General features: G+C 41.6%; 2 protein-coding genes across 2 annotated transcripts; one reads left to right on the top strand and one right to left on the bottom strand.

Annotated features, from left to right (window-relative positions):
- Positions 1 to 4,576: 4,576 nt before the first annotated feature.
- On the bottom strand, positions 4,577 to 7,083 carry LOC147626294 (F-box protein At1g10780-like). Its single transcript, XM_086816445.1, has 2 exons — positions 5,633 to 7,083; positions 4,577 to 5,031 (listed from the first exon to the last, which is right to left on the bottom strand). Exons 1-2 carry the CDS (start codon positions 6,668 to 6,670, stop codon positions 4,753 to 4,755), a joined length of 1,317 nt encoding a protein of 438 aa, XP_086672571.1. The 5' UTR covers positions 6,671 to 7,083; the 3' UTR covers positions 4,577 to 4,752.
- A 30,301-nt stretch (positions 7,084 to 37,384) lies between these two features.
- LOC147626293 (uncharacterized protein At2g34160-like) lies at positions 37,385 to 61,219 on the top strand. The gene is made up of 5 exons (XM_086816444.1): positions 37,385 to 37,643; positions 56,691 to 56,739; positions 56,833 to 56,895; positions 58,792 to 58,856; positions 60,683 to 61,219. The coding sequence occupies exons 1-5, from the start codon at positions 37,506 to 37,508 to the stop codon at positions 60,773 to 60,775; spliced, it is 408 nt and encodes a 135-aa protein (XP_086672570.1). The 5' UTR covers positions 37,385 to 37,505; the 3' UTR covers positions 60,776 to 61,219.
- The last annotated feature ends 10,870 nt before the right edge of the window (positions 61,220 to 72,089 follow it).

The raw sequence follows: 72,089 nt of genomic DNA, 5'->3' as shown, positions 1-72,089 counted from the left end.
TAGCTTCCTTTGATCGCTTAGTCAAGGTGTGAGGAATCTGAATTTACCCTAAAAAATCACTTCTCTATTCGTCCCTTTAGTTTCAAACCACTTATTTTCAAGTTTTTTCCTAATATGTTTGTGATTTTCCTTTTATGTGTGTGCATGTATGCCTAGTGAGAGATGTGATCTAGCAATGCAAATTGTGAGGTTAGTCGAATCATGAGGAGATTGGAGAGGTGGATCGTGAGAGATTGGAGCGATTGGAGAGATGAAACATTACGAGGTGGTGAGTCGGTGATTTGTGAGGTGAGTCAGCGATCTGTGAGGTCTGATCATGAAGTGGAATCATGAGAGGTGATGTGATGTGATCTGTGAGGTGGTGAGTTGGCAATCCATGAGGTGAGTGGGTGATCCGTGAGGTGATCAACCATGAGGCATGGAAATTTATTTTATTTCACCAATCATATTTTCTAAATAATTTTAATGACATAAGTGATTCTCAACAAAAAATGTTATTCATAGTTGGAAAATGGAAAAAACCTCATGATTGTGCACAAGTGTATGTGAAAACCATAGTGCACACATAAGAGCTACCATGCATGTGCTATTGGTGTCCCCCCTCAGCCTAGGGCCCAAACAAGTCGTTTCTATGAAAGGTTATGATGCATGATCGAGCATCGTATTATCTTTTCAAGAATGTAAGAATTTTTCCCCCAAAAAATAATCGTCAAGCTAGCTAAGATAAGAAAGTACAATGCATGCATCTTAATGCCATCATAATTTTAAAAATTGAAAGGTTTATGGCTAATCTTACTTCCCTTCTTAGAATTGTAAGCATATAATATGGCCTCAACAGTCTGGATTCTAGAGTCTTTAGAATATGATGAATGTATGCCTCTACTCCTCTTTCTTTGGGATAATATATCTTCTAGCTCTCTCCTCAACTCCCTCTTAGTAGCTATTTGATTTTGCAAAGTGCTAATTTGTTATTGAATAGATGAAAGTTGTGGATTTTTTCCCAGGATAGACAAATTTTAAAAGGAAAAATAGTAGATAAATGATAGAGCAGAGTCCTTCTTATAAGTTGATCATCACAGGCCTCCTCCCAGGTGTGGTGAGCCCTGGGAAGCTAAATATGTTTATAACAGTTAAAAGATTAGAAAAGAAATCTAGGGGGTATCTCAGTCCTCATCATAAGACAACAAGAAATTAAAAAAGAGAGAGACCATCAAGAGGCCCTCTTTTCCTTCATCATCGCAACCTCCCTTTTCATGTCGTCGATCAGTGCCCTCTTCCAACACTGTTGAAACTTCATCACATCAACTCCCTTTAGGCCGTCCTCTTCTCCTATGCAACGGTAGCTTCATCATAGCCTCATCATCTCCCTCTCTTCCTTCATCATCGCCTTCTCCTCCACCTCTACAACAAGAAAGGGCTATGCCATCGCTCTCTCTTCCACCTCTATCTACACATGAATGTATGTAAGTATGTTACATAAGAATGAATGTATGTAAGTATCTATCTACACATGCATAAACTTTATTTTATTTACACATGCAAGAATGAAGTGCATGACACACTAAGCATCAAAAGTATCCTTGTCGTAGGGCAACATGAACACCACACGCATGTGTCGACGTCCACAAGCAAGGCAATTGCACCTCCGATTGCACAAGTCACTTCCACACAAGCATGTTTTGACAATTATTTTGCTACTTTATGTTTAAGATTCATGTATTGGAAAACTATGTATTTTTTTATTAAGATTGTGTACTTGCAAATCAAATGATGATTTGATGACTTTATGTTCGACATTCCAAGTGTGTTTGTCATTGAGTGTACTTGGTGTAGGGTGCCACAGTTAGATTGTCCTTCTACATGGGGCTTTGAAGACAAGGGCTATGTTCGAAGCATGGATATACAAATTTCTATGGCTATAAATTACAAGGGCTTTTGTAATTGCGTAAATGCTTTGTGCAATCATTTGGTAAGAAAACTAGCAAGACTTGGTGTAGGATTCCATCTTTTATACTAACTTCACCAAAATGTTTCCTACCTTATCTATCCATCCATTTATATAGGCCATATACCTATACTTCTAGTTCTACCTTAAAACTACAACCACACCAAAAAAAAATCCTACATACCCTTTTTAAAGGGTTTTACTCCACTCCAAAACTCAATATACCTAGCATATCCTAAGGTTGCATTGTACAATTTAAAACCAACCTTTCGACTATCCCCCTAAAAATTTTCAAAGCTGCCTTGTGACCTTGGCTTATTCCTAAAACGCAACATAATATTGCATTAGTTACCATTTCACATTCCACATCACTCAATGATGCCTACTATCGTATCCACCACATACACACCTTGTATAGACTAAATGAATAGGAAGGAGACATGGAGAGGCCACACATTGCCATGTTTCTTTTCTCCATTTCCTTAGTAATATTAGATAAGGATAACATTAACAAATGTAATAGCACAAATAAGATAATGAGAGTTTCCATGTTGTATCTTTATTTTTCTTGCTTAAGGTAAGTAAGTTTGAGAAATAAAAGAGCTTGGAAAAATCTGAAATTCTATGGGAGATGAATGACCCAATTGAAAACACCAACTTTTACCTAACAATTCATTAGAGGTTGGTGAAGATGATATTGGGTGTAGGTTTTTGATTGTTTTGTTCAATTGATATCTCTAGGCTATTATCTGTAAGCTTTAGATGCACTGTATGTGTGAAGTTTGGGTGGTTTGGCTGTAGGGATAGAGGTTGTAAGTAGTTTAAATGGAAATGTTTAATATAGTTTTCTACAACTCTCTAAGTTATGTGGTGTAATGGTGCAGAATGTCTACTCGTGGGTGCAACTCTTGAAACTTTCACCAACACTTAACTTACTTGAATTATCTAAGTCCCTTCTTATCATTAAAAGTGTATCTTCCATGTATGATTATCTTGAGAAGAAGTTACGGTATATTGCTCTAATCTCAATAGAGACATGTTGTGTTGCCTGATCTGGTTTCAAACTAGCATTGGGTTGCTTCAGCCCAAAATTTTAGGCTCAGCTTTCGTAGCTAGCAAGAGTAAACTTCACCCTCTCCGTGTGGGTGTCTATAATGGATACATGCACATGTTGAACAATTTGTTGGATATGTCATTATGTCCAAGAAGGAGAAGGTAGCGTAAATAGTCTTCGGTGACAAGAATGGGTTTAGATGGTTGAGAGGAATGTTGGAAGATGGGAAAGGAAGCATGAATATGACAGCCATCACTATGATCTACATGACTACACAAACCAAGGTAATGTATAATTTTATAGGTAATAAATCACATTGTTACATAGGTAAAGTGTCATTGTTAGAAAATAGTAATTGCGTTGTGGATAAATGTCAAAGTGATGACATGACAGTGGGTTTGAATAGACAATCAATCCAGAAGTTGCTCATTCTCTCACGTTGAAGACATTGCTGGTGTCATAGCTCAAATATTTCACAGAAGATAAGCTTCCATACCTACAAGCACCTAACACCTCATCTCTAGCTCTTCCATAGCTATTGCAACCCTTCTCCTCTTAAGTTGCACTTTCCTCAGGATTCCCCAAGCAGGAACCCAAGTCCAATCCTACCAGCCTACACCTGCTTGCCTATAATAAAATGTATAATCCCCTCTTTTTTTTTTTAAGATTCACCTTCGTCTATTCTCCACACTGATGGATTGCACTTCTCCTGAGTTCAAAACCTTTCAAAACCCTTTTTGATGGCATGCACACTCTCATGAAATGCCCACGGCTCACATCTCTGAAAGGCCACGAAATGGCGAAGAATAACCCTATCCCAATCTTGGACTTTTTTGGACATTACAAACAAACAAAAAAATGGTTAGGTAAATACATTGCTGTCGATCAAAAAGGCTTAGCATAAACCAGCTAGCTTGACTTTGGGCGAAGATTTCAGAGACCACTAATCTGGTAGAAATTTTCTTTATTAGACCAGATGACCCATAATAACCCTCTTAGCAATAAACTATATCACCTCGTCTTATATCACCTAGAAACTAGACTTCAAGGCTAATTGCCACCTACACCTAGCCATATAAGTGCCCTCTTACAAACCGTTACAGTGCCTGGTCTCCTTGCCTCACCTGCCCATCATGTGGGTATAAGCTCTTGTGGGGTGTGTGCCCAGGCTGAGGGACCCCTTTATACAGCAGCTCCACCCAGAATAACTGACAACCGGCCCTGCAGTAGCCTTTTCAGAAGAGTCCAGAAATGAGGAGTAAAGAGGCACTGCGTTGTGATAGGCTCTGGCTAGGGGCGCACATCTATGTCTGGCACATTATTCTATCATTTTTGGGCACAAAGTGGCTGCCTAGCCAGCATTTAGCTGGGAAGTGCCCATCCCATCAACATGCCAGATGTATTGGCTGTGCGAGGCAGGGGTGGTGGCACCCATCCTGCCTATATAAGGATTCTAGTTAGTGCCCAGAAAGACATCATAGTCAAAACTGATGGGAGTACACCTGGAAGATAGCCTACCCAAAAAATGTCGGGAGTGTTAAGGGTAAATTTGAAAAACACAAATACCACCATGGTAGTCATAGTAGCCCACACAAACAGGATCGAAAAAATGAGAAAGTTCCACTTAACAATGTATATGTACTTGCCTTGTCAGAAACAAGCAGTATCAAGCAGTGCATTCTGTAGCTCAAATGCTGAGACTTGAGCCATTGAATTATGTACAGTTTCAAAGAACCCCCCTGTAGCTATAGACCTACAGCAAGCTATCGGGGCAGGCCAACATAATCTCAACATGAGGATAACTTCTCTGCAATGCAAGCACACGGGTAAAGAATGTCATGTTTTCAGTGCTGTTTTCCAGTGGCCCTGCATTTATGCGGAGTGTTTTCAAAGAGCTCGAGCACCTAAGAAATATTCCAAGAACTGTGATGCAATGTTCAGTGCCGCATGTGACCTCCACTGTGATGTCCTCCAACAAGGGTAAGCTCATCCACTGAAAAGTAGAGATGAACTTGGCACCGGCTTGCAAGCACTGCAACCATGCATGACCAGTTGAAATCATACTACCAAAAAAGAGCTCAAGTTCCTAGCATGCACCTGCTCAAAACATTGGGTCCACAATCACAAGCCACAATCACAAGCCATCACCCCCCCCCACCCACACCCTTCTCTCTCTCTCTCTCCTTACACATATGCCTCTGCGTGTGTGTACCCATCGAAGCATGGGTGTGCATGGGTGCAGGTGCCTCTGCATGTGCGTACTGGGGTGTGGTGTGCAGGTACATGGCATGCACTTACTCAAAAGATCAGATCCACAATCACAAGCCATCTCTCCCTCTCTCCCTCTCTCTCCCTCTCTGCCCGTGCGCATGTGCGTGGAGGTGCATGTATGTGTGCGGGTACATGTGGGTCTCGGTGTGTGGGCATGTGCCTGGGTGTGTGAGGGTGCATGGGCATTTGTGCGTGTGTGCACATGCCTGTGCACGAGAATGTGGCAATTCACATCATCTCTTCCCACCATACTAAAACAGAAGGATGCCACAGCAACATAATCCCCAATCCAAATCAAACACACGAGATTTCACATGCCTTCTCATAATTTTCAAATAAAAGATCTTTGTTCAGAGACAAACCTGGAAAAAATCAGAGCCTATGTACAGCGAATTCAATTTCTGCAGCTGCCCAAAGAAGTAGTCGAGTCGCAAGGGATTTTTTTCCTCCAGCTTGGCATCTATGTACAACAGCCTGACACTTGTTCCGAGTCGAACGTATTCTGAAATGCTATCCAGCTCCCATGTATGCCCATGCATGTGGAGGCTTTTGAGAGACGGCAACGATTGTATCTGAGGCTTCACATGACACATCAACTCCAACTCTAAAAGGCCTTCTCCTTCCGTCATCAGCTCTTTGACATAACTGAGGGAGACATTCACAAGCCTGGGAGCGTATGCACATACCCTTTGGATTGGTGTGACGCATCCAAAGTCATTAAGAAACTTTAAGTATCTGAGGTTTTCTGCTCTAATGTGAGGGCATAGCAACCCTGTACAAGAATTGAGCCTCAGATCCTCCAGTTGAGGGCATAGCTCCACGAAATTGGCAAGGGCAGTATCGGTAATGGCGATCAGGTCAAGCAAACATGACTTGAGATGCACGAATGGATGGCATTGCGTGGGTATATTGGGGACAGAGCCATAGCAGAGGTTAAGCCACTGCAGCTTTCTGCAATCAGAGAGGTGGATGAGCCTGCTGGGCTGGGGCTTATCGAGGTTCGGGTCAACGAGGGTGAGCTTTTCCAATGATGTATGCACATGCTGAAGCCATGCACAGACTTTGTCCTCTTGGAAGTGGTCATGATGTATCCATGGCCATACCACTGGATGGTATGCTATCTTCAAGTTTCTAACTCCACTGGTTTTGAGTAGCATGCTGGAGACAACATCTTCAATGCAAGAGGCTTTCCTCTTGCTTTCAGCCCTGTTCTCGAAAAGCTGAAATGATTCAAAGGTGAGGGTATCCACAGTCTGGCAAAGGGCTTTCCAACGTTGGCATACTGTAGAGCATTGGGCCACGGTCTGGGCCAAGCTTAGCTTAGAAAAAATCAAACATATGACCCCATCTGGGAGGAGGTCAAAATTGGCCATGGTGTGGCAAAGCTTGCTTGATACCATAACCAGGGCTAGAATAACCAGGAGTAAATTTGGCTGTGGCCATGCTCAGGGCAGAGAGCCAACACTGTTTTAGGCTTTGTAAAGCACCTTATACTGAACGACCCAAGTAGCAAAATTGATAGGGTGACCTATTTTGGGAGTAAGGCAAGTAGCAAAACTGTATTGGGGGCGACGTGCGGCCAATTAGGCGATTGCGGCTTCGTCTCCAGACGAGGTTTTTTCGCAGGTTTTGCCTCTGCCCAATTCGTGAAACTCTGTGAAAACCCTAATTGGAGGTCTTCCTCAGGAACCCATTGGGGCGTATGGCGCACAGAGAAGGGGGAGAGAGAGAGAGAGAGAGAGAGAGAGAGAGAGAGGAGTGTTACGTGTCAATTGATAATTCGGATAGCCATTAGGTTCATGCCGTTCCCGACAAGGAAAGGAGAAATTAAGCAAGGAGTGGTTAAAGGTATTGAGTCACGCTAAAAATGGCATCAGTAATAACTAAATAGGTTTTTAAATGCTTGGGCAGAGTGCCTATGGGCATGATAGAGGTGTGAAAAGGGAAACAAGGATGCTACTAGAAGGGAACCTCTTAGAATTTCAAGAGCATTTGTCAATACAAAACAAGGATCCTACTAGTAGAAGGGAACCTATGAGAATTTCACGAGCATTTGTCGAGAACAAGGCAGTTGCTTTTGATTTGTTGAATATAAAAGAGGCCTCTCACATAATACTTGCACAACCAACATCATCCTCATAGATGAAGTTAATCATTCTGATAGCGGAAATGCTTACGGCAATGCTTCTTCTATTTGTCTGTGTGTGAGTGGGAAAAAGACGAAGAAAAAGACCATACACAAGGTATGGTGGAAAGGTGGCGCAAGTCTCCCCTTAAAAGTAATTATACAAGAATGTGACATTCTCCCATTTAAATATTAAATTATTATAGAGTCATATAGCTATGACAATGTACTTACATGCATCGCTTCCCAATTGTTTTGATGTTTCCCTTGTTGTTATCAAGTTATTATTTTGGATTGTTTCCCTTACTTGTTTACGTTGTCAAGTTGTCGTTTGGTCACATGTCAATCTTGGCAAAAGATAGTTATATTAGCAACAATTGAATATGCCACTTCAATAATAATAATTGAGTACTATTTTTTAAACTAAGCTTTAAATGTTTGCATAAACTTTTACTGCTAATCTAAGTGCACATGTGCATTTATCTATTAGAAAAAAACTAGAGACATAATAATAAGCCAAATTCTTTTATGAAATACCCTTCAAACATTTCTCATGAAAAGCCCTTCAAACATTTCTTATGAAATTCCCTTCAAACATTCAATCTATCTTACTTACTTAGAAACAATCTAGATAAATAGGATCTTTAATCATATAATTGGTCTACCTTTTAGTCCTCTTCCCAGAGTGATCATGCAATTTGATTAATAGAGTAAAGTTGTGAAGAGACCATAAGGATAATCTCATAAATTTCGAGCTTAACTTTTCTTACTTTGACCATGGCCAAGTGTAGACTAAAAGTTTATTAAAGCTTTTGGAAAAAAATTATTGAAAACCTTACTTTAAACAATGACTTAGAAATAATGAACTCGATTTGATCCATTAGCCGGCTTCCATGGCAATGGTTAACAATGCTAAGACAAGTGATGAGCATCAAAGTTTATTAAAGCTTTTGGAAAAAAATTATTGAAAACCTTACTTTAAACAATGACTTAGAAATAATGAACTCGATTTGATCCATTAGCTGGCTTCCATGGCAATGGTTAACAATGCTAAGACAAGTGATGAGCATCAAAGATAAGATCTAGATTAAAGCAAACCTATCTTCCATGGGAATGGTAAACAATGCTGAGATCAGAGATGAGCATCGAAGACAAGATCTAGGTTAAAGAAAACCTATCTTTTTCCAAACCCTGAGTTGGGGGGGACACAGAGAGAGAGAGAGAGAGAGAGAGAGTGAGAGAGAGAGAGAGAGAGAGAGAGAGAGAGAGAGAGAGAGGCTTGGACTCTAGACATCCCCGTCATTGCATGGCTAGCTTGCCTAAGCAGGGTGATGGTGGGCAACCAGAAACCCCCTTCTTGATGCATATATGCCTTCTACTCACCTAGAGGGGTTGCTACATTCATGAAAACTTCTACAAATACTCATATTAGGGGGCCTCCCATATGATGAGATGTCTACAAGAACAAGGCATGCCTTGGAAATTGACATAAACATACCTTGATGTGTGCATACTTTGATGGTTACATTATGCCTCCTAGTATTTGACCCACACGCTACCACCATGACCTATGCACTGCCCTCTTGGTATTACATTGCTACCATGTGGCATGTGGCTAGAGAGGAGCTCTCATACCTACCATGTTGTAGAAATGGGATTAGTTTCTCGCATTGTTGCTCGAGTGGTTGCACCGCCTTCACAAGAGAGAGCGTGTGGCAGGAGAGAGCATGCAAGTCATGGACCCATGCGCAGAAACCAAACTTAGCAATCACCTTTAAATAATATTTCAATTACCCTATGTACCAACTTCCGAGCTTATATTCGAATATGGGTGACTATATGTGTGAATATACTCGTAGTGTGGGATGTGAATATGTTTTGTTAGGATGAACACTACTATAAATATGCCTAAGGGGTGATCACATGTTTTCCAAGATATCTCATTGTGGTCCAATGCAAGTTCCACCCGCACGATGACTAACTCATAGTTCACCACTCAATCATTGCCTACACCAAATAATATTAGTCAGCGCACACAACTGATTAAACATATAAATCTGGACTATATTATACCAGCACACACATCTGATTAAACACATTAATCCTAGAAAATGATATAAATAAAAGGCGCATCCCATACACAAATACTGATCCCATCTACATACATTCACATATGGAATTAAAATAATGGCATCACCCACATTCCTATGTGAAAGCAATGATCTCATGAGCATCCCTACTTCCCATATTGTTCACGACTAACATTCCCTCTTGCTCGGGTTGCAATTGACCTCAATTATGTGTATGGTATGAGTGGATGAGATTCTGGTAAGAACGAAAAAACCTTTTTGGCATCCATTTAGCATCTTTAATAGGATGGTTCTTGAAGGTCAGAAGATACTTGACATAAGTGTTGCCAGTGTGTGTAGTGGTGGTCTTATGCTCAATAATAGACTTAGGTTCCAGACCTTCTTCTTCATCTACTAATTCGGGAGGTTCTTCTAGCATAGGATGAGAAGGTAGAGGTCCCCTAAATGGTCTCAAAAGACTAACATGGAAAGAATTATGAATATGCCAATTAGAAGGTAGCTCCAATTTAAAGGCATTGTCATTAATCTTTACAATGATCTTGAAAGGTTCATAAAATCTAGGAGATCGCTTAACTATAGGGTTGGCCTCTACAGACTTGAGTCTCTCAATGCAAAGAAGTACATAGTCGCCTTTGTTGAAGATGCCATGCTTGCGTTTACGATTTGCTTATTACATGTACTTTTTGAGCTTTTTGAATGTTCTCTTTCACTAAACTATGGATTTCTTAAAAGTCTAAGTATGCAGCCTCCATATAATGTGAAAGACGAGTTGTAGGAGTTGGCAAAGCCTTTCCATAGACTATCTCAAAAGGTGCTTTCTTTTTGGTAGCAGTGTGAGGACAATTGTATATATGCAAATTACAAAATGTGTAAGTACTTGTCCCACTGCTTAGGCTAAGATGAAACATAGAATCCAAGAAAATTAGGAATGGTGCTATTTGTAACTTTAGTTTGACCATTAAACCCAAGATGTAACTTCAGTTTGACCATATGACTTAGGATGGAAAGCAGTAGAGAAAAATCAAGTTTTGTATGAAGCTTGTCAAAAAAACAATGTAGAAATCACTACAAAACTTTCTATCTCTATCAGAGACAATAATCTTAGGTAATCCATGATGCACAAATAATTTTTTAATGAACATATGTGCAACTTGATATGCAGTTAATGTCTTTTTGCAAGGAATGAAATAAGCCTGTTTGCTAAATCTATCAACAATAGTCCAAATCATGTCATTCTTGCTAGTAATAAAAAGAAAACCAGAAATGAAATCCATGCTTATTTGTTCCCAAGGTTCATTAGGAATGGGTAGGCATAAGTAATCCAAATTTCTTTCCTTTATGACTTTTTATATTTTGACATATAACACATTTATAACATAAGGAGGTTAATGAGATTCTTCAATGATGACTTGCCTAAATGGTCGAGTGATGTACAATTTCTTTTGAAAGAACATAAATCCATCATCATATGAGTAATGTAAATGCGACAACCAATCATTATCCTTTATTTTGTTATATGCATTAGAAAAATTAGAATCATTTTCATATGTTCCTTTCATGTTATCTAATGAAATACCCTCAATAATAGATATGTTATTAATGCTAGGTCTCCTACTCAAAGCATCAACAACAATATTTTTGCATCCAGGAGTGTATTGAATAGTTGGTTGAAAACTTTGAATAAAAGATGCCCACTTAATATTTCTAACTGAAATCAAAGGTTGTGAAAGCAAGTGTTTGATGCTTTGTTGATCAGTTTTCATAATAAATTTTGAACCCATGAGATTGTGCTTCCAAATTTTTACTGCATACACGATAACAATCAGTTCTTTGTCATAAGTGCTATAATTAATCTCAAACGATTTCAATTTTCTACTTTCAAAGGCAATAGGATGATTATCTTGCATAAGTACATCACCAATTCCATATCCACTAGCATCTACTATAAAGAATGCTCTAAATAAAACCGATAGTGTCAATATAGGTGCATGTGTACTTGTGAATACTTAAGATCATTAAAATATTTCTCATGTATGTTAGTCCAATGAAAAACCTTAGCCTTTTTCAAGAGTTCAATTAAGTAATGGGCTTTGTAAGCAAAGTTTTTCACAAATCTCCTATAATATGAATACAATCCAAGAAAGATCTTAATTCATTAATGTCCTTCGATCTTGGCCAAGTTCTAATGGTCTCTATCTTCTTAGGGTAAACACAAATTCAGTCAGCAACAAACATGATGTGCCCAAGGTATTCAATCTCTCTTTGGAAGAAATCACTCTTGTCTGGATTGGCATAGAGTTGATTCTCCTTTAAAAGATTGAACACTTTCTCTAAATGATGTTCATGCTCGTCTTCATCTTTGCTAAAGACTAAAATATCATCAAAGAAGATAACCATGAAATTTTGATACTTCAAGAATATACATTTCATGATACGACTAAATGTAGCAAAGCATTAGTAAGTCCAAATGGCGTTACTAAAAACTCATAATAATTCGTTTGTATGTGAAAGGTAGTCTTGTAAACATCCTCTTCGGCCATTCTAACTTGATGATGACCTGATTTAAGGTCAATCTTGGAAAATACCGTAGCACCTTTCAGCTTGTCTAAGAGATTTCTACACACGGTACAGGATACCTATTCTTGACAGTATTCTTATTCAAAGCTTAGTAGTCTATACATATGCGACATTATTATTTTTGACAAGGAGAACGGGTGCTCTGTAGTATGGTGAACTACTAGGCATGATAAGTTTTCTATCAAGTAAGTCCTCTATCTGATTCTGGATCTTTTTTTACTCTAAAAAGTTTACCCTATAAGGAGCTCTACAAGGTGGGATGCTTCCAGGAATGATGTCTATCCTATGGTCTTCTGGTCTCAAATTAGGTAAACCTGGTGGTAGCACATTCATAAACAATCTGAAAATTGTGAAATGAATTATTCGTGTGATGAGTCCTTAGGAGATGGTTTAGAAGTAGTAAGCTTGTTAACCAAGACTAAATAAGTCTTCTCCTTTTTCCTCATGGCTCGCTTAGCTTGGGTGTGGCTAAGGAGTGCACATCCACTAGATTCCCTTAATCCTTTAAGACAGACACGTTCACCATTGAAATCAAATGAGAGTTGTAAAATCAATGCATGGGTTGTGCTTGTGTCTCTATGGCATACCAAGGATAACATCATATGAATGCAAAGGTGCAACAAGAAATGTGTGGGGTTGCTCGTAAGGTGCAATGGATAATACAACATCTTTCACTTCTCGAGTGCAATGGTATTTAGTTCCTTGGAAATGCAGTTCTAATCTTGTACTTAGAAGGAATAACATCTAATTTAAGATCATTAACAAGCTTTTTGAAAATAAAATGGTGTGTACTACCATCATCATGAAATATGTTTACTTCCTTACTCTTAATTGTATCTTTCATTTTAAGAAGCATATGAAGAGAGACTTTCTTTCTGATGGGTTTAAGCATAGTTGGATCATCATATTCCTCTTCTTGTTCAGAATTACCCACTTTCTTGAGAGAAAAGTCATCATTGTCATCGTATTCCTCTTCTTGTTCAGAATTACTCTCTTGCTCGAGAGAAAAGTCATCGTTGTCCTCAATGTCTTCACCATCATTCATGTTGACTTGAGCAGTGGATTGCTTCTTTTTCTCCAGGCAGTTGATTACAATGTGTCCTTGTTCGCAATTGTAGCATCTCGTGATTTTAGGTGCGGGAAATTGCTTTGGCTTGACATCCTCACTCTTGTTATTATTGTTGTTGGTACCTTGTTTGTATTGTTAGAAGCTATGCTTCTATTCATATTGGCATTCCTCTCAAACTTATGATGAGGAACAAATGTTTTAAATTTGCTAGTATGAGACTCATGTAGTGGTTTGTTCTCCTTTGGTGCTCCATTCTTTCACTCACAATTGTGGGCCAAAGAGATAGCCGTTGATAGAGAGTGTGGTTGAAACATGTTGATCTCCACCCTAAGTGTAGGCTTTAATCCGGTAATGAATTTCCGCTTTTGGTCCTTTGATCACACTCTCTCAATAGCTTGAAGCTGGATAAGTGTTTGCCAAAATTTATCCACATACATCTACACAATTTCTTTATTAAGTTGTCGTAGCATATCCCATTGTTGACACACCCTGGCTTTATATTGAGGTGGAAGAAAATTTTGTTTGATGAGCTTTTGAAATTCCTTCCAAGTCCTTGGTTTATCCCATCCTTTCTTGATGAGCTTTTGAAATTCCTTCCAAGTCCTTGGTTTATCCCATCCTTTCTTGATGGCATTCCACCATAGAGATACACTTTCAACCAAATGTGCTACCAAATGGTTGGTAGCACATTTAACTTTGTCCTTCTCAAAAAATTCTTCCCTAGAAAAATAGTCATCAAGTTGACTAAGGCATGACAATACAATCTTTAGTTCCTTCTTACCATCAAAATTTTGAAAAGTGAATGATTTTTTACTAATCTTCTTGCCTTTTTGTTCTTCTTGCTCTCAAAAAGTCTCTTGGATGGTACCACGGATGTCCAGGCTCAACACTTCGTTCACATTCTTGCTGACTATTTGCTCCAATTGCATTCTTTTAGCTCTTTCTTGGTTGAGTTGAGCTTGAATAGATTGAAGTTTCTCCATGATTGTTGGGGGTTGTGGATCTGCCATGGTGTATGAATAAAAAGAAGGAAAAAAATAAAATGCACAAATTGATAATATTTACGATAAGCAAATAGAAAATAATTGTTGAAAGTAATACTTTTTGCCTTGTTTGAAATTTGAAGTAAGTCAGAAACTTTGTGGATTTACCATGGTGTATGAATAAGAAGAAGAAAAAAAATAAAAAATGCACAAATTGATAGTATTTACAATAAGCAAATGGAAAATAATTACAAAAAGTAATACTTGTTGCCTTGTTCAAAATTTGAAGTAAGTCCGAAACTTTATGGAATTTGACGTAGAGATGAATTTGTCACCAAATGGTAGCCGATCCGTCGAGTAATACCAAAGCTAGGATCACACCATGGTAAAATACTAACTCTGAATTTTTGTGTGGAAGCTCTGGATTTTCTGAGAAAAATGTGGGAAAAGACCACACGTCAAACGCCATTCCATTCGGAGGTGATTTGAAAACTTTTTGGTAAATCCCACAATTTTGAGATGTAATAATTTTCTGAGTGAAATGGGTATGAAAAATTGAGAATATTTTTAGTTTGAAGCTGAGCCGAATTCGGATGAATTGAGGGTGATTTTGAAGGGTTTTTGACTTAGAAAGGCTCCACACATGAACCTGACTAGCCTTCCTACTCTCTAGTCCAATGCACTAAATACCCACTAAAACAGTGAATGCGTCCTAAATAATAACCACACATAGCCTAAATCCTAGAAACACACACCGAAAAGACATCTTTTTGTATGAAATAGTTTACAATGTTTTATTTACACACACCCACAGACACACAAATGGAAAAGAACAAACTACTACGACCCAACAGATCTTCAAGACACAACTTCACCATTCTAAACTAAATAAAGAAATTTAATATCAAAATGGTTTTGTGTAAGTTGTTTTCAAGAATTTAATGAAAAAGAACCGATATTTCCAACACTTCCACGTTTCAGTCAATCTGCAACAGCATCGCTGCATTCAACATTTGGCTAATCTTCACTTCACTCCACTCTTCACTCTCTCCCTTTCACACTTCAAAACTCTTTCTTTCTTCTCTCTCTCTACTCACTATTCTCGTGAACTCTCTTCTTCTTCTTCTTTCTTTCTCTTCCTCCTCCTGAAACACAAACACAAGAATAATGCATACAATCTAATACATTCTCTCACACTCTCATGCTTTTACTTTTAAGTATGCAAGTCAAAGTGATCAAATCTCTTTCTCTCTCTTTCCTATTTTGCATGTACACACATAGCATAGTCATATTGCCCTCTCTCTTCTTTCCTTCTTCTTTCTTTCTCTTCCTTCTCTATTTTTCATTCTCTGTGTCCTCTCCAAACATCTGCAAAGTCTTTGTTCTTTCATCTCTACTTGGATTACCCTATTTATACCCACCCTTTTGGCTTGCTTTCACTATGGTCCCTCTATGGACCTCTTCTTATGCATCTCACCTTGGCTACTTTCATGGCGAGCCTTGGCTTTCATGTGCATGCAATAAGGCTATGCCTCTCTCTTAATCTATGGCCTACCCAAAAGCAACATCTTCAATGTTTTGCTACCTATGCTCTCCTGGTTGTGCGAGGTAGCCCGTAAGACGCTTCCCCTACATCATGTGCTCACGACGAGCCTATAATCCCAAATGCTAAGGCGGCAACGCATAGGTGCTCTCTCTCTCTCTACATGGCAGCAGCCCCACTGCTATGCTATCATCCTTGGATGCTCGGCTGTGTCACAATCGGCCGTCTCCTCTCCATGCGGCTGCCCTCTGTGAATGCTGATAACCTCTCTCACTCTCCTCCTCTAATAGAGAGAGAGTCTCTCTATCTCTCACTCTCTCTCTCTCTCCTCCTACTACTCTCTTCGTGATCAGCCCGTGACGGTCCCTCTCTGCTCTTCCTCGTGTCTTTATAATCAACCGGTGAGGGTCTCTTCTCTCCATGATCTCTCCTCCTGATCTCTTCATAGTCAACTGGTGATGGCCTCCTCTCTCCATCTCTGTTCCTACTCTCCACAAATGCTAAGGCGGCAACGCATAGGTGCTCTCTCTCTCTCTTGCTTTGTTTGCAGGTGGTCAGCAAGAGGGCTCTCCCTTTCTCTTTCTTCTGCACTACAGTAAGTGCACGGCACACACCGCCCTCGCTTTTGCACCTAGCACCCACACACACGCGCTTGCTGGTCACGTTCTTGCCACCCAACGCCTATGCCTAGCGCACACGCTCCCTTGCACTCGAGTGCACACACAGACTCCCCACTGTTGCCGAGTGCGCACACACACACGCACTGATACACTCACCCATTCTTGCCCACTTCTTCTCTCTCTCTCTCTCTCTTCGACTATGCGGCGCTGGCAGCAGCGGCAACAAGCTCTTACATACACACACATTAATCAACAAACAAAAAAAAATAGGCTTACCTCCTCCTCCTCCTCCTCGTGTTCTCCACGCCAGCCAGAGAAAGAAACGTTTTCTCTCTCTCTCTTCTATTCTCTCAAGAAGTTGGTGGGTACCAACGGTTGCTAAATCTACCCACCCCTCCATTTTTTATTTGAACCTTTTCATTTCTAAGCACATTAAGGTCTCCAAACTTACGTTCCCACCTAACCATCCTCAAAGCTTGAGCTCGAAACTCATCATACCAGCCCTCGTTCTCTTCCCCTCGATCTCTCTCTTCTCTCTACCCACTTACATACAACCTCCTCTTTATGTACAAAATAATGTTAATCGTCACCATTCCCATGCAATGTGCTTCCACCAATGGACAACATCGACAATCATGATGCATGCAAATACCATGACATTCCACACACACATGCTTTCAAATACCATGAAAATCCACCTAAAATAACCACAATTGACCCTATTTAAACCCTAAAAATTGCTAAAAATGGCTTCGATCCAAGGGTCATCATTCCCCCCACACTGAAATGTGAGCGTCCTCGCGAACACAGCAGCAACTTCACTTCACAGCTTCCCCCACACTTAACTTCTTCACCATCACTGCCTAGCATCACATCTCCACTTCATCACTCTGAAACAATCACCAACCATACACTAGAATTATATCGTACCAAACAAACAAACAAAAACAAAAACAAACTTGTAACACTTTCACATCAGCACACATAAATGAGTGAATGAAAATCCAAGTTACAAACACCACTACAAGACTTATATAACACTATCCAATGGATAAACCAAAAAAGTTTATTAAGCAAACATCAAATCCCAAAAACAGTAAAAATTAGCAACTACCACAACATCCTCACTATGTCTATAATATTTCCACTTTAACAAATAGGAAAGAACCCATCCATAACTACAAAACTCTAGGAAAACTACCTTCCACTCACTTCCATATTTCATAAAGACAATAGTAGCACAACTAACCATGGAAGTCATTGCCTGATTATAATTCCCTTATATCATAACCATGCCTTTCTCGTTTCAATTTTTTTTTCTGTTGATTTTTTTTAATTATTACCAAATGTACACCACAATGGCAACCACCCCATATGAAACTAGGCTGCGATTCTCAGACCTTGCCACCCGGCTAGGTTGACTCCAAGAACCTACCAAGCTCACATGGCGATGGCTATCCCAAAACAGCCCAAGGCATTGGTTTAGAGTACTGACAACCCTGCCAGCATGACTCTTCTCACCTACCAAAAAGAGGACTTCCGACCATATTCTAGGATTAGACATCTTATGCAAAAAAAAAAATGATTTTCATCATATTCATGGAAAATAATTTTTTAGTATTTATGCATAAATATTTAATTAAGAGAAAAGAGAAAGTTTTGGTAAATTTATTTTTATGCAAAAAGAGGAATTCCCATGGTATTCGAGATCCAACCAATTAAATGTTAAAAGAGGAATTTTTGGCATAATTCAAATTATGAGTATTCATCAAAAGTGGAATTTTGAGTATTCTTATTTTTATTGAGAAATATGGGTAGAATTGATTTTTTTAAATCCCATGAATCTTTTCTTCAAAAAGAAGAATATTGAATATATCTTAATTGAGAAATTTGAGAAAGAATGTGAAAATATCCATTGAGAAAACTTGGATAATGTTTATTCAAAAAAGGGAATCTGGAATCCCTCGGAGGATCGAGGATCCAATGAGTAAACAAAAGTTTAGAATTAGTTCTCATTAATGAAGCTTAAGGAATGAAAATACAATACGTAAATGCTCTTTTTGAGCTTTTACTATTCAATTCTGATAAGGTTTATTTCTCTTTTTAAACCTTCAACAACACTCTCATACTTAGATTTAATGGGGGAGATCGAGAAAAAGTACCTTTAAATAGATCAAGCAATTGGCAAAAACTTAGAAAAGTCCTATCAGTATTGAAAGTAGAGAAACTATACTAAAAGTAGATGTGATAAGATGTGATGTGGATCTAAATAGATGTAGATGGATGTGAATGAATGTGATAAGATGTGAATGAATGTGATGAGATGTGAATGGATGAGATGTGATGTGAATGGATGAGATGTGTTGTGATAGATGTGAATGTGAATAAATATGATGTGATGTGGATGGAATGAATGTGATTTGATGTGGATGGATGTGAACAAGACGTGATAAGATGAGGATGGATGTGACGAGATGTGAATGAATGTGATGTGATGTAAATGGATATGAATGGGAGTGATGAGATGTGAATGGATATGATGAGATGTGAGTGGATGTGAATGAATGTGATATGATGTAAATGGATGTGAATGGGAGTACTAAGATGTGAATAGATGCGATGAGATGTGAATGGATGTGAATGGATGTGAATGTGATGTGAATGGATGTGAATGTGATGTGATGATATCTAAATGGATGTGGTGAGATGTGGTGAGATGTGAATGTGATGTGATGAGATGTGAATGGATGAGATGTGATGTGGATCTGGTTAGATATGAATGGATGAGATATGATATGGATAGATGAGATGTGATGTGATGTGGATCTGGGTAAATGTGAATGGATGTGAAGTAATGTAAATAGATGTGAACGTGATGTGATGATATGTGGATGAGATGTGGATCTGAATGAATGTAGATAGATGTGATGTGATATGAATGGATGAGATGTGATGTGGATATATTGTGACATGGATAGATGTGACGTAATGTGATGTGGACCTGGATAGATGTGAATGGATGAGATGTGATGTGGATGAATTTGACGTGATGTGATGGGGATAGATGTGATGTGGATGAATTTGACGTGATGTGATGGGGATAGATGTGGATAGATGTGATGAGATGTAACATGATGTGATTGGATGAGAATGGATGAAGGACGATGGGAATACATATGGCTCGATGTGGAATAAGCAATGTGAATTGATGTAGAAGAATGTGGAATAACGAGAAGTGATGTGGAAAGATGAGAGTTCGTTTTAGAAAATGTATTTATGAAACCTATTTTTAAATGATTGTTTTATGTCAAGAATGCTGGGGAAGCATTTTGACCATCTTGTGAATGAGGTTGTGGAGACCTAAGTGATAAAGTTCCAAAAGCTGACGGAGAGTCAATGGAGGATGTCTCGTGTAGCAAGGTCGACCGAGGTCTTGACCAGCCCCGACTCGATTTAAATGGTGAGCCTCTGATACAGTGGATGAGGGACCAAGGAAGCGGCCTATGAGTGAAGCGTTAGGTGACCTGCAAAGGAGCCTAGAGGGTGCTAAACATATGGTGCTCGAGCTTTGGGTCACCAAAGATACCACGCGTGCTTCGGGGAAGAAAATGGAACAAGGAGTTGGAGTTGTTTTCTAAACTCAGGCATGGATCTAGTTGATTGGCCTTGCTGGTCCTCAACGGATGAGTCCATGGCTCTTTTATATGGATGTGTTGGTTGATCTTGCTGATCTTCAATGGAGAGTCCATTTGGATTTTTCTAATGTGACTATATTTCCGGGTACTATGAGCTAGGAACTATTGAAAAGGCCCCTGAGTGAATAGGTGGGGAGTGTTCTGGTTGCCAAAGGAGTTAGAGTTGTTTTTTGAACTCGAGCATGGATCTAGTTGATTGGCCTTGCTGGTCCTCAACGGATGAGTCCATGGCTCTTTTATATGGATCTGTTGGTTGATCTTGCTGATCTTCAATGGAGAGTCCATGTGGGTTTTTCTTATGTGATTATATTTCCGGGTACTATGAGCTAGGAACTATTGAAAAGGCCCCTAAGTGAACAGGTGGTGAGTGTTCTGGTTGCCAATGATGCCATAGGTACACTGATGAAGGAATGATTGGAAATTAGAATTTAAGCTAGATATTTTGGAGGATTATAATCAGTGATACTATGGTTTCATTAAAAGATTGTTTTAAAGACAGCTGAATCTGTGAAACATGCAATGTGTAAGTGGTGTGACTATCTTGAAGTTTGCTTGAAGCGCCGGCTAGGGGACCTGGGAACTGTTTTCCCTGGTACCTGGGGAAAAACATAACCAAATTTCTAAATGGATCCTATCACTACAGTGGTTGGGCGGTTGGCTAACCCATGGGATTTGATGGGGTTAGGCTGGACTAATGGATCCCTAAAATGAGACTCAATTCTGTTATGTTACGATAGTTGAAGTAAAATCCCGAATAACCCTTGTTCTATGGAAAAGAATCAACGGTTGTGCCTCTTGATGAGGAAAAAAGCGTTGGTCTCTATGATCCAAGTGCAAGTCTCTTCCTTGATCTCACCATGTGACTTACAAGTTCGGTCAGATCAGTTTGGTTAGTTAAGGCTCTTGACTACGTTAGAATAGATTTTCTCGGTGGAATTGCCTGTCTGCTGGGCGAGGGAAGTTTTTCCGAATTCGGTTTTGGAAGAACCAAGGGATTAGTCTCTTGTTTGGATATTTGTTGGGCGAGGCCCCAAGCGGGAGACTCTGCCCTATGCGCAAGAAGTGCTACTTCTGCTGCTAGCACCCCTGAATTTGTTGCAGTGAGGGGGCAGGGATCTTTCATTGTACGATCATGAAACATTGCCATGTAACTCCCTTTTATGCAACACCCATGGCTCTTAAGATCCTTCTCAACCAAACTTCTTCACATGAACCAAAGCATGTTGCCGTAGCCTCTCTAGAAAAAAGTGCCACTATAGGCCCACTTGTTGCTATGATCCAAGATGTAATTCCAGACCTGCTAAGAAAACACTAACCACAAAACAAATTTCCTACTATCACAATCTCCTACCCAATTAGAGTTACAAAATCTAGTCAAGAAATTGTCCTATTTGAAAGTAATAACATACCCAAGGGTACCTTTGATATACTTTTAACACCTGCATCCCTACCTATTAGTGGTTCTCTCGAGGCTAATTTGAGAACCTACTAAGGACACCAACTTCAAAGCCATGTATTGCACAGAAAGATCAAACTCCCCACCAACTTCTTATACTCCTTCATATCCACACAAGTGGAGAAGCATCTTCCTTAGAAAGCTTTGCATCAACCTCCATTGGTGTAACAACTAACTTGCACTCAGCAATGCCAAATGCCTTCAAAATTATGATGTCTTAAACTTTGGAAGGAGACCTAACAACTTTGGAAACTTACCAACTTCTTTTCTAAGGGGGTTATTGGTTGAGAATAGTATCCTATTTTGGACACAGACATAAATCATCAACGCACACTCATATCCTTTTCTGAGAGCTCTCTGAGCATAGCATGTACATGTGAAATGAGAGGTATTCCTTGAATGCCTCCTATCCTTGCAGATTATGAAGGGCTCAAGTAATCTGTCAACATTTGTGAAGGTTTCTTGCCACCAAACAAGGTGTATGCTCTCGGAACCACCTAGATGCTGAGAAACATGTCACACCCCAGAAGTGGTGAAACAATGAAATCTCACTTGAATGTGGCCTCTTTAACATTAAACTTAAACTATTGAGCCTTATGACTGATATGTGTGGAGACCTAGTGTAAACCCATCCACGACTAAATTATGAAACAATAATGTGCAACTCATCATCTTAGCCAACTGCTACAAAGAGATGGTATCGTCCAAGCTACCCATGTCAAATAGGAAAATGAATCATTTTCCTTTTGCTATTCCATAAGCATAGATGAGAGCTTTCATCTACCCTAAAGTATCTCCCTCCTTATCATCAAATACCACTCCGGGTACTAGGTTTAAAGAGGGTAATAGCTGTATGGCATTCATGTTTGAAGATGGAGGAGTGGATGTAGCCACTATGGAGGAGGATGTAACAGCTGTATGGCATTCATGTTTGAAGATGGAGGAGTGGATGTAGCCACTATGGAGGAGGATGCTTTAGTGTCTTTATAATCCTTTAGCTTACTGAATCCATATATGTATATGTATATGTATATGTATAGAGAGAGAGAGAGAGAGAGAGAGAGAGAGAGAGAGAGAGAGAGAGAGAGATTTATGGAAGGTTCTTGTGGCATTCTATCTTGTTTAGGTAGTCGATTCTTGTGGTTGGTAGTAATTTTAGCACCTTGCAAGTAACATGTTCTTATGTCCACCCTTCTTTTTGAGGCAGAAAGTTCTTCTATATCTATCACAGAGCTTCTATAACTCATTATGTTGGCTAAAAAAAATGGGTTGATATACATGATACACTCAGATAACTTTGATATGGATGCAATGAGTGAGGATGTTGAGGCTTGGAGTTGGAGCTCTTCAGGTGGGAGGTAATAGGCAAGCTTTGTTTTATTATTTAGAGCACAAAAAGGTTCTTGCAGCTTCTTTGTTTTTGGGAGAGGGTTCTTGTGGTCTACTTCTCGCTGCTTTTGGTCTCCACTAAGACTTTGTAGCTTCTTCGAGTGGTGGGGTAATAGGCAAGCTTTGTTTTATTATTTGGTGCACAATGTGTTATGACATGTTTCGATCACGCTATTTAATGTAAAATTATAGCGGCAATTCCTGTTAACCCCAAAATAGTTTAACATTTCCTCCTTCTTGATGGTGATCACATCCTTATAAGATTGAGTAGAAGACTTTGTTGTGGGGAAAATTGAGAAGCTATTTTGTTGATGCTTATGATGTTGTATGAATGTCTAATGGTCATTGTTTATTTGGAAGGAGTGGTCAAGGCTAGTTCATATACACCGAAGTGATATGCACCCTTATGTAATGGTCTAGAAGGGTTTCCACTGGCATGAAAACCCAAACTATTTTTTCATGGCATGAACATCTTGAGATACATTTTGAGGCACAAAGATACTAGAACGGTTTGCTAGTACAAAAGAAGATGTAAATAATGTGAAAAGTGCCTCCCTTGAAACTTTATATTGATGTGAAAAACCAGATTAGTTTTTCATGGCATGAATACCTTGAGATATTCACATATGCAACATTGCATAGTTTTGACCCTTTCAACATGTTACTATCATAGATCACTTATTTGGTGGGTGGAGGTTAGTAGATTATGTAATGCATATGATTAGTAGATCATATAATGCATATGATTGGTATGATGTGAATAACCAAGGTGACATATTCATATGTGAATATGCCACCCTTTTTTCTCCTTTCAAGGGCCTTGTCTAGCTCCTTGAGGTGGTTACAGGTATTGGTTTAGCTATATTTAACCCACCTTGTTGGGTTGGCTTCTTCTTCCACACCAGTGTTTGTGCACTCTTAGCATTGGTTTTAGTTGGGAGTTGGTTCTGGATGCCTTTATTATCCTTTCCTTTGTATTCGGAGGTGTGTGCTACGGTAGCACTGCGTGGAGTTTAGGCACCCATACTGTTGTATTGCCTTGGTAGTAACCTTGTGCTATGAGTAAGTCCTTTCGGACCCATTGCTTATACGAATGCTTTGTGGAGTGTTGATTTGTCTGGAGTACCGCCAACTTACCTATGAAGACCATTTTTGTTCCTTGTCTCCCTTTTGAACCCTTCTTGTTGATTCTTTATTAACCCCCTTCTCCTCCTTGTGGAGCTGGTTTCTAAGTTGACCCTTAGGCACCCAATGCTGTGTACCTTGTGACTTGGGCTGCATTTTGCATAGGGATTATGAAATTGCTGCCTTTTTTGCTTCATGAGTTGATGTCACCATGCTTGGTGTTTCTATCTCCTTAATCATGCCTGCTTCCCTGTGTTTATCAGGCTCCATAAGGGTACGGATATAACATTGTTGCCCTCATTCAACAGTGATGTCCTCTTCTCCCATTGGATATTACAGTTGGCTGGTATAAATCCAGGATCGTACTAGGATCATTTCCTCTTCCATGGAACCTACAGGCATGACAAACACCTTCCCAACCAAGGAATCATTTCTGATGGAAATGTTAACACTTAAAAATCCCTCAACTTTCGTAGTTGTCAAGTGCACACTGCATACTTGTGCGTTGGTGGTTTCAAGGTGCGGTTTATCTAAGGCTACCCATGTCTTAATATGAGATCAGGTTATGACTTGATCCCGTATCTATCAATGCAATGCTCATTGCATGACGTTTAGCCGTAGAGAGGCCCACCCTGAGTCATGCTAGCTCAATGTTTAGTTCCTCTTCGTCTAGGAGAGTTAGTGAAGACATGTTCATGTGCAACATTCTCTTCTTTGGAGTATCTGTTTGGCTTTGGCCTCCCTTGCCTTAGCCTCTTCTTGAGCTTGTTAAATTTTTTCTTTAGTAAGCTGCTTTTGTTCTATAAAGAGATGTTCTTGTTGCAAGAGCATCTCTTGGGTCAATGGTCCAAAATATTTTTTAAGTTTGCTCCCATTGATGTAACCCTCCATCTGTACACCCTTAATTGTCTCAATTCTAACCGACCCCTAAGGTGTGATCTCAAACACTCGGAAGGGTCCTAGGCATCTGTACTTGAGTTTCTTTTTTCTGGTGCTCCCTACACCATACATGAGGACAAGTCCCCCGTTTCCAATTCTTTTTGTTTCAAGTTTTTGTCGAACCAATGTTTTCTTCATAGTTTTTCGACCATGAGTCCATGCGATGCAATTAGTCTAGTCTCATCAAGCTTCTCTAAATTAATTAGCCTTTTAGCTAATGCATTCTCCGTTAGACGTTCTTGCACTACAATCCTTAAGCTTGGAACTAGGTATTCCATAGGCATTACTGCCTCAACACCATAAGCTAGACGGAAGGGAGTATATCCCGTCACTACCTTATATGATGTTTGGTATGCCCATAAGGCTGCTGTTAGCTTATGCTCCCAGTCCGTTTGACTTGCTTCCAAAGTTTTTGTCAAGATAGTACACAAAATCTTGTTTATACTCTCTACTTGACCATTAGCCTGTGGATAATAAGGTGATGACTTCCGGTGGACTACTAAGAATCCAACAAGTAAATGATCAATCACCTCATTAATGAAATGTGAACCACGATCACTAACTAATTCTAATGGGCAGTCGAATCTCAAGATAATTTGCTCATATAAGAATTTTGATGTTGTTCGTGCATTAGCTCACTTCGAGGTTCTGGCTTCTGTTCATTATATCGAGCTTGTGATGGATGCGCCGTTGGACTAATAGGTTCAACAAAATCAATCCCCCGTTTCTCGAAAGGTTGTCTTACAATAACAGGAGTGAGCAACATCCGGTTCCTTTCTTGCGTAGGATAGCAAATTGTTGATATTCCTCACACCTTTTGATAAACTCTACGGCATCCCCCCGAACAACAACGTAGGCCACCATAGTCCTGCTTGAAGTACCTTGCGAGCTGTAATCTCTCCAACAAATGTCCTTTGACTATCCCTAAATGAGCTTCATCCAATATCGTGGACAAACTTATCTTCTCTCACGCATCTTCTTAGGACATTGTCCTTACCTAGCTTATATAGTTCTCCCATAAATTAATTGATAAGGTGCATCAAGCTTGATAAGCCACCACATTTTATCTTTGTTCAAGGGTGTTTCTTGTAGAAAACCATAAGCTAGATAATCGTATATCTCCTTGCTCCATTCGGACACCATGTCCAGTTTGAACAAACAAGCATCAGGGAGGTCATCATCAACACCAGTTGTTGCTGGTTCTCCATTTGGAATTCTTGACATATGATTGGCCAACACATGCTGTGTCCCCTTTCTTACCGTAACTGTAAAGTCGAATTCCAATAGTAATAGCAACCGCGTGTGATTCTTCCCGTGGTGCAAGGCTTGTTTACCAAATATAATAAGGCCTGATGGTCCACGAAGAATACAAATTTGTTGGCCAATAGGTAATGTCGATACTTCTTGACTGCATAAACCATGGCCAACCCTTCTCGCTCTGTGGTAGTGTAATTCACCTCTATATCATTCAATTGATGAGACTTTGAACTCATTGAGCTGTGCTAGTACACATCCAATAGCAAAGTTCAATGCATCAATATATGCACATGAAATATGAGGTCCCAATTGAGGAGTCTTAGAATTGGCACGCTAGCCAATGCCTGCTTCAATTGATCATATACTTCAGGCGGCATTCCTTAGTCCATTCAAAGACAATGAGTAGCTTGTACAATGGCCTAACGATTTCAGTATAGAAGATTATGAAGCGGCGATAATACTCCACATGGTCCATAAATCTTTGAACACCTTTGTAATTGTGGGTGGTAGCAGTTCCAAGATCAACTTGACCTTGTTGTCATCCGTGGATATACCATTCTTAGAGACAATATGTCCTAATATCACACCATGTTTGACCCAAAATTGGCACTTTAAAGGGTTTAGGAATATACGATATAATCGACATCGCTCAAACACCTTTCTTAAGCAAGCCAGATGGTATGTCCATTGAGAACGTGCACACAGATCATCAATGAATACCTCCAACCACTTCTGCAACAAGTAATCCTTGAAGGCTGTGCACATCAATAACGTTGGAATGTTTCTGGGGCATTGGTGAGACCGAAAGGCATGACTTTGTATGCAAATGTCCCCCCACATTGTGTTGAAAGATGTCTTATGTTGGTCTTCTGATGCTATAGACACCTGATTGTAGCCTGAAAATCTGTCCAAGAAGCTGTAAGCCTCTTCACCAACCACTCTCTCCAAAACATGTTCTGTATAAGGCAATGGATAATGGTCTTTCCTAGTAGTTACATTGACCTTTTTAAGATTGACACATACCCTAAGTTTCTCATTCTTTTTTGGCACTATTTTACAACTGGTGACAACCAATCCATATGTTCTATCTCATAGATGAAATTCGCTAGCAATGAGTTTATCAATTTCCTCCTTTACAATTGCCACATATTTAGGATTCATCTGGTATGGTTTCTACATGGTTGGTCTCGATTCTTCCATGATTGGGATCGTATGTTGCACCACCTCAGGTGGTACATCCTTCATCTCCTTGTAGTTCCAAGCAAAACAATTCTTAAACTCCTTAAGGAGAGTAACGAGCTCATTTTCTTCAATCGAAGTCAAGTCCTTAGCGATATAAACAGATTTGGCCTCCTCCCCTGGTCCCACAATATTCACTTCCTTGACTTCCGCTTGGGCATCGTATGATGTGGACAGCCCATCTTCGTTAACTCTTTTTGCTGTCAGTCGGACCACTTTCCATTCGTCACAATAGTATAGGTTTTGAAGTGGTCTGGTACTGAAAGCAAGTCTCATTCTCACTTTTTGCTGTAGCCATAAATTTCCTGGTCTCTTGCTCAGCTTCTTCCAAAGCTTTGTTTCGTTTTCGATGCCCAGCTTTTGTAAGCTTAGGCATTTCTAGTTCTTGAAGGATGACTTTCTCCTCCTTATGTTTCCCTTCAAGTGATATCTTACTCAATTCCTCACCCCAATCCTTAGAAAACTCATCGTGTATCTTAGTGGTTTCGAGGTATCTCAGCCCCACTAGGCATCCGTGGGTTTTCTTTGTAAAATAATAGGGCATTTTGTTGAGCAATATATCATTTCTGCTTTTGCCATCTTCTAAGGCGTTGGCACTAGTATGGCCTTGTGATCCAATCCCTTCTATGCTAGAGACCTCCTCTTCTGATTCCTCATCAATGGTTTGCCAATTGACCATACAGACAAAGGTAGTGGGATCAGTTGCAAATTCCACATATTGGGTTCCTCTCGGGGTTACATCACATCTATGGTAGCTAGAACATATATCGTATTTTCACTGAAATCAGGAGGAAGTGATGCATACATTTCCATTTCCTCTTCCTCTTCCTCTTTGGAATTTTCCACCATGGGTTGGCATATTTGTTTTGATGTAGTCCGCTCAGTTGTGATTGAATCATTACCAAATAGTTGCCCTTACATGGGGTGTGCTCTCAATGTTCTTAGATCTATCTTTAAAATTTGTGAATCCCTACACACATACACATGATCTAATGCCCAATCATGCACCAATTTGGATTCCTTCATGAAGGGTCTCCCCAATATTATATCAGATGAGTCCGGTTGGCATAGAAAGTCCATTACTATAAATGTATGGTGGTAGTGAAACGTAATGAGTTTGAGTTTCACAATCTCCAAAAGCCCAATGGGCCTTGAAGATGTTCTGTCTACCATTTTAACAATTAGATCTGCTCTTTTTAGATCAGGTTTTTCCCATTTTTTCCAATACCGTTTTGTGATGATACTAACCCCTGCACTACCATCCAGGATAGCCAGTGCCTAGTACCCGTATTGATGAATTGGGATTGTAGCGTTAGTGTCGTCACTTTTGTAATAACGCTCCAATCGATTAATCGGTGTTTTGACGACTCTGGTTGTTCTTTCCCTTGTGTGGTTTAAGTTTCTTTCTACTAGAGGTGATTGATTATCCTCTATAGTGTCAGCCGGCCACCTTCTATCAATTCCTTTATGTCTGTCGATAATGTTGGTGAACTGCGTGTAGCAGTTGTCCCAATGGCATTTGCACAGAAGTGAACAATACAGCCGCGAGGCTGCCTATGTCTCTAGGTTCTCTAGCAATTGAGGGGTCCTTCCATGTGTGTGTCTTGTATCCATCCCTAGGGAATGAATGGATGGACTCATCTTGAGCTTCTTCCTCAAACATTCTTGACATTATGTTTCCTTGAGATCCCTCTTTCGTTTCTTCTAGAATTGGAGTAGGTACGTCCAATCCTCTTTCCCTTGTTGGCTCGTTTCTTGGATACATTGTATCCCTAACTCGGTTAGCCCTTAGCTTGGCTTCATGAAGCCGTTGACACTCTTCTACTAAGGCCCTGGCATCTTTGAGCTTCCTTATCTCCTCTTTGGCATTTGGGTATTCGCCAACTCCCTCAGGGGTTGATGGTCTTTCCCCTTACATCTCTAGGTTAGGCTCTTTTTGGTTGATCACTTGATCCCCTTCTTCTCTTGATTGGGTGGATCCAGTGTCAATCGTATCTTCTTCGGATCCATCTTAGATTGTGACCCTGGTGTCACCCTTACCCACTTTTTTCACTCTTCTTCTCCGGCTAGTTCTAGGAGTGGTTGCATCTACTCGGTTCTTCCCCTTGTCCCCTAATTGGGCCTGGACTTGTGTCAGGACATTGAGTGGCATGATATTTCGAGACTGCACACTAATGGTCCCGACGGTGGCCTAGTTAGAAGTGGAAGTCGAACCTCTTGCACGAAATGGACAATCCTTGATCAAATGATCAATGCCACATTTAGTACAAGTGAGTACTGGCATGTCATTGGGTGGAGCAGTCCATTGCTGGGGTTGGTGCGTATGAACCACATTCTTGTTTGGACACTCAGCGATTCAATGTGGCCTATGACAGCCAAAACATTGTAGCGGTCCTATCCTCATGTTTGAGTTTATATCCTTACCCTTCCATTGTACTATGGTTTGAAACACATGCACTGGTGTGTTATTCTGTAGGACATAGAATTCTGGTGCGATCTTCGCAGCTTCCTCATAGTACTCTCCACTAAGTTCTACTTCACGCACCATATCCATATCTTTTGATGGCTCTTTAATCAATACTTCGTTGATTTTAGCCTGTGGTGGTTGTGGTGGTAGAGGTGAAGTGTCATGTACCCGAAACATCCCCTAGGTAAATAGGTAGAGTTGTGATGTCTTGCAACTGCAGTGATTTGCACAGGTGGTGCTAGTAAGGCCAATAGAGCTCTAGGTACCGGCAGCTGTGCAACTATTTGGAACCTTGCATATCTGCACATGGAGATGTCACAATTCCCTATTTTTACACAATGTGCACAATAGAGTAGTGGTCTTGCTCTTAACTGTGGACATTCGGTGCTAGTGTGATTCAATCTGCACATAGAGCACCACACCAATTCCTGACAGGGGACATTCGGTGGTAGTGTGATTCAATCTGCACATAGAGCACCACACCAATTCCTAGATGGGTATGCCCATGCCCAGATGTTTCTCTTCCCTCCTTTGAAATTGGTGCCCAATATTGTATCTGAACTTGTAGGTAGTTTATCGAGTTGTTGTTTTGATCAACATCACTTGTTGTCACTCCCAACCATATTGGGTAATTTGCATCACAAGATTGTACAAGCACAAAATCTCCTTTAGACACATCAAGAGTCGGGTTGAACTCTTCAGCAGGTCTGTTGCGCATTGGACCACAATAATGGTCATCATTTACATCAAACCCTTCATCTACATTATCCTCCACTTGAAGGTTAAGAGGCTCAAATTTTTCGCATACACTCCTTGGCCAAAAGTCATGATACACCTTGAATTTAAGTGCTTTAGTTGAGACACATAGTCTCTCATTGACTCCATTTCCTTTTGTTTGATGTTGTGCAGCTATGCCATAGGACTCCATCTGTCACCACTTCTGGAAAAGCTGGGCACAAACACATTCTTGAGTCATGTGAAGTTAACCTTATCCTCGGGTTTGAGGGTTTGGAACCAGTGATGCGCTTTTCCTTCTAGGGTCAGTGAAAAAGCTTGAATCATTGTTACATCATTGATTGGCCCGCATGTTTTGCATATGGATTCAAAAATCTCTACATGATGTTGAATAAGATCCCCATCCCTAGAGAATTTTTGAATGAGCTTTGAAATGATGTGTGGCCTCATTTGGGAGGGTCGGGATTCTAGATCAGTGCCTAGTTCCTTGACCATTCCTCGGCCCATTCCCACGGCTATATTTAACAAATTCGTCCTTGTGGTTGTATTCAGATCGATGGTTGGATCCACCCTTGGGTCTTTGAGGAATTGCTCCCCCCTACCTGGATCTCTTCCTCTTCCTATGTTGGCTCTTCTAGGCATCTCTGGTCTATGGGATGGTCCGACCACTTCATTTTGGAACGGCTCATCTCATTAGTTGCCTCTGTACGCCTTTGCAAAATTAAGAGTTCCATGTCTTGTAGGAACGTGGGATGATTGATCATCTGGTCCATGTCCTTTTTGGTGTACATGCGGTCTTCCACTTCACCTACTACTCTTGGTAGATTATCCTCTTCATCTAGGGCTACAAACCCTTCCTCTGCTCTGGGCTCTTCAATAATGGGTTCTAAGTTTGGAATTTCTCCCTCACTTTTTCCCATAACTATTTTCGGCTCTTTACCCCGTGATTGGAGTAAGTTTACACTTCCCATCTCCTTTTATTCGGCTCTAGCCCTTCGAGTATCGAGCTCTTGTTTTCTTAAGCTCAATTCTCCGCAGCAGTTGTCGTTCTACCTCGATCCTTTTCAGATCTAACTCTACTTCCTCTGAGGTTGGGAAGAATAATTGACCAGTCTTGGCCGCACTTTCCATGTTCCTTCTCATTCGGGCGGTGCCAGTGTTTAACAGCCTAGAATTTGAAGTTTGGATAGACACTTTTTGCCTTGGACCAAGTCCAGTGTTGGTTGACGAACCCATGCCCGCAGATTGTGCTTCTTCATCATTGCTAGTTTGGAGACCAAAAAAACCCCGGGCTATATTAATAAGATACCGCTGGATTTGGTAGGGGAGGGTGGTTTCTGATTTGGTAGGGGAGGGTGGTTTCTCCTCTTCCCTAAACCCAGAGTATCGCAGCTCTTCTTCCATGGATTCTTCACTACTAGTTTCAACGGTGGTCAGATTCCTTAAGACACTCAATTGAGTGCTTACTGAGTGGCCTGAACCCACACTCTTTTGATAGGAATATCTTGGGTGATTTGATGCACTATCGTTAGGAGTGAGGTTGTCTCCGATGAGCTTTCCATACCTCAAGTGCATGTGAATATGTTTTGATAAGCTATTTTGTTGTCCCAATTAAATTTTGGTCATATTATGTCGACTTGTTTCTCAGGCTGTGAGATTGCAGAGAACAGTTCATGGCGTGAAGTGTTAGAAAACACTTCATGTCATGAACGATTTTTTGCACTTTCACGTGTTTAAAATTTTTGCTTTTGGACTCATAATTCCATGTTACCTTGTTATGATTTTCAATGGTCTCAAGACTTCTTTAGCTTAATCTGACAATACTAGGTTCGTGAGGATTTGTTTAAGGCGTGAAATTGTAGAAAAAGTTCACGCCATGAGAAAAGGTTTCACCTCTCAAGACACAAAGAAGAGCTCTCAATAGCAACCAAGGTGGCATATTCATGTGTGAATTCTTAAAGAAATTCACATCAAATAAAAGTTAAAATTTTGATACAAAATAATATTAGGCTAGTGCAATAGTGCAAAAGAAGCTATAGGGTATGGGAATTATATATTTCATCTTTGTGTGAAAAACCAGACTGGCTTTTCACAGATGTGATTATCCTAAGATATTCATATCTAAATTTTGTTTAGAGACATGAGTATTCTAAGATATTCATGTTTGAATTTTGTTTAGAGATGTGGATGAGAAATAAAGATTTGAGTTCAGGAAGATGTAATTGAGTAAGCATATGAGTTTTTCTTTGAAATAAAGAAGATTCCTTTAACGCGAAGAGCTAGACTAGTTTTTCACGGTGGAAGAGTCAATGAAATTTTTAGTTTTGAACATCTGAGAAAATGTTGGTTGTTCTTACTCCTTGGGGAAGCTAATTGTCATGTTGATTGACGATCTGATACACTTTTTGGGCATGAGAAATGTGAGTTATTCACAGTGTGAAAATTGCCCGTGAAGGTCAAGGAAAGAGATGGTTCCATTATGACAATGAATGTCAGCCTGATTCTTATGGAGCCAATCCATGGGCTCACCTATATCACCTAGTAGCTTCTGAAACCAAGCTACCTCACAAGCTTCTATATATCAACACCCCTATAATCTGCCTCTATACTTGATAAAGCAACTGTTGCCTCTATACTTGATAAAGCAACTGTTGCCTATTTCTTATTACTCCAACTCACAACAACACTCCTAAATGAAAACATAAGGCCACTCGTAGATCTCCTGTCTATGACACTACTAGCCAAATCAACATCTGCGTACCCATGTAGATATATCTCTATACTAGCCTCATAGAAAAGTCCATAATCAAATGTGGACTTTATGCTCTTCATCCTTTGGATCTTTTACTCATTTGATTGCTATGTATGTTCAAGCATCCTTGTGCCCACTCTCTCCCTTGGATGACAAGGGATATTACTCTTAGTGAAGATGCTTTAGCTTCCTTTTTTGCGTGGCCAGTTCTTATGTCTATCTCGATGATGTCCTTTAGCAGTGACTACCAAAGTGAGTTGACAACTAGTTTGAGTCATGCCATTAAGCATTCAGATGACTTTATTGTGGCAGTAGTAAATTTTAATGTTGAAAATTTGACTCACAGCTCTTCAGATGTTGATGCATTTAATGAGGTGACTTGTTACATATCCATGTTGTTCAAAGTGCAGTTAGGTTCTTTTGTATTCTGGGCTATTATAGCTGTTGCTTTGACTGCCAACACCACTTGAGACATGGGTGTGCTTATTAGCATAGAAGTTAGTGGTAACTCTATTCTTTCCTTAATAGCATTAGGCTTCTAGATGGTGGAATTACCATCATAATACCCTATTAGTGGTGACTCTATTCTTTCCTTAATGGCATTAGGCTTTTAGATGGTGGAATTACCATCATAATACCCTTGAGCCATGTGTAGGCATGTGGGCACCCATTTTTTAAGATGTGGGGGTTGGTGACTTTATTGTTAAGGTTGCTTCCTTTGTGCAAGTTGAGGGGATCTTATGGGTTTCTTTGTGGATCCACACATTTTCATTACCTTCATAGAATCCCTATGCTTGCAATAATTTCTTGGGAACCCATAAACGATGAGCTGGATGGAAAGAGCTTGTTAGGCTCTTTTGGGTTTCTACTATGGAAAAGGTTGATGGGTACTTTGCTTTCTAGGCTCTTGAGATTTACATTGTTAGCATTACTGTGAGTGTTACTTTCTAGGTTGGTAAGATAGCCAAATCTAATTGCCACCTTCCTATCAGCCTTGAGCTACTAATATCTACTTTTCTACCCAACTTTTGACACCAGGAACATATCTTGACATTAACTTATGTAGTGAATATACCTTCTTTTGTGGAACTAAAAGTTTGATAACTAATATCTACTTTTCTACCCAACTTTTGACACCATGAACATATCTTGACATTAACTTATGTAGTGAATATACCTTCTTTTGTGGAACCAACAGTTTGATAATTTGTTTGGCATTTGCTTGTAATCGAGTAGTGACATTTGTTGGTTTGGGTAGCATCAATGATGAGGCTTGGGTCTTCATGAGAGGGGCTGGCCAATGGTGGCAAGGTCACTTGGATGGATGACCTTTGGTGTTATCCTCGTTGATAATTTAGGATTGTTTGCAAGAGGGGATATTGATAATGAGGTTTTTGTGATAGATGACTTGACTCCTTTGGGCGAGGTTGGTTAAAGAGAAGCTCTTAGAGTAGAAGCTTCATCATGAGGTATTGTTGATGTTGAGGATAGGTCTTTATATCTAGACAGTTCCTAGAAAGACTATTTATTGAGATAAAAGGCCTATCAATATGTTGAAGGTTGTGGAGGGTTACCCTTTCTAGAGTAAAATTTAATCTGTGCTATTGGCATCAATAGGGTATAAGCAGGGACATGTTCTCTAGTGGCTATCAACTACAAGGTTGTGAAGTTAGAGGTAGAAGCCTATTCTTTTTTTATGGTGAAGATGGAGTTGAAGGGATAGAGACTTTGTCGAAAAGGGATTCTAATGAAGAAGGAAAATTTTCAAGTTAAAGAGCTTTTGGGGAAAGCCTTGTAGACTTTTATGCTTAGCATCATATAGATCTTTCAGTGTTGGATCCTCTTTGTCACAAAATGGTATCACCATCTCTATGTAGCATCTTTAACACAAACTCAATCATAAAGAACATCCTATGTTCAAAGTACCCCAAACATGGCATATTCATATCTTGCATGAAAGGAATCCACTCAGGATGAGCTTGTAGTGCTAGTTGACCTAATAATTCCCATAGTTCAAGGGTCATTAGATTATATTCATGCCCTGAATAAAGTTAAGCTCGAAGTGTGTTGACATTTTTAAATGGTTTGAATCCTACGTTAAATCTTAGAAGATTTAGAGTAAGCTCAAGTTCATGCACTAGGGTTTCAATTTTCGTTTTTGAATCTTACATTAAGTCTTAGTAAGCTCAAGTTTAGGCACTAGGTTTTAAGTTCCATGGGTTTAAAGCTTCCATTTTTTGCCATAACTTCTCTTCTTGTAAGAGTAATGTGAATGTTATTCTAAGGTTGAGTTAAAGAGAATGTGGGGGGGAGGGAGAGCTTGAGTTCCTCGTAGAAAAACACATACACACATACATACAAGAAAGAGCAAGTCATAAGAGAGAGATGGATGGCTGAATTTCTTCTATCTTCTTCTCTTCTTTACAACCATTAACATAAAGATATAAGAGTACATGTTATAAGGGAAAGGACTCTCATACTATAACTTACAAAGGTCAATCCATAGTGTGAACCCAACTACATGAAATGGCACTATAATAATGCCATTACTTTAGTACTCCAAATATGGATGTCACATAGCCTATTATCCACCACATTGGTGGTAATAATCTCACCTAAGTGCGGATTTTATCAGCCACGCGAGTCATCAATGTCTCCAGCACTAGTTGAGCTTGATATCTCAACACTCTCTCGAGCAACTCTACACATTGTACTCTAAGTAAGCTCTTAAACTTGGGCAAGGCTTCTTCTTCTTCTTCAATCGAGCATCTTTCTTTGAGTCTCAAAATTATAGGAGGTGCATGTCGTACATTCTTGTTTTTGTGTTGATGGAGGAATTGGAATCAATTTTCCTTCTTGTTGTTAATCTAAGCATTATTTCAATACTATTGCATTCTTAATTCTTTTCTTAATAGTATTGCATTTTTAATTCTTTTCTTATTTCGGAGTCATGTCGTCCATATTCACTCTATTCACTCTCCTATTCGGAAAAAATCACAGCTCCACAAAGACAAGGCCGATCAAAATTCTGTCACCACAGATACTTTTTAAATATACCAAAGAAAATTCCTATGGAGTCAGAATCCGGCAATGTACGCAAAAACCACAATGAGCAATATTCACAAGCATCGTCGACCCCTCCCACGGTCTTATCACTCTCCATCTGGCCATCGGGCTGCAAACAAAATTACAAAAACAAAAGGATTATGCATCAAGCTAATATTATCAAAACAGCTTACTAAAAAAAAATTACCTTAGAGCATTTGAGGGATACCTGAATTCCATGCTTCTAAAAGAAATTTTCCTCTTATTTTTAAAAAAACACACAGACGTATATACTCATCACATGTATATCTTGATAAGCATATAATTACCGGCCTTGCGAGCTTTGTCGTTCCAAGTGGTTCCTGTCAGAAGGCCTCCCTCGCCTTCCTCCTCCATCATAGCCATTCGGAGCTTTTCGTCCTCCTCTGGCGACCACAGACCCTTAATCAGCTTACAGAATATTAACTATGTGGTTACGAGCGCAGAATATTAACTATGTGGTTACGAGCGGAGCGAGTGCAGTGTTTTGACTGTGCAGGCAACTGCGAAAGCATCGGTCGTCGTCCGATTTAAATAATCAAAAGAGAATTAGGACTTAGTTGGCGTGCCATTTGCACAGTTATACACGACGGAACTCGCTCACTGAGGTGACCGCATACGTGTCTCATAATGCGGTTGACGATGTCGCGGCGGTGACGACGGAGGAGGAGGGACAGAGAGGAGGAGGAGCGCGTCAGCAGGGTGGCGGAGGAAGGTAAATACGCATGGGTGAGAGAGAGGGGGGTGCGGTTGACGATGTCGCAGTGACGACGGTTGACGTGCAACGTTTAATTTTTTAATGCAATCCGTTTATAACTAAACATTAGAAAATCGCTTCCATTATTTAATCGATTTTCCTTTTTTCTTCATTGTACGCCCCTATTGGGACACAAAAAATCATATTGGTTACTAGTGTATTCTTGTTTATGTAAGATAAGATTATAAAAATAATTATTACAAGTTAGGAACTTCATTAATAAAATCAGTTTAGAAACTGTGGGTAAACGCGGTCGTGTCGAAGGAAATCTAAGCTGTGAGCGGGGGCAAGAAGAAGGGATCGGATCTAGCAGCAGGAGGAAGAAACGCAGCCATGGCGCAGCAGGAGAAGCAGCAGCAGAACAGCAACGGGGCCGCGGCCACCGAACAGGAAGTGGAGAACGCCAAGAAGAACAGAATCCAAGTCTCCAACACCAAAAAGCCCCTCTTCTTCTACGTCAATCTGGCCAAGGTTCCCTTCTCAAGCTTTTACTGTGCTTCGATCTGTCTTGATGACAAGCTTTAATGGCACCCCCTAGTGTTGGATGGGTTTTTACATGTGTTCTTGATGGATAACTAGGAGATTAGGTATTTAGATTAGTTAGAATGGAATCAATTAGTTGCATTTTTCTTGGAGAAGACTATCAGAAAATATATTTCTTAATGTATATTTGGCAACCTACATACATGATATGCCAGAGAAAGCGAAATACAATAAAAGTATGAGAATCAACTACCGCGTGTGCTTCAGTGCTTTGTCCTCCTTTAATTTGCAGCACTAAGTCTGATTATGCTCTGATCATATACACAAGCCCTGTTAATCCGTAGTAATTACATGGGCTAATCTTCTTTTACTTCATTGGCTTTGGGTCCACGTCACCTCTGCTGCGCACTGTAGAGAATCCCAACCTTCAAATTTAACCATACAGGCACACTTTTCTTTAGGACAGCACACATAAATATGTCATGGCAAACACAGGGGCAAGCAGTCAGGACAACAACAGAAATATCAACAAATTCAATGGCCAGAATTATCCACTGTGGAAGTGGCATATGAACATGATTTTGGAGGAGAAGGGAGTTCTGAGAAATTGATGTTGAAGAAGAGGTAGGGGAACAGATTCCCAGCTGGGGCTCTTATGGCCTCAAAGATCTAACAGATGAGTCAACACAAGAGACTCAATTCTGGTACATAGATTCAGCCACCTCAGCCCATATGTGTAGCAACCAGGAGTTTTTTCACATATTACGAGCTATTCGAGGACACACATGTTTTCTTGGGGAGAATGCGCCTATAAAGGCAGTGGGGGGAGGGCAGATCAACATCATGGTGAGAGAAGGAATGCAGGGTGTAATCTATAACGTGCTACATGTTCCCATGCTCGCCAAGGATTTGTTGTCAGTTGGGGCCATGGCGGATGCAGGATCACATATGATAAAAAACAATGCTGGATCTGCAGACATGGAAGGAGGCTATCACACGGAGTTCGGGAAGAAGGTCTATACAAGGTAAAACTCAACATCAAGAAATGCCATGCCTGTGTGGTAGCAGCAGCACACAACACAGACAACCTTACAGTTGGGCACCAAAGATATGGTAACGTCAGCCAATCTCTGTGAACTTAAAAAGGAGGGCTCTTGTTAGCAACATGGAGTACTAGGTCTCGGGTGTCATGTGCATCCCACACTTGGATGCCACGTAGACATTTCTGTACAGAAGGTGCAGGACCTGGGATGGTGAACTAGTCCCATGTGAGCCCAGTCCGGGACGAGTCAGCCAGGGATCCATCTCGGTTGTCCGAGGTCAGGTGTGCATTGTCCTGCACATGAGTCCAAGGTCAGGTGTGCACTGTCCTGCACATGAAACAGTGTCAGTCCGCGCTGTGAGTCTACCTCTAGAATGATGTCAGTGGTTCTGTGTATCTGGTATGGTACCGGATGCCAGATCACTGAGTAGATAGTCGTTAGGACAAGGGGCCAGCCCATAGGGCTACCCTGGATCTTAGTGTGGGCATGGGAATGGTGTAGAACCACCCCCATGAGGGCCAGGAAGGCTCAGGCTGAACCCACCAGCCATGGAGGGGCAGTAGGACAGCCCTAGGGCACACATAAAGCAATTTCCAGGAGTTTACAGCCTTTATATGGTTGTAGGGCATGTGGGGCAGCCCATACAGGCTGCCCAGCCCTAGGATTGTGGGCAAAAACAGCCAATCAGAAGCAGGCGCATCACTTTCAGCCTCTTAGGAAAAAAAGGCAGCATTTTTTGGGATTTAGTTCAGCATTTATTGCTGAATTTTCACCAGTCGTGGGACATTGGTGCTGGCTGCTTGTTTATCAGCTGGCCGACTGCTCTTGAAGAGAAGTATAAATAGTGGAGGCCATAATCCCAATGATTCATCTCATTTTTCACCAAGTGCTCAAGCAAACCAAGGGGCCACGACAGCCAAGGGCTTGCTAACACAAAGGGGTGAAGGATTCAGGTCAAGGGCAGGGTATTCCCAGCCAAGAAAAGGTCCAAGGTTGCTGTATTTTCTTTCAGCTTTCTCATCATTCTAATAAAACAAATACACCATCCGTGGTGGGGGCCCTACAGAGGGTAATTGGGACCCAATACTGTGTCCTCTCCATCTCTCCCTCTCTCTCTCTCTCTATTTTCTGCACTTCTCCTTTCCAGTTTGTGCATTAATTTCCGTCGCGAAAAGAGTGCTGAATTCTGAGTTTTGAAGTTACCGATCGTTCTCCGAAGCTTCCGCATATTACAGTGGTATCAGAGCCTACTTCAAGTACAAAGATTCAGCAAAGAAACCAGAATTTTTTCTCGCTTGTGTGGTTGGTTTTTAGACGCTGGTGGACTACCCCTTTCGGAGTGACTCCTGTCCCTAGAAGGACGGTTGGTTTTTAGCCTTCGGAAGCCTCCGGAAGTCTCCCACACAGATAGTGGATGGTCAGATTGCGTTCCGGAAAGGAATTGCATTTTCCTACTATAGCGAGCTTCGGCGACGAGAGACCCAGAACCATGGGACCAGAGTGCACCAGGCAGCCCGGCTAGGGCACCCGGCTTGAGTGTCACAAACATGTTCTAGCAAATGATGCGAGCACTCGTAGAACAGATAGCCAAGTTGGATGAGCAGAAGGCGTGGATCTTGGCTCTGGAGGAGCGTGCCCGCTCTCCAGCATTGCGTTTTCCATCTCCTCCTCCCTCTCCTTCCGTATCCCAGATACCAGATCCTCGTCACAGGGACCCTCTTGCGGGGTCACAGCCGCAGCCAAGCTCCTTGCTTGAGTTGCAGATGCGTGCATTGGAGATCTCGACAACGAGAAGACGACGCCATGCGACGCGTGGAACGAGCGTTACCAGTCCAACTCAACATAGGGTTTGTGGGAGAGGAACTACACTCCCACATATGGAGTAACTACACTCCCACATATGGAGTAGCCATATGTACGCCTAATCAATGCCCTTAATCTCACCTGTGGCATGTACAGGGGGAATGCTAACAAAGATGGAGTTGAGTGGGGCAACATTGCCTAGGAAGACCTTGTGATGCTAGCACAAAATTTGTTGTTTCTCCTCACCACTAAGTGTACTGACAGGTTCGATAGGTGCAGCTTAACAACCTTAGCCTGTGTGCACCAGGGGCAATAGGTCAATTGGTCCTACTGCCTCCTCCGGGAACTCCATTGTCACCAATTGGCCGACCATTTGGTCCATCTCCAGTTTTTGCGTCTCGTTCACTTGAGGCCAGGCCGGTGTCTCATGTGAAGAGGCCAGTATTTTGCTGACATGGACGGGAGCCAGACTGGTGCCACCCGTGTGTTAGCAAGATGGTGTCGTATGGACGGGAGCCAGACAGGTGCCACCCGTGTATGACCTGGACTGTGTTCGACCCATGGGATTGTCACGCCATGGAAGAGCCAGTATTCGTGCGGTGTTTTGCCTATGGGACTGTCACTCCATAGGGAGGCTCGTGCCTGGAACCGTGTCTTACCTATGGGATTGTCACTCCATAGGAAGACCAGGTTTTATGTTTTACGTTGTGCCAGTTTTTGTGCCGACAGATATTTTGTACTTGTTCCATGAACGGGAGATATGTCCATGTTACTGTTTGCACATGCACTCATGTTCTGCATGTTTGAAACTGTTTTCGCATGACTTGTATTTTTGTGTTTGCCTGCTTGACGTGTTACTTTACTGAGCGGGGACGCCTGCCAGTGAGTCGTGAAGTCTGCTCTGTCTTCTGACAAGTTCAGGTGCATGTGAACAGGTGGTAAGTATATTGAACATGTTAGTTTAATACTTTTATTTCTAACCTTTTGATTTATAAGGTTACATGTTCACACCCACTTAAAAGTGGGCACCCCATTTGGGCACCCACTTAGGGGCCAAGGTGGGGAGCCCCACTTAAAGTGTGTGTGGGTGGGTCACCTACCCAACCCACCTTGGAACTGGCCACCCACATGCAAACGTGGGGAGCCAGCCTAATCTATTTGTTTCAACTCCACTTTAATTTTTATAAAAAAGAAGCCATCACCCTTCGTGGAAAAAGGAGGAACCGGCGACCATCTCTGCGCATGCTTTCTGAGGCGGCTGTTGAACTGCTGCGCATACTCATCCAGGCGACTTCTGTACTGCTGCGCATGTTTCCTCTCAATCGGCTGCTCTCTCTCCACGCCATCTCTTCTTCAAGCTGAAGCTAGGCGACTGTTTGCAGCAACCAGACGGCTGCACCTCCCCAGGCTACGCATGCTCCTTCAGGTGGCTGTGGCTGTGCGCCTCCAGACGGGCAGCCCAACAGGCTGTGCTGCCTGCCAGAGCAGGTGGCTGTGCGCCTCTTTTCCAGCCAGCAGAACCCTGCCCTCAGGCGACTGTGTGTGTGCTCCATCAGGCCATCTTCTCTTCAGGCCAGCCAAGTGTCTGTGTACAGCAGCCAGGCGCCTACTGTTCATCAGGTTATACTCTGTAGCCAGGCGGTTTCTCTTCAAAGTGGTGGTTATTACTCTATCTCCCTCCTCCACAAGAAGGTGGCTGTGTTCTACACAGCAGGTGGCTAATCTCCTTGGTAGGCGATCGTGCCTCCTTTCCATAGGCGGCGTCTTCCTTCTTCAAGAGGTTACATCTGGTGTCTCTCTCAAGTAGCTACCAATACCTCGGGTATTGGTCCTCCATCTGCCATCCACAAGTAAGTGAATTTTCAGATTTAAGTAAAGTATTTTGTTATAAATCTGATAAGGGACTCTCTCCACAGCAACACCCATTCGGTGCCGGGTAGTCCAAGCTCCATTGGAGAACCTCGGTCCAAAGGTGCTGAGATTGGGAGAGCCAGGCGTTAGTACGAGAGCGCCTGTTTGTGCGTGGTCTCGGAACACCAGTGAGGCGCTCTCCGTGGAGTCCAGTGAAAGCACAGGACCGTAGAGACTGGACCACGCTAGTGGTCGTTCTGCATCAAGCATCTACTTCGAACGTCGACTTCGAGCCTATTTGTTTGGTACTATATTCATATGTACAAGGACATCATCTGGTTCTTGGAACCCATGGAGCATTGTATTTGTTAAATACTCCCAATAAATATACCATATATTGAGGGGGGGTCGTTCCGTTCCGGCCCCAGTGCTGGTGTCCATCTTTCCATTTCATTTCATTTCAATTTCAAGTTGTATTAAGTTGTCCATTTCAAATTGTGGTTTTAAAGTTGTGCTATTACGCGTGTGGGTGTCCAACGGAGTCTTCCCACTTGACGGGATCGGTTACATTGGTATCAGAGCACGGTTGTTTCCCTCTTCCTAGTGGGGAAACGAACCTGTGTACTGGACACCCCGCTTTTAGCACACTTAAACACAATGAACAGCCAAGGCAACCCTTTGGAAGTGCCTAATTCGAGGGGTCCATCTAGTGCCTCTCGTGGTTCTGATGCTCTACGAGGAAGGCACAAGCCCTTTGAAAGGGTTAATGATAGTGAATCAAAGGGTCAACTGTCTCTAGGAAAGACAGTTATGCTTGAACAAGAGCCTGATGCAATGAGGGCTGAAATGGAACATATGAGAAAACTTTTGCAGGCACAAGAGCAAGAGTTAAAATTTTTGCATGAAGATCCCCATGTGCAAAGTGCCATTGAAGCTAGGAAGGCTGATGCAATGGTAGATGTAACTTTTGAGTCCATGGCACGGGAAGTGGGCAAGAAGCCAAGGGAGTTGGCACTTGCCTACCTCCTCCGCAAAGGTGATATCAAAGAGGGGGACGACGGAGAGCTGAAATTTAGAAATCCACCTCGTTTGAAGCATGGAGATCCCGCATCTCAAAGGCTGAAATCTTTTATGCAAAAGGAAGAGGTGACAGTCACCTCTCGTCATGCATCTTCCCCACAAGGCACAAAGCCTGACAGGTACATCTATGCTAGTGCTCATGGAAGGCATGAAAGTCACATGCATGCAAGACATGTATCCCATGGTAAGGATAACAGGTCCGCTGCTAGAAAATTTTTGCCTTCTGAGTTGTCTCATGGAGAGACATTGCCATATGCAGAAAAGTCACATGCATCTGAGTTTCAAGTTCGTGGAGCACATGCCACCGTGCCTCATGAAACTTCTATGACGGCCTATGGAGCCCATGCAGATAGGGCTGTCCCGTTGGATAAGGGGAAAAGAAAAAGAGAAGACCATGAGCCTCATGCCAGAAAGCTCAAGGAATTTAAAGCAGGTGACAAATCTGTCAAGTTTGATGTTTTTCATGGAGAACATGATGCTTCTAAAGTGTTAGCATTTGTGGCACAGTTCGACATTGCTTTTAGCGACGAGGACTTTACTGAAAAGTCTAAAGTACGCCATGCTAGCATGTTTTTGAAAGGGACTGCTGCTCATTGGTGGATCACTGAAAAGATCACCAAGGATCCCATTTGCACTTGGAAGGAATTTAAGGACCGATTCTATGCTCAGTTTTTGCCACCAAATGCGGAGCAAACTCTCACCCAAAAGAAGGACGGATCATTCCGTATGTGTGTGGACTATAGAGCTTTGAACAAGCTTACCATCAAGAACAGATTCCCAATTCCGCGAATTGATGATATTTTGGATAAGCTTGATGGTTCGGCTTGTTTCAGCCGACTTGATTTGAAGAGTGGTTATCACCAAATACGAGTGGTGTCACAAGATGTCCATAAAACTGCATTCAGGACAGCCTTCGGATTATATGAATTTTTGGTAATGCCTTTTGGTCTCACCAATACTCCTGCCACGTTTAATCGTATGATGGATAGGATATTCCGACCCCATCGCAAATTCACAGGAGTATTCTTTGATGATATCTTGGTTTTCTCCAAGAATGAGCAGGAACACAGAACTCATTTGGTCACAGTGTTCGAAGAGTTGCGGAAGCATAAACTTTTCACTAATGCCAAGAAAAGTGAGTTCTTCCTTTCAGAGATTCATTATCTGGGTCATATTGTATCCAAAGATGGAGTTACAATGGATCCTGCAAAGATAGAGACCATTCGGAATTGGCCCGAATTGCAAAACGTACATCAAGTACGTAGTTTTCTGGGATTATGTTCGTATTATAGGCGTTTCATAAGGCATTTTGCTATGATTGCCACTCCTCTACATGATCTCACAAAGAAGAAAATCACTTTCAAATGGACTTCAAAAGAACAGGATGCTTTCTTGCAGCTCAAGCATGCTATTATATGTGGTCCAGTTTTGATTGTTCCTGATTTGCACAAGTCATTCGTAGTTGAATGTGATGCTTGTGGTGATTGCATAGGAGCTGTCCTAAATCAAGAAGGGCATGCAGTTGCATACGAAAGCCGTCGTTTGCATGATGCTGAGCTTCATATGGACATCTATGAGAAAGAGCTCTTGGCTGTAATTCATGCCTTAAAGATATGGAAACATTATCTTCTTGGGGCTGAATTTGTAGTCAAGACAGATCATCAAAGCTTGAGATACTTTCTATCTCAGTCAAAGCTTTCGGAGAAGCAGATGAGAATGGCAAACTTTCTTTCCATGTTTCATTTTCAGATTGTGCATACTCCAGGAAAGAAAAATGTGGTGGCCGATGCACTATCCAGGAGGCCTTATGTAGCTGCAATCTTAGTGGCCTCTCATGGAGACTTATCTGCTATGCGAAATTTGTACCATTCAGATGCTGATTTTTGCCATATATGGACTGATTTGATGGCTGGTCATTCACATGCCTCTTATGTTATCAACGAGGGTTATCTTATGAAGGATAATTGCCTATGTGTGGTGAAGGATTTGCGTTCAAAGGTCATGGACGAATGTCACGCTCCACCTTATGCTGGTCATAGAGGTATTATGCCCACTACCCGCATGATTCAAAGATATTTCTTTTGGCCAAGCATGCGTAAAGACATTGAGGCTTATGTGCGTGTATGCATTATTTGCCAAAAGGTGAAATTTGATAGGCAAAAACCTCCAGGTTTGCTTCAGCCATTGCCTATTTCCTTGCAACCTTGGAAAAGTATTACTATGGATTTTATTATGGATTTGCCTAGATCCCAGCACGGGAATGATGCTATTTGGACCATTGTGGACAGGTTTAGCAAGCAAGCTCATTTCTTGCCCGTAAAGAAAACCATTAAAGCTGATCATATGGTAAAGCTTTTTCTTGCTAATATTTTTAAGCATCATGCCTAAATCCATTGTTGGGGAGAGAGATCCAGGACTACAAGCCTCTTTTGGAGGGCTTTATTTGATAATATGGGTACTAAACTTGAGTTTTCATCAGCTTATCATCCCCAAACGGATGGCCAAAGTGAAGCTGCAAATTCAGTCGTGTTGGATTTATTGAAATGTTATGTGGCAGATCAAAAGACTACATGGGAGAAGTATCTTCCACTTGTTGAGTTTGCCTACAACAATACGATCCATGCTTCGACGGGAAAGGCTCCATTTGAGATTATCTATGGCAAAGTGGTATTGCCACCCATCCTTCGTACAAAGGATGAGATTTTTGCAGCTGATGAAGATGTTTGTGATTTGGATGTAGCCTTTGGTCAGGTGCGGACAGCCATTGCAAGATCTCAGGATAAGCATAAAATGGCTGCTGACAAGCATAGAAGGGACATGGAAGTCAAAGAAGGTGATTGGGTTTTGCTGAAATTTGAGAAGGCTAGGCTTCGGAAGAGGCCAGGACGAGAAGGATTATATCCTAAGCTTTCTCCTCGCTATTATGGACCCTTCAAGGTGATTCAAAAGATCAATGAAGTGTCATACAGGCTTGCTTTGCCTAGTCACTGGAAGATTCACAATGCTTTTCATGTGAGTCTATTTCGGAAATATGTGGGGCCAGATCCTGATGAGCCTGTCACAGAAGATCCGCCAGAGATTGAAGAGCTTGAGAAGATCCTCCAGCCAGAACAGATTGTTTTTCACAAGGAGCGAAAGCTACCTGCAGGGAAGCTTTCCAGGAGATACCTTGTGAAGTTTAAGAATTATTTGCCTATTGATGCCAAGCGGGTAAATGAGGATTATTTTGTTGATTACCCACAGTTGTTGCAGGCATATCTTGAGGCTTTTCAGTTGAGGACAACTCTTTAGAAGCCCGGGGGGATGTCACCAATTCGCCGACCATTTGGTCCATCTCCAGTTTTTGTGTCTCGTTCACTTGAGGCCAGGCCGGTGTCTCATGTGAAGAGGCCAGTATTTTGCTGACATGGACGGGAGCCAGACTGGTGCCACCCGTGTATGACCTGGACTGTGTTCGACCCATGGGATTGTCACGCCATGGAAGAGCAAGTATTTGTGTTGTGTTTTGCCTATGGGACTGTCACTCCATAGGGAGGCTCGTGCCTGGAACTGTGTCTTACCTATGGGATTGTCACTCCATAGGAAGACCAGGTTTTATGTTTTATGTTTTACGTCGTGCCAGTTTTTGTGCCAACAGATATTTTGTACTTGTTCCATGAACGGGAGATATGTCCATGTTACTGTTTGCACATGCACTCATGTTCTGCATGTTTGAAACTGTTTTCGCATGACTTGTATTTTTGTGTTTGCCTGCTTGACGTGTTACTTTACTGAGCGGGGACGCCTGCCAGTGAGTCGTGAAGTCTGCTCTGTCTTCTGACAAGTTCAGGTGCATGTGAACAGGTGGTAAGTATATTGAACATGTTAGTTTAATACTTTTATTTCTAACCTTTTGATTTATAAGGTTACATGTTCACACCCACTTAAAAGTGGGCACCCCATTTGGGCACCCACTTAGGGGCCAAGGTGGGGAGCCCCACTTAAAGTGTGTGTGTGGGTGGGTCACCTACCCAACCCACCTTGGAACTGGCCACCCACATGCAAACGTGGGGAGCCAGCCTAATCTATTTGTTTCAACTCCACTTTAATTTTTATAAAAAAGAAGCCATCACCCTTCGTGGAAAAAGGAGGAACCGGCGACCATCTCTGCGCATGCTTTCTGAGGCGGCTGTTGAACTGCTGCGCATACTCATCCAGGCGACTTCTGTACTGCTGCACATGTTTCCACTCAGTTGGCTGCTCTCTCTCCACGCCATCTCTTCTTCAGGCTGAAGCTAGGCGACTGTTTGCAGCAACCAGACGGCTGCACCTCCCCAGGCTACGCATGCTCCTTCAGGTGGCTGTGGCTGTGCGCCTCCAGACAGGCAGCCCAACAGGCTGCGCTGCCTGCCACAGCAGGTGGCTGTGCGCCTGTTTTCCAGCCAGCAGAACCCTGCCCTCAGGCGACTGTGTGTGTGCTCCATCAGGCCATCTTCTCTTCAGGATGCAGCCAGGTGTCTGTGTACAGCAGCCAGGCGCCTACTGTTCATCAGGTTATACTTTGTAGCCAGGCGGTTTCTCTTCAAAGTGGTGGTTATTACTCTATCTCCCTCCTCCACAAGAAGGTGGCTGTGTTCTACACAGCAGGTGGCTAATCTCCTTGGTAGGCGATCGTGCCTCCTTTCCATAGGCGGCGTCTTCCTTCTTCAAGAGGTTACATCTGGTGTCTCTCTCAAGTAGCTACCAATACCTCGGGTATTGGTCCTCCATATGCCATCCACAAGTAAGTGAATTTTCAGATTTAAGTAAAGTATTTTGTTATAAATCTGATAAGGGACTCTCTCCACGGCAACACCCGTTCGGTGCCAGGTAGTCCAAGCTCTATTGGAGAACCTCGGTCCAAAGGTGCTGAGATCGGGAGAGCCAGGCGTTAGTACGAGAGCGCTTGTTTGTGCGTGGTCTCGGAACACCAGTGAGGCGCTCTCCGCGGAGTCTAGTGAAAGCACAGGACCGTGGGGACTGGACCACGCTAGTGGTCGTTCTGCTTCAAGCATCTACTTCGAACGTCGACTTCGAGCCTATTTGTTTGGTACTGTATTCATATGTACATGGACATCATTTGGTTCTTGGAACCCATGGAGCATTGTATTTGTTAAATACTCCCAATAAATATACCATATATTGAGGGGGGGGTCGGCCCGTTCCAGCCCCAGTGCTGGTGTCCATCTTTCCATTTCATTTCATTTCAATTTCAAGTTGTATTAAGTTGTCCATTTCAAATTGTGGTTTTAAAGTTGCGCTATTACGCGCGTGGGTGTCCAACGGAGTCTTCCCACTTGACGGGATCGGTTACACCATGCAGTTTGCTCCAACCCCCAAGGCAAGCTGGTGACAACAACATTACTCACTAGAGTTCTCTATTATGCGGTGGGCTAGGCAGCGCTGCCACGTGCAATCCAGTTGAGCGGATCGAATGTTGTTGTTTCTTCATTATGCCCTCCATCCACCTCTCCTATTTCCCCACCAGCCAAGATGCCACACCATGACCCCGCACCTAAAGAACAACCTTAGCCACCCCTAAGCCCCAGGACCACACAGAAAGAGCTCGCTGCCACTGCAGCTCGAGAAGCCGCTAAGAAGTCCACAACAAAAGAGGAAGAGGAGTGCTAGAGGCAGGATTTTCTTAACAGGACTTTATATGAGACCCCACCCTCTCACAGGTTCATGGAGATACCTCCTCTCAGATCAGGTTGAGCCTTCATCTCCGAGTGACACACCCAGAATACAGTCAACACTCTTGGTTGGGCTCACGCGCAGGCAGTTTTAGTTCCAACCAAAATTAAGCAGAGAGTATCCATGTGGCCCATGGTGATGTGTCTAAATTTTCCCACAACTTTGCCAACATGGCATGGGATCTCATCCAATAGATGGCAGACTGCATCTCCCAAAAGCAAGAAGTGGCACAACTTTCACCATAGAGGAGAATGTTATTAGCCAAAGCCCAGGAGAGAGCGGATACCAGACCAATGTATAGTTCATGGAGTTGCAGAAAAAGTTTGACCAACAAACAAAGTAGCTAGGGACATCTATCGATAGAATTATTGAGCTCTAGCAACAGGTCAACCAAGCCCATGCAGCGGCCACGACAACCCACAAAGAGCTCAAAGTCATTGAAGGACTACATCAGGAGGCCATGAGTCGGGCTTAAACAACAAAGGATGCTCTAGCCCACACCACCGCGAATTTCGCAAAGCACCACAATTTAATAGAGGCCACCATCCATCGCGTACATGTGTAGCTCGAGGCCTAGTCCGCCCAGCCACCATCCACTTTATCATCTAGCTTGGTTGACCACAAGGTGGATGCACTTATGGAGATCACCACCGAGCTCCCCATTTTGGCATTCCCCCCTCAAACCCCTTATCAGCTCCTTGATCTACAGTTTCGAGCCATCCGCCTTAACCTTCTCCAACATGATATATTTATAGGAAGAGTCTCTCTCCCACCCACAATATACATATGCCCTATCCAAGCTTCCCATAGATAGCCTAACGCTCATCCCCCATTTTTTCTTCCAGGGGTTGCTCACCTTCCAACACCCTCATGATCTCTTTGAACTCCCCTTCCACCCTCTTCAAGCCACCCTCACAGCCTGGAGTTTACTACTTCAATATGGCTTCCCTACCACGGCCCAATCTAATCTCAGATGGCGTATGCCCCTACCTCTTTCTTCCCCTCATCTCGAGCCTGGCACTGAAGTTTCTCGGCACTGAAGTACCTCGGCATCGATCCCACAACTCTTTATTCATGGTTACATCAATTTGAAGCTTACTTTGCCGCAGTGAGGAAAACAGATACTGACAGAGTGATCTTAGCCAGTTGGTACTTGGAAGGTGAGGCCATTTCTTGGTGGACTCAGTGGGCTCATGCCCACACCAGAGCAGGTATGGCAGCTTATGTGTGGGACGAGTTCGTCCGCGACCTTAAGTAGCGGTTTCTACCGCCCCACTACCTTGAGTGACTCGAAGATGAGTTCAAGGGAGAGCGTCAGAACGCGCAACCTGGCCTTCAGTTTGCTAATAAAATTTCGACCTCATATCTGCAATTAGGCTTATCTGATACGGACAAGAAAGGGCAGTTTTTGTATGGCTTGGACATGCAAATCCAATGAGAGGTGCGTATGTTTAGGCCAGCCACCTTTGAGGACGCACTCTCGCTTGCGCAGAGTGCAGAAATGAAACACGATGGTGGTAAGCCCAAGACTTCCCAGCCGGCTTCTCCCAGGGCTAACACCTCGGGGGGCAAAAGCCAGAACCAGACGGGGTCTTTCCCAGGACAGAGCCCGGGAGCCTCTGGCTCCAAGAACTCGAACAATGCGTCTAAGCTTACTCCAGACCAGAAAGCGGAGGCAGGCAAGACAGGTGGCAAGTTGAGTGCTAAGGAGCTTTCTCAGTACAAGAAGGAGGGTAGATGTTTCTTTTGTCATACAAAAGGACATACTTCTCGGGATTGTCCGAAGAAGCCTTCAAAGGCCGCCACCGCCTCCACAGCTTCCGTGGTGAGCTCAGCTCCCACACAGACCCCAGCGGCTAACCCTAGTTCTTCAAACCCCGGTGCTTCAGTTGGAGCAATTATTAGCCGGGAGCTCGAAGATAAGCAGAAAGGCGCCCATGACCAGGAGTATGAGCGCAACGAATTGCTCCTTTGGCTACATAGGTAGCCAGAGAGTCGTTGTCTTGTTTGACAGCGGCAGCACGGAGGATGTGGTCACGGAACAGGCCGCTAGGCGTGCCCGTTTCGAGCTGACTTCGGTGGACAAACAGGTTGAGGGTTTTAGCACAGGTATGACAACGAGCGTTACGTATGAAGCTCTAGGTGCTAAGTTAGTGATTCAGGGCATAGAGTTTGTGCGTGACTTTATGGTTGTCCCTCTTGTAGGAGCAGACATAATTTTGGGTATCCAGTGGTTTCACAAGTTTCTTCCTGATGTCAAGTGGGACAAGCACACGTTCTAGATCAATCAGAATGTGTCAAACACCCCTGGTGACCATTAAGTGTGAGCCAGGTATTCCGAACTTTCCGCTCATAAGCCACTTGTTGCAGGCTAAGCGCACAGCGTGCGATGATTTACATCCAGACGGCCCAGACGGTGGCCAGTGCTTCCGAGAAGTACTCGGCTCTCCATGAAAAGTCCCAGAAGATTTTTCTTTGAGACAGCCTCCCTCCCCAGCTCCCCCTGTCCAGACCGGAGGATCACAGGATTGACCTCCTCCCAGGCTCGGAACCCCCGAGCAAGTTTCCGTATCGCCTTTCTAAGGCAATGGAATCGGAGTTGGACCGCCAACTCCAAGAATTGTTGCAAGCTGGCTTCATCCGTCCCAGCGTGTCGCCATTTGCAGCACCGATCTTGTTTGTCAAGAAGAAAGATGGGTCTTCCCGTTTGTGTGTCGATTATCGTGCACTCAACAAGCTGACTATCAAGAGCAGATTCCCGATGCCTCGAATTGACTATGTTCTCGAGAGGCTGAATGGAGCAAAGGTGTTCTCAAAACTGGATTTAAAGAGTGGGTACCACCAGGTACGGATTGTAGAGGGGGATATCCCCAAGACAGCCTTCCGTACAAAACGGGCCCACTATGAATTTGTGGTCATGCCATTTGGTTTGATGAACGTCCCAGCTACATTTAACCGCATGATGATGCGTGTTTTCCGGGAGTTGATTGGAATGTGTGTGTTCATATTTCTAGACGACATACTCATATTTTCAGCTACAGTTGAGCAGTATGACATTGATGTGGAGAAAGTCCTTAAGTTGCTGGAAAGCAACGAGCTCTACGTCAATGAAAAGAAGTCAAAATTTTATTTGTTCCAGGTGCATTACTTGGGATATATAATTAGTGCTGAAGGCATTCGACTTGATCTGGCTAAAGTGGCCGAGATTGTTAACTGGGAAGTACCTCAGACAGCGTATGACATTAGATCATTTGTGGGTATATGCCAGGCATATTTTACCCACATGGATAAGTTTTTTGATCTCTCGGCAGATCTCACCGATCTGCTAAAGGGAGTGAAAACAAGAAGGCAAAAGATTCGAATGACTCCACGAGCGTTGGAGGCATTCCAGAACCTCAAGGTGGCTTTATCAGAAGCGCCTTGTTTAGCCCTTGCCTCGTGGGACGAACCATTTCAAGTGATCACCGATGCGAGTAACTTCGCAATTGGAGGTATATTGCAACAGAATGGTCATCCAGTAGCTTACATGTCTCGTAAGTTACTGCCTGCGGAAAAGTACTCAGTCTATGATCGTGAATTCCTAGCAGTTATACAGGCCTTGAAACATTGGAAACATTTCCTGTATGGCCGTGACTTCGAGGTTCGCACTGACCATCAAGCATTGCGTTGGATTCAGACGATGCCAACTGCACAGTGGAGTGATCGACAACACCGCTGGAGTCAGATATTCCAGCAGTTCGGTGGTATGATTGAGTACCTTCCAGGAAAGGCGAATCCAGTGGCCGATGCTTTGAGCAGGACGAGACAAGTATCTACGATTCAGATGAGTAGACTTGACCTTGTTGGTACAGGACTAGAGGACATGAAGCACACGTACGCGAATTACGAGGAATTCGGTACTCAGTGGGAACATGCATTGGATGCCACAGGACCATGCCATTTTCTGATACGCGATGGTTGGCTTTTCTACAAAGGCCGACTATGTGTCATGAAGTCATTCAGGGCAGCTCTTCTCCATGATGCCCATGACGCCATTACAGGTGGTCATAGGGGCATGAATTCGACTATGGAGAAATTAGAATGGCAATACTATTGGCCAAAGATGAGGCGTGATGTGTTTGCATATGTACAACGCTGTGACATTTGTCAAAAGGTGAAAGCTCCTCGTGGAAAGAAGACAGGGTTGTTACAGCCCTTGCCAATTCCTGAGGGTCCTTTTCAGGACATTTCGATGGACTTTGTCACAAATCTGCCTCCCAGTCCGAGTAAGCGTAATACCCAGTGCTTAACTATTGTTGATAGGTTAAGCAAATTTGTTATGCTTATTCCTTGCAAGGCCAATGTGACCGCCGAGGATGTTGCCCAGTTATTCATTCAGCATTGGTACCCGATTGGCGGGATTCCTAGAACCATAGTGTCAGACCGAGATGCCAAGTCTACCAGCCATTTTTGGAGGGCATTGTTTGATAATTTTGGTACTAAGCTGAATTTTTCCAGTGCATTCCACCCACAGACAGACGGCCAGACAGAGATATACAACCAGTTGGCCTTTGATGCGCTGAAGTGTTATGTCCAAGATCAGCAAGGTAAGTGGGAATCGTTTTTGCCTTTAGTTCAAGCTGTTTTGAATGACTCTTTTTCTTCAGCTATTGGCAGGACTCCATATGAGGCACCGTTTGGAAGACCTTTCCAGTCGTTGTTAATTAACCAGGACATCACATCCATCCATCCATTCACATCTAACTGATTCACATCTTATCTCATCACATCTATTTACCTCATATTCTCATCACTTCTTTTCACATCACATCCATCCATCCATTCATCATCTATCTGATTCACATCACATCTATTCACCTCTCATCTAATCACCTCTATTCACATCACATCTATTCGTCCATTCACATCTATCGGACTCACATCACAACTATTCACCTCATATTCTCATGACCTCTATTTACATCACATCCATCCATCCATTCACATCTATTTGATTCACATCACATCTCATCATATCTATTCACCTCATATTCTCATCACCTCTATTCACATCACATCCATCCATCTATTAACATCTATCTGATTCACATCTTATGTGACGGAGTCTTACCAGGAGATTTTAGAGTCAGTAAAGGACAGATTGGCTAAAGCACAAGAGGCCTACACTTGACATGCCAATAAAGACCGAAGGGATATGAAGTTTTCGGAAGGAGATTGGGTTTATCTTCGGATTATGAAGCAAAGACTGAAACAGGTGGGCAAGCGATGCCCAAAGTTGTCTTTCAGGAGCTTCGGACCATTTTCCATCCGGAAAAAGATTAATGAGGTGTCTATGCAGTTAAAGCTACCTCCGAGTTGGACTATGCACGATGTATTTCATGTCAGTTGGTTAAAGCTATATGCAGGTCCACCCCCTTCAGAGGTCAAAGACGAAGCGGAACCAGACATTGTGGATGAAGCAGAAGTTATGGTTCCAGAACAGATCCTTCTGCACCGTTTCAAGCATGGCTCAGGCCGAAGACTACGACAGTTCCTCACGAAGTTTCAAGACCGAGGAACTCATGAAGCGGTATGGCTCGACAAAGAGTTCTTCGAAGACTATCCGGCGTTATTGACGGATTATTTGGAGGCTATGCAGCTTCCGTCAAGTTAAGCAGAAGGGGATGTCACGTGCATCCCGCACTTGGATGCCACGTAGACATTTCCGTATAGAAGGTGCAGGACCTGGGATGGTGAACTGGTCCCATGTGAGCCCAGTCCGGGACGAGTCAGCCAGGGATCCATCTCAGTCGTCCGAGGTCAGGTGTGCATTGCCTTGCACATGAGTCCAAGGTCAGGTGTGCACTGTCCTGCACATGAAACAGTGCCAGTCTGCGCTGTGAGTCTCCCTCTAGAATGATGTCAGTGGTTCTGTGTATCTGATGGTTGAGACATTGTCTTAAGTCATCCTATATGTAGATGAATGTGATCTTGACAGGGAACAATGAGCTGAAAATTTCAGCTTTCAAAGTTGAATTGCAGAAGGCATTTGAGATGTCGGATCTTGGTCGGTTGCATTTTTATTTGGGCATACAATTTATGCAATAGGATGGTGGCATTGTTATGTCTCAATCAAAGTATGTTCGGGGACTTTTGAAAAAGGTTTTGCATGGATGATTGCAAGCCTATTGCCACACCGGTTGAGACAAGTATAAAGCTCATTAGCTTTGATGCAGGTGAGCCTTTTGATGCTAACATGTATAGCCAGGCTGTGGGATGCCTTATATATTTGTGTTCGACACAACCAGATATAGCTTATGGTGTTTCCTTGTTGAGAAAATTTATGTATAGCCCAAGGACTCTAAACATTGGCAGGTTGTCGAGTGCATTTTCAGATACTTCTAGGGTACCCAGACTTGTGGATTGTTCTATGTCAGGGGGATTTTCAGCTTTGTGCTTACAGTGATTTAGACTAAGCAGGTGGCTTTGATACACGACATCTGACCAGTGGTTTTTGCTTTTTAAATTCTTCCACTCATGGCGTAGAAAAAAGAAGCCTATAGTGATGACATCTCATGTGAAGCTGAGTATAGAGCAGTTTTCACAGTCATGGTTGAGTGCATACAGTTTAGGAGGTTGCTTGATGACATGCATGCCAGCCATCAGCAATGGGCTACTCCCCTACTTACAAACAGTCGAAGTTCTATGGCTATTGTGCAGAATATCCAGTTTTCCACGCATGGACCAAGCCCATAGAGGTACATTATCATTATGTTCGGGAGAGGCTTCATGCATGTGATATTAGCCTCATCTTTTGTCCATCCCAGGACAACCTGGCAAATCTCTTCACCAAGGCACTTCCTTGTGAGAAGTTCGAAGCTTTTCGCAAAGCTTTGGACTTGATTTCTTTTTGGGATTGATCTACTTTGTACATATACATTTCCACTACATGAGGGATATGTAGGAGATTGCTCATTTGTAGTGGAATTGTATGTAGGAGTTAGGAGGTATTAGTGCTAGGCACACTAGGCCTTATATTATAGCATTATGTTTGAATGGTTTTATAAACCTTAGAGCCACTTAACACTTTTATAGGGACACGTGGCACATTATGCTTGGACCCCTTTGGCCCTGGGCCTTTGATTTAGGGGCTTTTACTTTAGCTAATGAAACTTCTCCTCACTCTATGCACTTAACATGAGGTTTCCACCATCAACTCTCCATCTCTGTGTACTCATCAAGTTCTGCTTTATATGTGTGTGTGGTAGCTACTGGCAGCAAGGTCCTCTCAGGCCTACAAATCCTAAGAGTAGGCTGGTAATTTGGAATGCAATTGTCTCAACGAGGCTGGTAATACCTTCGCTTGGGCAGAAACATGAGAACGAGGCTGGGACCTTGCCAATGTCAAGTTTTAACAACTAGAATCAGGGTGCAGGAGTTAGGGTTCCAATGCATCTGTTAGGATTTCTTTATGTTTGAAATTTTAATGGCTTTGGGCAAGGTAACTGTAGATTAATGATGCTTGCTGGGATATATCATAACTGACTTTTAAAATGTGTGCTGGCAGAGGTTCATGCAACAATATGAAGAAGTGGAACTCTCTGCACTTGGGATGGGTAAGCCATTCTTCAATTGTCGTGTATAATTTCTTTGCATCAACATTTTTGCTGCAGGGAAGTGGGTAATTAATGGTCATTTTGTTTGTGCAGCAATCTCAACCGTTGTGACAGTGGTTGAAATTTTGAAGAATAATGGGCTTGCTATTGTGAAAAGTAAGGCACTCGATACTGTGTTTTTTGCTTGTATATACATTTTCTTCACAATCTATTTCACAATGGAGCATAGTCACACAAAAAACGCATTCTGTCGTTTCAAATCCCTTGAAAGGGTTCTAGGCCAAAATTTTGAAACCTCAAAATTGAGGGCGTTTCTTTAAATTTTAGGGTAGAAGTATTAGACATATATATATATGTATATATGTATATATATATATATACATATACATATATACATATATACATATACATATACATATACATATACATATACATACATACATACATACATACATACATACATACATACATACATACATATTATATATATATATATATATATATATATATATATATATATATATATATATATATATATATTTTTTTTTTTTGGGGGGGGGGGGGGGGTTTTGTGTTCTTTGGTTTTTTCCCCAATTTGCACTTGTCACTGTCAATTTTACCTTTGATTTTTTCGACCAATGCCCCCAATTTATCCATGATTGCAGCGTGTTTCCCCCAAATATTAAAATTTCCTACTCTCTTCCACCTTCAAATTACGCCCCTGATTTCTCCTAGTTTTGGCTGATGTCCCCCAATTATAAATATACAAAAGCCCCAGTTTTGGCAGATTTAAATGTGCTATAATTTATGAACCTACATAATACATGTGTAAGCTTTACACAATTTTATATGTTATATTTATGAATTATAGATATATTGATATTTGAAACGTTGTGGTTCTTTGGCAGAGGGACATGACCTTTTGAAAAAAAACCTCAAAAACCTTGAAATTCTTGTGACTACGCAGTGGATATTTGAAACCTCGTGTTTTTTGGCAGAGGGACGTAACCTTTCGAAAAACACCTCAAAACGTCAAAACCTCGAAACTCTTGTGACTATGCAGTGGAGTTTCAGAAAAAGAACATTTTTTAAAATAACCGGTGAATTCAAGAAGCTCGTATGATCAAAATAATGCCCGTCATGCCTCTGGGTTTGCAATTTTGATCTGGTTGTGACACAGACCCTTACTTTTGGCCAATACCTGCAAACAGACAAGAAGCATAAAGACCATAGTTGGGGCTAGCAAGCTCACCACCCAACCATAGCTCTGGCTAGAGCAGCCTTGAGCCTGAGGCTAGACAAACATTGGGGCATGTTGTTTACCTGAACCCTGGTGTCCCATACCACTAGAGTCCATTATCTAAGTGCGTGGCTAGAGCCCCAACCAAGGCCACACTTGGGTCTCTGTTTCCTTGGAGGCCCTTTTGTAAGAGAACTTTGATTATGAGCCAATAAATGATTTATATAGTTGGTGGTTCACGCGGAAAGCCTATAAGTCACTTTTTGCCTTCAATGTATGTACTGAGGGCCTTCCTTACACGTAAGTCTAATATCAATGATAATCACATCTATCCAAAGTAGTGGAGTTCCTTTTACAGTTGCTACATTAAAGACAAAGATGAAATCTGTGTCAAATTGTATGAATGCACGGTTGAGGGAGTTGAGTGCATGAATGAGTTTTCACAGTGGATGACTGCAAATGTGCTGTGTATAAACCATTCTTAAGAAAGATCTTAGTCAAGGCTAGCTTAAGCTCGAAGAGTTTGTCAAGATCACCGATGTATTTGGGGGAACATGTGGGTCTTTGATGCAAGTCGTTCCATATAGTATGGATCGTTTTATGTTCTGGCCACTGTTCATATCAAAGGGGCACAATTTGCATGTTGTACAACTTTGGGCATGATAGTGCAAATATTTGGGTTTTTGCCGTGAAAGCACATTGCTTTCTAGAGTTCTTATCATATGTGCTGTAGGTATTTTGTGTTGATTATGTAGTCCATTTAGAAGAGCAGTGTTTCGATTTTTTTTGACAGTTTTGTGTGTGCTTTGCAGAGATATACACTTCAACAATTGACATTGGGGATGAGACACGGGGGCAAACAGTGCAGAAAGCAAAGGTAGGCTATAATGCCATCAGTGTAATCAAGCTGTATTTCTTGAATCAAACTTCCTGGCCAGTAGCGCAGTTATGTTATCAAAGAAAAGTTTAGGTTATAACTTTACGAACCAAAGTATGATTTTGACTCCATGAGAGTGTACTCACAAAACTTCAAATCATCAACTTCATCATGCATAACACAGACTATGTGCTGTGGCATCCCCACTCATGTTATTAACGCCCAAGTGTAGGTACAGATTCTTGCATAAAGATATGCCATTGTAGCAGACAAGTCTTCATAGATAAAGTTCAAATTGAGTTTCTCTTCTCCGGACGTGAAGTGCAGACTCAGCCATCAGCACTAAAGAGAACACCACACCACACCATCCCCCTCCCCCCCCCCCCCCCCCCCCCCCCCCCCGCGACACACACACACACACACACACACACACACACACAGTAGCTGGTTGGGTAATTCCACTGCTTTGGATAGAAAGAATTAATGTTCGTTAGTACGGCGGAAAGACAACCAAGGGAGTGCCTTTTTTTAAAGCACACATACCAGCTCAGTATCCCTAAGCACCATATTTGGGAAATTCTGTTGTACTGTTGTTTTCTAAATGAGTGGTGCCAGTATTGCAGGTTGTTTGGCGGGGTACAGGCTGCTGTCAAGTGTAATGGTGGTGTGCATGCTGCTAGATCTTCTGTTGTACTGTTGTTTTCTAATGAGTGGTGTCAGTATTGCAGGCTGTTTGGGGTGGTACAACCTGCTGTCAAGTGTAATGGGGGTGTTGCATGCTGCTTGGATTTTTTATGCACATCAAAGGAAAACATAGAAAGACAACCAACAGGAACCTAGAAAGATCTGCAAAGGAAAAACTTGAGCGAAGGAGTAGACAACAAGAGCTACAATTGGAAGTAGAGATTGAATAGAGCAAGGAACTAGGAGGGGGGAGCCATACATTTTACTCAACATTTAGTATTAAATGAAGCAGGGGAGCGTAAGAGAGAATGTGGAGATGGGGGAGCTATATGATTCAATGATTGCAAGTAGCCAGCTCATGCCTCGATGTGGTATGTAGGGCATTACCGTGTGATTGTGTAGATATGGGTCCTCATAAATCTGGATCAGCTTCAGCAGGGATGCTGGGACTCCAAACCTGTGTTACTTTCCGTGTAAGCAAGCAACACACATAGCTGTCTGCATGACTTCAATGGTTGGCAAACCATCCACCATCCCTTTCCCCTGCATCTCTGTCAAATTTTGGAGAGGTAAGTGCACTCGTGCCACAGCCGACATTCATTGGCACTGATGGGCACCATGGCCAGTCTGTGCTGCTATTCCATGAACTAGTGGGGTTGCAAGAATGGATGAGTGACAAACATTACTGCTGCATAGGTATATGGTACGAAAGTCAAGAGGCTTTTGAAGGAGTGATGCCATGGGACATTAAAGGATTGCAGGCAGAAAAGGGGTTTGCAGACAGATGAGGGCATTCAAGAAAGAAGAGGGCGGGATTTGGAGGAGGGGCCCAATAACTTTTGCTTGATGAATGATGCACTGGGGGTATGATGGACAAAATACTGCAAGGGTGAACTATAGGGGAGTGCCCATTTTTTTTTGGGGGGGGCTGTGTGTGTATGGTGGTGGTGGGTAAATTGTTGCAAATGCACGAGTGGTATCCTCACCCCTACTGCTTGCAGTAGATAACATGCAGACATCATTTGTGTCAATGATTTCCTTAAAGATTGTATGTCTTGCTATCAAATGATATTCTACACACTGCTAACATCAATTGGTAGCTTTGAGTAGTTTGTTTAAGCACCTCTTATTATTTATTTCAGATGGAAATAATCCTGAAGAAGTCGGAGCAGTTTGATGAGCTCATGGCTGCTACCAATGAAGAGAATGGGACCCCGGAACAGTACGAGCAGTAACACACCTGCATCGGTAGCCAGATTATGCAATATTTTGTTGTTTGTGGATGTTTTCCCTGTTGCAAGGGGTAGAGTGCAAGATCACTTCAGAGCTACAGTAGTAATGTCTTCTGGCATCTGATGAAAGGACCGAGAAGTTAGTCCAAATCGCTAGACTCCAGTGTGTGACGCTTTTATAATATAGCCTTTTGATGGAGGGTCATTTTTTCTTAAGAAGTTGTCAAGGATGATTGTTCCGGAAAGTTAACTGGTTCATTCAAAACTCTTTTGGGATGCATTAAAGATTTTATTTTTACAAGTCAAAGTATAGCTAGTCTTGAAGCAGTGTGCTCGGGTTGGAGCTCGTTGGGCCAGCTATTTAAATGTGATGAATGTTTCAAGGACAAAAGGTCAATTATATTTTGAGCTTAGTTTACTTTCCTCGGTAATGAGGCTACAGAAAAATCTTCCACAGTGCTCGCTGATATTCAGTGTATGGATTGGATTTATTCTTTCAATTAAGAAAAGCGTTTTCTTCAGAAGAAAACTGGACATGTTTAACTGCAGGAAGCCTATGATTTGCTTAGAAATCAAAATTTAACCTTGCTGTTTAGATCCCTTGCCCATTAGGCAGGTGGGGTTGGCCAGCCTGCCCATGAAATTGGCAGGTGAGATAATCTCTTTTTGATTGCCTGGGGTTATGTCTTATGAATAAATTTCATATAGGATGAAGTCAATAAGCTTCCCCATCCCTCTGCTTGCACCTAGCTTCAAACCTGATGTTTATATAATATTTCTCAGCTCTGGAGGTGGTGCTGTAGATTACCTAGCTCTCTGACTGTTCGTGCCTTCCCCTTTTTCGTTCACCTTTTCTTTTGATCAAGTGCCGTCTGTTGCCAAGACACATGAGCCTGAGTGTCTTCAGCTCATCACGTAGGGTAAAGAAGCGATCTTAAAGCTAGCATTGAAAAATGCACCAAAAGTGCTTGTTGAAGGGGGGGAGGGGCGGGCCTAGCACGTTGTCTTCTCAAACATCTGTTGACATTCTCTAGTGATGCTTTGCTTCAGCAGTCAATAAGTTTCTCTGCTCCAAGAGTGAAGGGGGCTCTGAAATGTGCAAAATGTGACAATGATTTTCAGTTACCTCAGTTTAAATGTTCTGCAGCTAAAGTAATCTTGGCGAGCCTGGTTGTTTCTGTGACCATGTTTTAAGAAAAGAAAAAGCAGTTTGCTTTGGCCTTGGCTTTTTTTTGTAATTATGTTTATATCATGTTTGTATTATTGAGAGTCCATAGCTACATAGCATGAAATATTGAGATCCATGTGGCATGTAACAAAAGCTACTTGGTGCTCTCTCTCGCTATCATGCTTGTATTATTGAGAATCCTTCGCTACATAACATGAAATATTGATCCATGGTATGTGGCATGTAACAAACACTACTTGGTGCTCTCTCTCTCTCTCTCTCTCTCTCTCTCTCTCACACACACACACACACACGTGCACGCATGCACGCGCGCACACACACACACACACACTCACTACACACACACACACACACACATGCACATTTTTTTTGAGAAACCATTGTTTATTAAGTAGTGTATGGTACGTTCACAGCTGTCCCAAGGTGTGACAACTGCTCAGATATTAGATACAGTGGGAAAATACCTCCAACTCTCGGAAAGAAGGATCTTTTAGGTCAAGAGAATCTCGGAGTGAAAGATAGAGACCTCTGAGAAAAGCGAAGCATATGATCTCCTCATTGCATAAATCAGTCGATGTTGTATATGGTAGATTGTTCACAAAGCCCAATATCTCGTCTAGGAAAGGAAAACTGTGTAATTTGGCAAAGGCAATGAAAGGCGCCTGAACATCTAGAAGAAATTTTTGAGGAATTCGTTGGAAAATTGCACTCTCAAGTGCCTTGAGAGTGTGTCTAGGAGAGCACGAAAAGAGGGGCATCCCCATAACAAATGAATAACAAATGAATAACTCTCTTGGTGATGAGAACAAATCTTGCAAGAGGCAGGTGTAATGTTTCTCTTAGCTAAGAAGATGCCAACCGGGAGTGCCCCCACAATGCATCTTCACAAGAAAAAATGTTGTTTGAGAGGCAATTTGCTCTTCCAAACTATGGTCAAAGAGGCCTTCCACTAGCAAAGAGGTTTGTTTACATGACACAATTGATTTGCATGTGTCTATATCGAAGGTGGAGGGAGCATAATTTTATAAGCTCTTGCTATATATGCCTCTGATGCATACCTAGATTGTATCTTTTGGCAGTCTGTGGAAAGGAAAATATATTGACTTGATCATCAACATCAACCAAGCCTAAGCGAAAGTTGAAGGGAAAGCATGCTTTTTTGGGTGGTTGTGCAGTCAATGAGTGCAAAAAAGGCTTGATCCAATGAATACTTTCTTTTCGCAAAGAGTTGCCTTTATCCTGAGGTTTGCCTGACCAAGAAAGATGACAAAAAAGCATTTGCCAATCGTAGTGGAATAAGGATAGCTCACAATGCGGCCCAAAATCTGTTATGGCTCACCCTAACCCTCTTTGAAACACATCTAAAAAGAGATTACCTGGTGAACCACAGCAGTCGTGAGGATCTTTCCAATGGCCGAGCTCGTAACCCTTGAGGTTTCCAAGCTTTACAACTCCTTAAGAAGCAATTCCAGCGTGTCTCCTGCGAGCGTTGTCACACCGCCGCGTTGCACTACAGGTCCTTGTGCCTCCTCTCACCTCACTTCACTCACACACACTTACTAGCATGCATTAGGGAGAGATTAGCAAGAGCAAGACTCAATTGCACAATGGGAGAGTCCCTTGTATTATGAGAGAAATTCACTTATATACATGGCCATAAGTGTTCACACTCACTTAAACTGTGACTGATCGGGCACTTTAGGCTCATAAGAGATTACTTGGTAAACCGCAACTGTCGTGAGGATCCTTCCAATGGCCGAGCTCGTAACCCTTGAGGTCTCTAAGCTTTACAACTCCTTGAGAAGCAATTCCACTGTGTCTCCCGTGAGCGTTGTCACACCGTCGCGTTGCACTACGGGTCCTCGTTCCTCCTCTCACCTCACTTCACTCATACACACTCACTAGCATGCATTAGGGAGAGAGATTATCAAGAGGATTAGCAAGAGCAAGACTCAATTGCACAATGGGAGAGTCCCTTGTATCATGAGAGAAATTCACTTATGTACATAGCCATAAGTATTCACACTCACTTAAACTGTGGCCGGTCGGGCACTTTAGGTTTATAAGAGGCCTAATGCTATTACAAGGACTACTCTCATAATATATCCATGAAGTACATCACTTAGGACTTCATCCTAGCTTGTTATCACACGCTCTTGAAGCGAGAATCGCTATAAATACTTCGTCACACCATTACAGGTGTGCGTCCAAGTTGTAGCTTTGGACACTATTGCTTCATATCTTGAATGTATGACCCTTTGGTGTATCTACCGTGACTCCTTGATGTAAGATAATGGCGGTAGCTCTTGTTTATCCTAGAATTGGATTAACATCCCCCCCTCTTCCTGATGGCGATCGCGTCTTCGTGATCACGTTGAAGACCTTTGTGTGGGGAGAATGAACAAGCTTTGTTGATGGCTTTGTTGTTGAGTGACTTTCAATGGTTTTTGTTCCTCTGGAAGAAATAAGAAAAGCTAGTTAATAAATGAAGAGGTTAGTGGTGTATTGAAAATTCCTAACGGGGTGGGGGTGGGATTTTTTGCGAATGATTGCATTTTTATATTTGTTTGAGCTCCTTTTTTTTTAATATTTAAGTGCTCTTATGAAGCAGATTTACATGAAGTAAAAGAATTGAGTCATATAGACTCTTATTGAACTGCTCTGGTGTTGAAGTAGCCACTTGTTGGTGAGGATTGAAAGAATTACGTCGACTTGCGAGGCGAATATAGATATCTTTAGTAAGGATTAAAGATCATTGATTTGTGAAGATTGTGGCGTCGTTTGGAGAGGTTTGTAATTTGAAAGAAAATTCTAGGCGATGAGTTGTACCATTGACCAGGCTTTCGCCCACCATGGTTCCCCCGTCTAGAGATGTACCTGGAAGTTGTCGATGGTGAGGCTGTGGTGCAAATGTTCTCCAGTGCATGAGTATGAATATGTACTCATGGAGCAGCTGCTAGATTAATTCAGCCAGAAGAATAGTAAACAATAAGCTTAACAAATCTATAATGGCTATTGAAGATCGTTGGGAATGTGGTAATGCGTGATATGACTTAATCCGTCTGACGAGGCTTAAATTGTGAAAGTGCAGGTTCTTAAGCCGTGAGATGGAACTCTGTGAATTGTAATTCCGTCAGATGGAATTCTTGCAAGCAAGAAACCGCTTCTTATGCACTTATTTCTCACATCTAGAGGGGTGACAAGAGCATTGTTATTTCTTCCTTGATGCGCTCATAAGTCTCCGTTGGCAGATGTGGGTATTGATTCTGGAATTCGTTGCTCAGATGTTGTCGAGAGAGTAGGGAAGACTACTGATTGTTTGGTTGAACACATAAGCTCTTGTGTTGGTGCTGAATGCACGAGAGTTGTTGAGTGATTTGCTTGTCGTAGCTTGGGTCTCCATTCTTATCGAACTTTAGGTGAAGTTGTTGGGGTTGAAGTCGGTGGTGAGGTTTTCTTCACATTGTTCGATTTTGGTAACAATATGATGGAATTACCATCATAGTATCCTTGTTGTTGAAGCACATACACATGCACCCATCTTTGATGAACACTATAAATTGGTGTGGCCGATGTGCTTGGTGTTGAGGCTTTCTTCTTTTATGGAAGCGTAGGGGACTTTGTGATGCGCTTGGGGACCCAAGCTTTAGTATTCCTTTGATAGTACTGTTGTGCCTGCAGTAGTGTTTTTGGTACCCACACTTGTTGCATTGGTGGAGTTCTTTGAGGAACTCGCATAGGCTTTTGTGGATGGGGCTCTTCTTCTTCCTTGTCCTCCGAGTGTTGCGTTGAGGAAGAGATTTTGACTGTTGAGGAAGAAGTTTTGATTGTCGAGGCACCCAAATTTGATTGGCACCTTCATAGTAGCTTTGAGCGACAAGTAGCTGCTTTTCCACCCACATTTTGATACTATTAAGATACCTTGATTGTGGTTGTCGTGGTAGAGTTTTCTTTTGGGTTGATGTGAAAGGTGTTGGGTTCTCCTTGACTTTGGTTGGCGCCGAGGCTGCAGGTTTGAGACTCATGGGCATAGTTGAATGATGAGGCTAGAGTCTCTTGTGGAGTGGTTGTCAATGATGAGGCCTTTGAGCATGTGGTTGTCTCCTTTGTGGTGAGGTTTGTCAATGAAGATGCATAGACTCTGAGGTCTTTCCTTTGAGTTCCTTGTTAGAGATAGATGGTTTGGCTATGGGAACTTCTTTAGGAATAGCTGCTGCTGATTGCAAGGTTTTGGTCTCAAACTTCGTAGAGGTGAGGATGGGGTTGAAGAAGTAGAGGCTTAATCTGAGTTGGTTGTTGACGCAGATGGTAGGTCATTGTGTAGAGGGGCTTTTGTGGAAGAGGCTTGTATCCTTTTGCGTTCAGCATCATAGATATCCATTAAAGTTGGATCCTCTTCCTTATAGTATGGTATTGTTAATTTTTTATTTTTGACCATCATGATGACAGTGGTGCTTGGGCAGCAATAGTCCATTTATGCCCCAAGATTAAATCTGCTTCCAACACATACACAACCACAAAAAACTTGCAAGTGATGGGGTTAGTTTCAACATACATTGTATATTCAAAGTATCCCAAACATGGCATGTTTCAAGTCTTGTGTAAAGGTAATCCTTTCAGGATGTCCCGTGAGTGTTGGTTGATCTAATAAATCCCATAGTTTGAGGGTCATGAGATTGTGTTCTCATATTGGATAAAGCTGTGCTTGAGCTATGGTGCTTTTATTAGCAATTTCCAATCCAACCAGAATCCTAGGGATCTTTTCAATAAGATATGTTGGAATTTCCAGCTCTTGCAAGGTCTCTTCCTCCCGTAAATAGCAATTGTACATTGCCTGCATGCGTGTTCAAGGTGACTATTTACATGGATTCATTTAGTGAATACAACGATTCACTTATCCAAGTTCCACCAAAGACGACATCATACTCAAGGGAATCTAGGGTAACATGGAATGTAAATTCCATATCGCCATCGATTTTTTGAGTACTGTATCTAAAGTAACCTGGAACTTCAATGTTTTTTCCATTGGCTCCTCTTGCAAGACTATTGCTTGTAGGGATGAGTTTAGGTTGTCCCAATGACACCCAAGTATCTATTGTCACGATGTTATGACTAGCTCGAGGGCTAATCAATGCGTGTTTATGCTCAACATCATTGCTTGTAGGAAAATCCAACCATGCCATGATAGAATCTTCCAAAGAAAGGAACCATGGGTGTTTCGGTTATTGTTTCAGCTTAAGATCCTGTGTCTATTTGATATTCTCATTCACTTTCATCCTCTGTTTGTGTCTCAGCTTTTTCAAGACTATCCAATGCGTACACTGGCACACTTGGCCCTCTAACAATTCTTAATGAGGGCTGTTTGGATACTTGCGAATCCTCATAGTCCTAAGTGCTGATGTGATGCTGGCTTTATCATGAGAGAAGAGCATTCCTTCGAATGAGGTTTTGAGAGACTGTTTTAATCTTGTAAAAGGGAATTATCGAATTCCTCACGTGCTTTCTCAAGCATATAGTCTATTTTAAATGACTCTTCTACAGAGAGTATGTCTTCCTCTTGAAAGGGGAAGTGGTACTCCTGTAGGCTTTGTATCTTGGTTGCTGTTTTAGGTTTTGCATTATGAGGCTCAATCACAACCGGTGACCTTGTAAGACATTCAACCAAGCTAAGCATGCTCTCCTGAGCTTGCTTTTTGCGTTTCGCATATGTTATATGATCATTATTATCCATTTAGGGTGGTTGGGTGGGTTCTAGTTTCTTGATTGGTCTATGTGGTGCACTGAGCGAAGAGTAAGAACTTGTTTCATCCTCACTTAGTGATGTACTAGAACTTGTTTCATTCTCTGACTTTCTTTGGTTTGTTAGTTTTTCATTATGCTTACCCATGCGATGAGATTGAATTTTCTTTTGGTTTTTTGTATCCTGTGTCACACATATGGGTGTTGAGATTTGTATGGTGGTCTTTGAGGTGGATGCTTTTGCATCTTATATGGCTTTTGGCTCTTTTGTGTTTATGTCCTCTACAGACTCCTTTTCCGTGTCTTTTAATTCAACCTTGGTTTTGACAGTTTGTTGTCTTCTGTTTTTCTTGGGTTTAGAAGGTTTTGCTCCTTCTTTTGGGTTCTATTTTGAATCATATTCTTCTACCCATGTTGAGGTATTATCTTTTGCATTCTTTTTGACTATTTCTTGCACCTTGGCTTGTAAGCCTGTATAAGCACATTCAAGAGTACCGTCGCCAGTTGCCCATTTTGTACACTTAAGATGTTAAGAGTTGTATTTTGTGAGACAAGTTGCATTGAAGCAACTCGTCTTGGAACATGTGATCAATGCCACATCGTTCACACATTGGTCCGCAAGGTGTCAGTGACTATGGGCATGGAAATATTCCAAACTGTGCAGTCTGCCACCTTATGAGGTCCACGACAATAGAAACACTGAAGTGTTTGATTAACTATTTCTTGAGTAGTTTCTACCCTTTGGACACGGGAGATTTTGAGTCTAATGTAGAGGAAGCGGGACACTTTTTAGTATCATGGTCAAAGGTTTTACAATATATGCAGTATAGAAGAACATGTGCCTTGTATGCACAATGAGGATTGGGATGATCGTTAGTGATTGCACTCAACAAGAGGCATTTCGTTCCTCACTTTTAGAGGCATTAAGGATGTCTGGTTTTGAAGGTTTTCATCCTTTCTTAGAGATGTTGGCTGTAAGGTTTAAGCAAGGCTGCAAAAAATTCTGGGAATGTCAATTCCGAGATCGATCTTTCTTTTACCAGTGCTTCACTTAGTTTAGAATGAGGAACACCTCATAGCATGATCATCTTATAGCATGTTGTCATCTAAATATATTGCTTCTTTACAACATTGATCGAATGTTTTTGGATTGGATACAATGATCAAGTTGTGTAAGCTGTTATTATTCAAGCCCATCATGAAACATCTCTTCAATTGAACATCGTTTAATTTTTTCCATGACTCACAACGTGAGTCCAAGAGTTTTATCCTAAGGATAAAATCTCTAATAGATCCATTTGGTTGACGCTCAATTGAATAGAGTTCTGTTACTACACTCCACCGATCACCTTTTCTGGAAAAGCCATGTATAAAGGTTGATTTCAAGGTGATGAAGTTGGTCTTGATCACCGACATTAATACATTGAATTGTTCAAACATTTGAATGAATTGAACAGAGTCTGTCGTTCCGTCATATTTGTCCATAATTTTAAAAAGTTGTACGGCTGTATTTCTGTATGAGTCACTGAGGCCGTATGTGAGTGCTCTTGTTGGAAGAGACTCAGTGAGTCCTTGGGCAACCCCCCTTCCTAGACTAGTTAGTATGTCCAAGGTGTGGGCATCCAGGAAAGGGTTGGTACTTATAGGATTTGTGGGAATGTTAGGTAAGGGACCAAAGCCCGGTGTGGGATCGAAGGGATAGAGGGTGTAAAATCTGATGACATACTTGTTATAGGCATGGCCAATGGCATTGAGAGGTGAATTTGCGGGCAGAGATCTCAATGGCTCGAAGATGTTAGCCACCATTGGGTTCAGTCCTTGTGTAATCACTCTATCGTGGCCATGTCAGAGTGTCTAAATGCTCCTTAATGAGCAATCACAAATTTTAAGGGTTTTTTTTTTGCTTTTTATATTCTCCCATAGCTTGTTACAATCTCAAGAGGCTTGGCGTACTCTTCGTTGGATCAAACAGGTGTCCATTTGCTTTTATTAGCTTAGGCGCTATATGCACATGAACGACCTCTAAGAGATGTTTTTCCAAAAAAAAGTGTATGCTAGGAGCTTCCCCGATGGAAGAGGAGGTTGTAAAACCTATTTTCCATCACTGTCTCAAGACGAAAAAAATTTTGTGAGAATTTTTTAACTATTTCGCAGCACATTTTTGAGGGTGTTTCAAAAAGAATTTTGAAAAACTCAGTATGAGGGAGTTGTAGTATTTTTGGAGTACAACTTTGTTTCCTTGAGCCATCTGTCATTTTATCGTTTAGACCCTCAAAAAGTAGCCCGAATATGGCCCTTCGTCATTTTCGCGCTGTTTTTTAATGATTTTTCGTAGTTTTTGGACTATTTTTTACCTCGATTTTCGGGTCAAATTTTGAGGCTGTTGGTTGGAGGCCAAAATGGTTGTAAGATTCCTCCCCAGCCTCTCAAGATGTCTAGTATCTTTCCCTGTAATCAAATCCATCTTCACATATATAAAAGATCTTGTTTCTACCTATTTTGGCTTAGAGAGAGAAAATATTCTAGAGAGAGATTATTCAGATTTTAGATATTTTTGGATGAAAAAATATCTCTTCTTATTAAAATAAATTCCCCCGAAACAGAAGTTCAAAAAGATTTTCAGAAGGTGCATTAGAAATCAATTATAATCTGTTCAAAAGGCCTTACCCTAGGGGTCCAAATTTTCTGAAAATTTTAAATTAAGGTTTTGAGGGCCCAATCAGATTCATCCAAATGTGTGAAGGAGATAAATAGAAGAAATAAAGAAAATCCTCCCAAAAAATGAGTAAATACTCACATAAGATGAAGAGTGAACTAAGGACCAAAGGAAATACTAAAAAAATAAAGTTTTGACACCTCAGAGTGAGGATTCCCTCTCATTCCCTCTCATGAAGGAGGCGTCTATTTCACATGTGTGGTGGAGTTTTAAATTTTTAAAAATTATGAGGGGAATAAATTAATCATTTATCTAAAATTCCGACTTCGATAAGTTTTCTGAATCTTCTCATTACCATCCTAGAGAATATGAAACGGTATAATTTTCCTTCATTGAGTATTTACTTATTCATTTTCCAATATTCATGGAATTCAAACATAGGATTAGAGAGAACTCTTATTTTGATATAAAAATTATGTATGCATCTATTTATGCATAAAATCCAACCTCTATGGAAATAACACTTTTATATAAAAGAAAAATCCTTTTATGCATCTATTTATGCATTAAAAAAAATTCAATTTTGATGAAAGTAACACTTTTATAATAAAAAATTCTTTTATGCATAATTTTATCCATAAAAATCAATATTGGTGACACTTTTATATTAAAAAAATCTTTTATGCATCTATTTATGCATAAAAATCAATATTGATGAAAGTAACACTTTTATAATAAAAAAATTTTATCCAATATACATCTTTCTATGTATAGAATTTAAATCTAATGAAAATCACTCTTTTATTAAAAAAATAATCAATATGCATCTTTCTATGCATAGAATTTAAATATAATAAAAATCACTTTTATAATTAAAAAAATAATCAATATGCATCTTTCTATGCATAGAATTTAATTTTAATGAAAATAACACTTTTATAATAAAAATATTTCTACTATGCATTTTTCTATGCCTAGAATGAAAATAACACTTTTAGAATACACAAACGATGGGGATTACTCTTTTGAATAATAAAAGATAAAACTTATTTAATAAAATTTAAGAAAATTTTACCATAATCTCCTTTGTGTGGTTGACCATTTTTTAAATTTTTCTAACCTTAAATTACTTAAAAATTATCCCCAAATGGTTTAAAGCATTCTAAACTAATCAAATTCCACTTTTAAAAGAGAAATAATATGAAAAGTTTAATTCTAACAATTTGATTACTTAACTAGGATAAAGAAAGGCTGAATTTAAGAATGAAGAGAGGGGGAAAGCCTTTCCAACAAGGCATAGCATCAATTTATCATTTTAAAGATAACAAAAATTAGAAAACCATTAAAAGAACAAAGAAAAAGTAAGATTTCTAACTTACATGAATTTCTCGGAGCTTTCCTTTGGCTTGATGGTTTGAGGGATCTACTCTTGTTTGCAACAAGAGTGGCCACCAGTTCTTTAGAAGAGGGAATGGTCAAAAACTAATGAATTATTAATAAATTCACAGTTTTTGGCTCTGGGAGAAGTAGAGTAACAGTGCATAAAATACTATTAAGCTTCAAAAAAGGGGAGGCTTCTATTTATAGGAAAAAGTGAGCTTCTAACCAAGCAAACTGGTTCTAGAATTTTCTAGATCAGTTTGGTCATTTTTTGACCATTTTTGGGTCAGTTTAGCTTATTTTTTGGAACTAGACTTGAATTAGAAGAGAGAGAAAGATAGTTCAGGGAGAAC

The sequence above is a fragment of the Cibotium barometz genome, chromosome 22, assembly GCF_041138505.1.
Source record: "Cibotium barometz isolate CiBa-2024 chromosome 22, ASM4113850v1, whole genome shotgun sequence".
NCBI classification, from domain to species: domain Eukaryota; kingdom Viridiplantae; phylum Streptophyta; class Polypodiopsida; order Cyatheales; family Cibotiaceae; genus Cibotium; species Cibotium barometz.
Note: the sequence above shows the minus strand (reverse complement) of the source record. Positions and strands in the feature narration are given on the sequence as shown.

Excerpts from the sequence above, each read along its gene's own strand:
- LOC147626293 (XM_086816444.1), top strand. The coding sequence starts at position 37,506 with ATGGCGCAGCAGGAGAAGCAGCAGCAGAACAGCAACGGGGCCGCGGCC. Across the intron at positions 37,644-56,690 it reads TCTACGTCAATCTGGCCAAG|AGGTTCATGCAACAATATGA; the intron begins GTTCCCTTCTCA and ends GTGTGCTGGCAG. Across the intron at positions 58,857-60,682 it reads AAACAGTGCAGAAAGCAAAG|ATGGAAATAATCCTGAAGAA; the intron begins GTAGGCTATAAT and ends TATTTATTTCAG.
- LOC147626294 (XM_086816445.1), bottom strand. The coding sequence starts at position 6,670 with ATGGTATCAAGCAAGCTTTGCCACACCATGGCCAATTTTGACCTCCTC. Across the intron at positions 5,032-5,632 it reads TAGGCTCTGATTTTTTCCAG|TGCTTGCAAGCCGGTGCCAA; the intron begins GTTTGTCTCTGA and ends GCATGGTTGCAG.